At 43.0% G+C, this 72,089-nt stretch overlaps 2 protein-coding genes across 7 annotated transcripts; one reads left to right on the top strand and one right to left on the bottom strand.

Moving 5' to 3' along the window:
• Positions 1 to 16,320: 16,320 nt before the first annotated feature.
• cnn3 (Calponin-3) lies at positions 16,321 to 33,971 on the bottom strand. Of its 2 annotated transcripts, NM_001139865.1 has the most exon segments (8): positions 16,331 to 17,874; positions 18,159 to 18,305; positions 18,583 to 18,699; positions 20,705 to 20,842; positions 20,983 to 21,049; positions 21,524 to 21,645; positions 33,675 to 33,734; positions 33,869 to 33,902. In NM_001139865.1, coding segments are annotated over 7 exon segments (1,038 nt in total). In that variant the 5' UTR covers positions 33,732 to 33,734; positions 33,869 to 33,902; the 3' UTR covers positions 16,331 to 17,484.
• An 18,460-nt stretch (positions 33,972 to 52,431) lies between these two features.
• Positions 52,432 to 65,292, top strand: LOC106568894 (TLC domain-containing protein 4-B). 5 transcript variants are annotated; one of them, XM_014139683.3, is made up of 9 exons: positions 52,481 to 52,848; positions 53,229 to 53,340; positions 55,097 to 55,164; positions 56,637 to 56,803; positions 57,037 to 57,126; positions 57,254 to 57,312; positions 57,416 to 57,510; positions 62,094 to 62,167; positions 63,130 to 65,292. In XM_014139683.3, the coding sequence occupies exons 4-9, from the start codon at positions 56,649 to 56,651 to the stop codon at positions 63,443 to 63,445; spliced, it is 789 nt and encodes a 262-aa protein (XP_013995158.1). In that variant the 5' UTR covers positions 52,481 to 52,848; positions 53,229 to 53,340; positions 55,097 to 55,164; positions 56,637 to 56,648; the 3' UTR covers positions 63,446 to 65,292. The 5 variants fall into 5 exon arrangements, with proteins under 5 accessions (XP_013995159.1, XP_013995158.1, XP_045549923.1 ...); XM_045693967.2 differs by lacking the exon at positions 53,229 to 53,340; XM_014139682.3 differs by lacking the exon at positions 55,097 to 55,164.
• Positions 65,293 to 72,089: the final 6,797 nt, after the last annotated feature.

Here is a 72,089-nt window from a genome sequence, read left to right as displayed (position 1 = left end):
TTTGATATAAATATGAACTTGATTGAACAAAACATGCATGTATTGTATAACATAATGTCCTATGGTTGTCATCTGATGAAGATCATCAAAGGTTAGTGCTGCATTTAGCTGTGGTTTGGGTTTATGTGACATTATATGCTAGCTTGAAAAATGGGTGTCTGATTATTTCTGGCTGGGTACTCTGCTGACATAATCTAATGTTTTGCTTTCGTTGTAAAGCCTTTTTGAAATCGGACAGTGTGGTTAGATTAACGAGAGTCTTGTCTTTAAAATGGTGTAAAATAGTCATATGTTTGAAAAATTGAAGTTTTTGCATTTTTGAGGTATTTGAATATCGCGCCACGGGATTACACTGGCTGTTGAGTAGGTGGGACGGAGGGATTTTGGACCATTCCTCTATGCAGATCCTTTCAAGATCCTTCACATTCTTGGGTTTGCGCTTATCAACTGCCCTCTTCCACTCAGCCCACAGGTTTTTGATTGGATTGAGGTCCGGTCGACTGAGATGGCCATGGCAGAACATTGATTTTGTTGTCACAGAACCATTTCTGTGTGCATCTTGAGGTATGTTTTGGGTCATTATCTTGTTGGAAAGTCCACCTACGACCAAGTCCCAGCCTTCTGGCAGAGGCAACCAGATTGTCAGCCAAAATTGCCTGATACATGGTGGAATTCATTATGCCATCAATCTTAACCAGTGCCCCTGGACCTCTGGAATTAAAACAGCCCCAAAACATCACTGACCCCCCTCCATATTTCACTGTGGGTATGAGATTCCTCTCCTTGTATGCATCTCTGTTTCGACGTCAAACATGCCGATGCTGTATCTGACCAAAACGTTCAATTTTGGTCTCATCTGACCAGAGCACCTTCTTCCAGTCATAATTTAAATGACATTTGGCAAACTCCAAGCGCTTGCGTCTGTGTCTTGGGGTCAGAAAGGGCTTTCTTCTGGCAACCCTTCCAAAGAGCCTGTGGTTGTGGATGTGGCATCTGATGGTGCTTTTTGAAACCTGGTGACCCCAAGACGCCACCAAGGCCTGCAATTCTTTCACTGTGATTCTTTGGGATTTTGTTGCTTCTCTCACTATCCTCCTCCCTATCCTGGGGACAAAATGCAATTGCGTCCTCTATCCGTGAGGTTTTCAACTGTTCCATATCTTTTGAATGTTTTCATAATTGCCCTGACAGTGCTCAGTGGTATATTCAATCGTTTGTGGATCTTCTTGTAGCCATTACCAGATTTATGAAGGTCTACGACCATCTGTCTCTTTTGAACTGCCAGTTCTTTTGTTTTCTTCATGGTGTTGGATGACAAAGGGATATTGCATGTGTGTTACCTCATTTTTATACCCTAGTGAAACAGGAAGTGATGTAATGGCTCAATATAGTTAATTTAATTTGTGATTTAATTTTGTTAGATGTTATTTACAATAATCTTTAAGGGTGCCATTAATTGTGAAACCTTGATTTTGAGGACATTGATTTTTAATTAAATCAATAAATTATTTTGGTTGGTTCCATTGAAACATTAATAAAGTACAATATATCTCACATGTTGGTATTTTGAGTTTATCTCTATAATTATATTGTTCATATTTGTTTAAGCATTGTTTGTGCATTGCCAGTCATTGGTGCCAGTAATTTTGGATCCCACTGTGTGTGTATGTATATATATATGTGTATATATATACTGCTAAAAAAAAAAGGGAACACTTAAACAACACATCCTAGATCTGAATGAATGAAATAATCTTATTAAATACTTTATTCTTTACATAGTTGAATGTGCTGACAACAAAATCACACAAAAATAATCAATGGAAATCCGATTTATCAACCCATGGAGGTCTGGATTTGGAGTCACACTCAAAATTAAAGTGGAAAACCACACTACAGGCTGATCCAACTTTGATGTAATGTCCTTAAAACAAGTCAAAATGAGGCTCAGTAGTGTGTGTGGCCTCCACGTGCCTGTATGATCTCCCTACAACGCCTGGGCATGCTCCTGATGAGGTGGCGGATGGTCTCCTGAGGGATCTCCTCCCAGACCTGGACTAAAGCATCCGCCAACTCCTGGACAGTCTGTGGTGCAACGTGGCGTTGGTGGATGGAGCGAGACATGATGTCCCAGATGTGCTCAATTGGATTCAGGTCTGGGGAACGGGCGGGCCAGTCCATAGCATCAATGCCTTCCTCTTGCAGGAACTGCTGACACACTCCAGCCACATGAGGTCTAGCATTGTCTTGCATTAGGAGGAACCCAGGGCCAACCGCACCAGCATATGGTCTCACAAGGGGTCTGAGGATCTCATCTCGGTACCTAATGGCAGTCAGGCTACCTCTGGCGAGCACATGGAGGGCTGTGCGGCCCCGCAAAGAAATGCCACCCCACACCATGACTGACCCACCGCCAAACCGGTCATGCTGGAGGATGTTGCAGGCAGCAGAACGTTCTCCACGGCGTCTCCAGACTCCTGGACAGTAGGGAGGTCATACAGTCACGTGGAGGCCACACACACACTACTGAGCCTCATTTTGACTTGTTTTAAGGTCATTACATCAAAGTTGGATCAGCCTGTAGTGTAGTTTTCCACTTTAATTTTGAGTGTGACTCCAAATCCAGACCTCCATGGGTTGATAAATTGGATTTCCATTGATTATTTTTGTGTGATTTTGTTGTCAGCACATTCAACTTTGTAAAGAAAAAAGTATTTAATAATATTATTTCATTCATTCAGATCTAGGATGTGTTCTCTTTATTTTTTGGAGCTGTATATATATATCCATATATATATATATATTATATATATATATATAATATATTATATACACACACACACACACACACACACACACACACACACACACACACACACACACACACACACACACACACACACCCCCTCCTTCAGTGCTCAGACTGTCCGCAATAGGCTGAGAGAAGCTGGACTGAGGGCTTGTAGGCCTTTTGTAAGGCCGGTCCTCACCAGACATCACTGGCAACAACGTTACCTATGGGCACAAACCCACCGTCGCTGGACCAGACAGGATTGGCAAAAAGCGCCCTTCACTGACGAGTCGAGGTTTTGTCTCACCATTCAGAATCATTCAAACCCTCTTAAGCTTTAGCCCCACCCATCTCTTTAAGGGTTGATCTTAAAGCACACCGATGCCTTGTTTTGTATCACATTCCAATGATAAAACTTGGGGGGACAAAAATGCAATTTCAGAATGTCCCCTCCGTCCCCAGTGAAAGTTGCACCCCTGGTATTCACACCCTGAGTCAATACACGTTAGAATCACCGTTGGCAGCGATTACAGCTGTGAGTCGTTCTAGGTACGTCTCTAAGAACTTTCCACACCTGGACTGTGCAACATTTGCCCATTATTCTTTCAAAATTCTTCAAGCTCTGTCAAATTGTTTGTTGATCATTTCGAGACAACCATTTTCAGGTCTTGCCATAGATTTACAAACAGATTTAACTTAAAACTGTAACTTGGCCACAATTTCACTGTAATCTTGTTAAGCAACTCCAGTGTAGATTTAGCCTTGTTTTAGGTTATTGTCCTGCTGAAAGGGGAATTCATCTCCCAATGTATTGTTGAAAGCAGACTGAACCAGGTTTTCCTCTAGAATTTTGCCTGTGCTTAGCTCAATTCCATTTATTTTTATCCTTAAAAACTCCCAGTCCTTAACGATTACAAGCATACCCATAACATGATGAAACCACCGCTATGCAAGAAAATATGGAGAAGTACTCAGTAATGTCTTTTATTGGATTTTCTCCAAACATAACACTTTGTATAAAGGATAAAAAGTGAATTGCTTTGCCACATTTTTTGCAGTATTACTTTAGTGCCTTGTTGCAAACAGGATGCTTGTTTATTATTCTGTCAATTAGGTTAGTATTGTGGAGTAACTACAATGTTGTTGATCCATCCTCAGTTTTCTCCTGCTTTAAAGTCAACATTAGCCTCATGGTGAAATCCCTGAGCGGTTTCTTTCCTCTCTGTCAACTGAGTTAGGAAGGATGCCTGTAGCTTTGTAGTGACTGGGTGTATTGATACACCATCCAAAGTGTAATTAATACACTATATATACAAAAGTATGTGGACACTCCTTCAAATTGGTGGATTCGGCTGTTTCAGCCACAATTGAGCACACAGCCATGCAATCCCCATAGACAAGCATTGGCAGTAGAATGGCCGTACTGAAGAGCTCATTGACTTTCAAAGTGGCACCGTCATAGGATGCCACCTTTCCAACAAATCAGTTCGTCAAATTTCTGCCCAGCTAGAGCTGTCCCAGTCAACTGATTCTTTGCTTCCAACTTTGTGGCAACAGTTTGGGGAAGGCCCTTTCCTGTTTCAGCATGACAATGCCACGTGCACAAAGCGAGGTCCATACAAAAATGGTTTATTCGAGATCGGTGTGGAAGAACTTTACTGGCCTGCACAGAGCCCTGACCTCAACCCCATTGAATACCTTTGGGATGAATTGGAACGCAGACTGCGAGCCAGGCCTAATCACCCAACATCAGTGCCCGATCTCACCAATGCTCTTGTGGCTGAATGGAAGCAAGTCTCCGCCGCAATGTTCCAACATCTAGTGGAAAGCCTTCCCAGAAGAGAAGGGGGGACCAACTCCATAATAATAACCATGATTTTGGAATGAGATGTTCGACATACACTACATCACCAAAAGTAACTTCACCATGCTCAAAGGAATATTCAATGTCTGCTTATTATTAAAAAAATACCTATCTAACAATTGGTGCCCTTCTTTGTGAGTCATTGGAAAACCTCTCTGGTCTTTGTGGTTGAATCTGTGTTTGAAATTCACTGCTCAACTGTGGGCCATTACAGATAATTGTATGTGTGGGGTACAGAGATGAGGTAGTCATTAAAAAATCATGTTAAACACTTTTGTTGCACACAGAGTGAGTCCATGCAACTTATTATGTGACTTGTTAAGCAGATCTTTACTCCTGAACTTATTTAGGCTTGCCATAACAGAGGTTGAATACTTGACTCAAGACATTTCAGTTTTTTTATTAATTTGTAAAAATGTCTAAAAACATAATTCCACTTTGACATTATAGGGTATTGTGTGTAGGTCAGTAAAAAAACAATTCAGGCTGTAATCAGGGGTGAAAGTAGAATTAATTTCTTCCCAGGAACGGGACCACCTGCAAGCGTGTGCACCAACATTTGTTATGGGCCTAATAATATAATTACATATAGAATCGCTATCAATTCAATAGGATCTCTGTGGGCCTAGTTGTAAAAGATTTGTCATTTAACTTTTAAAATGTATGACCTTTTATTGTGGCATAACCACAATCAGTTATGATGTTCATCTGATTGTCAAACAATTACCTCAAAGGACTATATTTCCAGCCTCCAAACTTTTTGGTGTTTTGTGTAAAAGAGGTCTCTTTCCATTCACTACTGATGGGTAATAAAGGTTATATAAATTATAAAATAATACAACAAAAGTCAAGGGGTGTGAATACTTTTTGAAGGCACTGTATGTCACCTTCAGGAACTTGGAGTGTATCTGCATGGCCTCCTCCCACACCAGACGCCTCTTCTCAAACACAGGCGTATCATCCATCACCTCTGACACACAACACACAAGCATTGAAATAGTAGAACACTCCTAATAGTGTGTGTGTGTGTGTGTGTGTGTGTGTGTGTGTGTGTGTGTGTGTGTGTGTGTGTGTGTGTGTGTGTGTGTGTGTGTGTGTGTGTGTGTGTGATTTTAGGCGGGAGCAGCAGGAGCGCTCAGCTGCATCTGGTTGGCCAGGTGCCTTAACAGGAAGAGGATATGACATCACACAGGGAGAAATAAATGGTGCATGCAGGGTTTCTGTAAAAGCACTATGTGATACCTGCCGGTGTAAAAAAGTCCATATAAATTTGCTTGATTGATTGATTGTATAAGTAGAAGCAAAGTCCTCTAACCCATCAGGTAGGAAGTAGCCCTTTAAACACTTCCACTAACATCTGCTGTCTGCACCCCAGGTCCCTCTAACCACAGATAGACCACACATTAACCACTCAAGATGGCCAATACACGGTCAAATCAAACAACTGAGAACCCAAACTTCATAGTAAAGTGAACACATTGTTATCGCTCACAAAAATGACACACACCTTTTCTGAGTAGGGCAGACTAAAACAACTGACACACACGGACACACTTACATGAGGAGGTAGAGATGTGTGTGTCCTGGTCAAAGAAGAGGAAGGTCATGTTTTGCGGGACGTTTTCCTCAGAAAGCAGCATCAGAAGCAGCAGGTTAGAGCCTTCACACACTAACCCCTTCAAAGAGGACAGAGGGTACGACCCAGTTGGACTAAGTAGGGCTATACCACCAGTAGTAGGCCTGTGCCAAATATCACAGTCAACTGATAAGTCACGATAATACTTTTTTGATAATACTGCAGACCTATTCACCACAACCACAGTAGCTACATGACAGAACCCTTAGTTTCTCTCCCAAGAGTTACAGTGTTTGGCCACAACTTATTTCCACACATTATTACAAATAATAATTTTGACTACATTTTTTATTCCACCCCCAACCTTCCGTCCCGTCCCATCCCATCCCATCCCATCCCACAACCCCACCCATCCAACATGTCTCCATCCAATGTATCCATCTATCTTTGTCCCAGAAGCATTTAACTATAGGGCAGTGGCGGTTAGAGCCCTTTAAGATGAGGGTGGATACATATTTTTTTTTATGAGCATGGCCTTATTTCTATTACAGCATATTGGATGACTGTCATTCATATTCCACTCACCCAGCTCAATGTAACATTGGTAGGTTAAGTCTACTACATAATACTAAAATGTTTCCTATACCCATCATGAGGTTGCTACAACCTGGCCTATGAATGAAAGTTTACAACATAGGTGCACAGGTTGAGAGAAATATGAGTAATCAAGGTGACAGACATTGACACATTCAGATCTACAGTAGGGTGCAATTATTAGTCCAACAGTTGCAAACAAGAGTTTCTATTGGACAATTTCAGGTATGTTTATCCCCGCTTCGTTCTGTTCGCTTCCGTTTAAGAAACAATTTTCAACAGAGTCGGTGGAATGAATACACCCCTGATCACACACAAACACAGTTCACTTTCATAGCAACCCCATACAAACGGCATTCATTTGATCTTTGGATAATTCCTTGTCGCACCTACGCTCTCTCCTCCTCTCACCTGTTCCCTTCGCTTGTGGAATTAAGTGCATGACACATCAGCTGTCTGTGACCAGGCAAAAAAAACATTTCCAAGCCAAAACTTCATCTCATCACCGCTAACCACTACACACAGCCTACATTGGTGTCACCATATTAGCTAACGGCAAGTCAACATAGCTACTAGAACTAATGTGTTAGTAAACCCGCTTCAATCATGCAGTACAGTGTATAGTTAGCAAGCAGTTTAACATTTACACCGGCAGGCCCCAGTAGCAATAAATTAATAAAACCAAAAGCTTACCTTGACTTGGAAGAGTTCCAGTGTTGGATAACCAGAGCCAGTTCGGTAACATAGCAAGCACCCTTCTCTGTTTGAGCTGGGTGTTTGAGTAGGCTGAACTAGCTAGCTGCATTCACTAGATAAGTAAATGAAAGTGAACCAGAAAATGCCTCATACCGGCTGTATTTATGTATTTTGAAAGTTAAAGATCTTGAAAACTTGATTGCTGACATGCATAACATTTTGGGACTATATCAACAAGGACTAATGAAACAAATACCAAAAGATAGTTTTTGGGTGGACTTTTCCTTTAAGGGACCTAATGGGAATGTTGCCGAATGTCCTCAGGACATGCCCTATTTGCTGGGATGCTAGATTGCATGGAGACAATACTATTTTTCAGTCTCATCAACTGTAGACTACTAACGTCAGCTGCTGCATAGTCTAGCCTACTACGCGCCCTGTCCCTCTGGCCAGATTAAAAGAAGCGGTAACGTTGTGTATTTATAGGCCATTTCTTTGTGAGAAAATGTGAATGGGATCAAATTTGGTTTACATTCAAACTTGGGCTGAATAGGGTACCTAGACTTTTTCAATCCAAAATGATTAACTGGAATGAATCAATAAACACAATAGCTGACATAGACGGAGTTAATTAGGCCTACAGTTGCATAGGCCAGGACTACAAGATGCAAACCTGCATAAAGCAAGCTCAGCCCTGTTATATTGTCCAATCATGTTGCTTTCTGTGTCTGTGCATAAGAACCCCCCCCAGTCCTTCTTTAACATAGGTATACCCATCTAGTACTGGGTTCGACCCCCTTTTGCCTCCGGAACAGCCTGAATTCGTCAGAGCATTGAAACGTTGCTCAATTGGTATCAAGGAACCTATCATGTGCCAGGAAAACATTCCCCACACCATTACGCCACCAGCCTGGATGGGGCCATGGACTCTGTTGCTTACGCCAAATCCTGACTGTGCCATCAGGATGACGCAACAGGAACCGGGATTCGTCAGACAAGGCAATGTTTTTCCATTCCTCAGTTGTCCAGTGTTGGTGATCCACTGGAGCCGCATCTTCTTGTTTTTAACTGATAGGAGTGGAACCCGGTGTGGTCGTCTGCTGCAATAGCCCATCCTTGACAATGATCGACAAGTTGTGCGTTCCGAGATGCTGTTCTGCACACCACTGTTGTACTGCGCCGTTATTTGCCTGTTTGTGGCCCAACTGTTAGCATGATTCTTGCCATTCTCTTTCAACCTCTCATTAACGAGCTGTTTTCACCCACAGGACTGCTGCTGACTGGATTTTTTTGTTTTCTCGCCCCATTCTCGGTAAACCCTAGACCCTGTCATGTGTGAAAAGCCGGGGAGGCCATCCGTTTCTGAGGTACTGGAACCAGCGCGCCTGGCACCGACGATCATACCACGCTCAAAGTCACTTAGGTCACTCGTTTTGCCCATTCTAATGTTCAATCAAACAGTAACTGAATGTCTCGTTGTCAGTCTACCTGCTCTATAAAGCAAGCCACGGCCATGTGACTCACTGTCTGTAGGAGCTAACTATTTTCATGAACAGGGTGGTGTACCAAATCAATTGGCCACTGAGTGTATACTGTAATTCACATGAACAAGTAAAAGGTTGCTGCAGTTTGACAGGTTTTTTTTTACAGCATTTTTTTTTTAAACCATGTGACCTGATTAGAAACACTCTGGTCCCATCATAGCCCATATTAAACCTTTTTACAATAGATTATCTCACATCAGACCGTATAAGATCAGGAGTTTTACCTGGTTAGATATCCAGATCAGGAAAAACTCTGGGCCCCAGAATTTGTTTTCCACCACACGACTTTGGGGACTCACCTCTGAACTATGGTGTGTGAAGACATTTTATTAATAAAACATTTAAATACAAAATAATTTCACTTTAGAACATTGCAGGGAAAAATTATCTAATTTAATATTTTTAATTACATTTTAAGGCAACAAAATGTGAAGACTGTCTCTCGGTGCTCTCTCCACTCTTCATTGGCATTCTAAACACTAGAAGCTGGTTGGTTTAAGTCTTAATAATGCTAAAAATACATAGTTTACAAAAAAATCCTAATTTGAGTTGCACCCCCTTTTGCCCTCAAAACAGCCTCAATTCTTTGGGGCATGGAGTCTACAAGGTGTCAAAAGCGTTCCAAAGGAATGCTGGCCCATGTTGACTCCATGGGGCATTATCCTGCTGAAAAAAATAATTTTGCAGATGGATAACTGCTGGCATGATGGGATGCACCTGATTGGCAATGATGCTCAGATATCCTGTGGCATTCAAACGTTGCTCCACTTTTATCAAGGGGCCCAATGTGTGCCATGAAAACACACCCCACACCATCACCTGCAATGTTGACACACGGCATGATGGATACATGTACTCGTGGTTTTCTCCATACCCTAGTCCTCCCATCAGTGTGAAACAGCAGGAACCGGGATTCATCAGACCAGGCAACGGTTTTCCAATTCTCCAGTGTCCAGTGCTTTTGTTCCTTAGTCCAGTTTCTTGTTTTTTTTGTTGAAGGAAGTGGAACTATGTAAGGTCGTCGGCTGCCATACACCATTCGTGTCAAGGTATGACGAGTTGTGCATTATTTTATAGGTCTTTGGGCACCAATGTCGTACTGGACTGTCAGTTGACTAACTTTAGCCCGTCTGTTGCTCTGCACAATTGGTGTCAACCTCCTTTGTCCTCTTTCATCAATGACCTGTTATCGACCACTGGCCTGCCGTTGGCTGGATGTCCTCTGGATGGTGGACCATTTTTGACACATATGGGAAACTGATGAGTGTGAAAAACCCATTAGTGTTACAGTTCTTGACACACTCAAACTGGTGCACCTGGCACTTACTACCATACCCCGTTCAAAGGTCCTTAAAAATTTTGTCATGCACATTCACCCTCTGAATGGCACACATACACAATCCATGTCTCAATTGTCTCAAGGCTTAAAAATCATTCTTTAACATTTCTCCCCCCCTTCAGCTACACTGATTGAAGTGGATTTTACAAGTGACATCAATAAGGGATCATAGCTTTCACCTGGATTCACCTGGTCAGTCTATGTCATGGAAAAAGCAGGTGTTCCTAATGTTTTGTACACTCAGTGTAGGCTATTGATATCAATAATTCAAAATTTTTATATCGATAAAAAAAAAATCATATACTTTTTTTTTTATGATTGATATCTATATTTAAATTTTCCATTGAATGCTATGAGGAATATTTATATCCATCTAATCATTTATATTGATCATTCAATTATTATTTTTTTATAAAATGTTTTATACAGATAATTCCATTTTTAATATGGATAAATATTATAAAAAATGTATTATTGATATCGAAAATGAAAATTATTGATATAAAAATATACAATTATTGATATAAAAAAATTATATGAATATATGTTAAAATGGCTTTCCATATTTCTCCATTGAATCTATGGGGAATTATTGATATAAAAAGTATATTATCAATATCAAAAATTCTCATTATTGATATTGATAATTCCATTTTTTATATAAAAAATATGATTATTGATATAAAACGTTTTATGAATATATGTTTAAACGGCTTTCCATAGCCATGGCAAAATATTCATTTTGACAATAGATATTCTGCCAGTTAAAACAACTGGGATGTTAGTCCATCTACTGTGATCGGATTGAATTGATTTAAATGTTCCATTAAAGTTTCTGGCAATGGTTTTACCTAAGGAAGTAAATATATCTACTCCCAAATATTTTAAATGGGAAATTATTGGGATTCTATAAGTAGAGATAGAGTCCTCCATCGGGGTCTTGAGAGGCAGTAGAGCTGATTTGGTTAGATACATTTTAGAACTTGAGATGAAGCTGAATTTATCTATGATCTTCAATGCTTTTGGGAGCAATTGACATACATTGTCTAGATATAGTAAAATATCATCTGCGTATAATGAGATGAAGTGATCAATAGATTTAAGGGAAATTTGTGTTACTTACTTTGATTGACAAATTGCCTGGGCAAGGGGTTGCATGGATAATAAAAATTGCAAAGGAGAAATCGGATCGCCTCGTCTACTGCTTCTATTGATTCTGAACGGAGCAGAGCAGATTTTGTTTCTTATAACTATGGCTGAGGGATTGGCATATAGTATTTGAATCATATTAATTAAATCGGAGCCAATTAATCACACATTCTGTACAGCAGCTCCTGACCCAACAACCACAGGGAACAGTGTCATGTGTCATTAACCCAAGAATAATGTCTAGGACCACAAGTCTCAGATTCATTTCCAGTTCAAGAAGTATTATCATTTGATAAAATGAGATGTTGAAATAAGGTTCATGCAGGTGATAGTTGTCTTTTATTAGCACTTTGTTTTCTGGAATCAGAGGATACTCTGATAAGAGAAGGTTGGGTGGATGGGAGGAGAGGGTTCCTGGAAAGACAGTTGTGATGTATTATGTAAATGCCTGGACAGCATTACTGAATGGTTTCAAACAAGCCAATTAACGAGCAGGAAGCAAAATCAAAACAAGCATTGCGTGAATAACTGAACAAAAAAATTTGCTTTGTGTTTGTTTATGCATGTGTGCTACCTTGGTGTGTACAGTATACACCTCATAGGCACCAGATGTCAAAATATTCAGTAAAAAATATCCAGCATTGTATGGTAGTAAGGTTTTTGTACCCCTGTCGTTTCCCCTTGACAAAAGTATTTTTATAACCTCTGGTACAGTGTCCCAAAATATTTTTGGACTGTACTCTTCCATAAGCCTAAACTCATTGACTGTATAAAATAAATAGACAACGTAGCAGCTATAGTGTAGAGTGACAGGAATGTCAAACTGTTAACCGTAATAATGTAATTGAATTGAGAGAGAGTTGATAAAATAAGAGGCATTTAGCCAAATTGACAATGGTTCGCTATCTTGAGTCGCCAAGATGTACTCAGCAAGACATAATCATCTCCTTGTTGACTGGAAAAATGGGGGCAAACTGCCCTTCATTTCCGAAAACAAATTCTTAAAATGTATTTGACACGATAAAAATGTGTTAAGTTTGCTTCCTGTCAAACCTAGGGAAATCAGTGTTCTGTATGTTACAGGGAGGAAACGAGAGCTATTATGAAGCTGCTCTACTCTACATATCTATAACATATCTTCGCCACTTCCTTTATATTTGTATCAGATATCAATGAATGACAGAATTTCACAGTCCCTAACCCTGGGGACAGTTTTGCACCATGTTAAATTTAATCAAATCAAATTTTATTGGTCACATACACATTTTTAGCAGATGTTATTTCGGGTGTAGCGAAATGATCATAAAAAAACATGTGCCTAAGACACTGACTTTATCCTCTCATCCCCTTCCTTACTCCTGAATTCCACATGGTTGACTGGACTGGCCTGGATTAGACTGGCCTAGACTGGAGGGTTTGACTAGTTCATGTACCATTGGCTTTCGTAGGTTTCATGACTTAGAGGTCTGACAAGCTCAATTTTACAGCCTCATGCAATTGACTTCAGTAAAAAACAGTTCATTTCCAAATGTTATGTCATGACTAGATTACAGGGCATACTGTGGACAGCAATCGACCATGAACACATGCTAATATGGTTTATCCTAATAAACACTATGTTGACGACAGTGTCTCCTTACAGTACTTAGTCTGGTCAATTTATCGTACAGTACTGAAAACTGTACGACAAATAAAAAAAAAAGTAAAGTTACTAATCAATTGAATTATTCCACAGAATTATTGAGCCTGCAAACATCTGGTCACAAGACGTGACAATTCTCCTCCTTTCTCTGTCATCCTACCATGACACACAGGTCAGAGTTCAACAGCCAGGGCTAACTGAAGGATTAACGTAAAGGTGTGGACGCTGCCTGACAGCTGAGGAAAAGCAGCAGGTGACATGAAGGAGTCAGAGAGTCGGGGGAGCTACAGTAAGACCAATCAATGACAGAGGTCAGGGATAGGATTCAGTCTTTGGTGTGCTTCGTCTCGGCTTGCCTGTTAAGCATGCGTCTTAAACAACATGCTAATGCATCTCCTCTCCTCTTAGATGGAATGGGCTTCGAAAGAAAGACATGACTGAGAAACAGTACAGTGAGGGTTTTGGGATGTGTTGTAACAAACCTGCCTTCGGTAGGCTGGCTATGACGACTTCTATGATCGCTCAGTCGAGTCGGGGACTACGGAGCATTTTCACCTTGATGGCTAGAGGGTTCTGAGTTTGATTCTTCTTGCAAACAATATCCCCAAATTTGTAGCAATATAGTACCTAGCACATGCAACTCAGCCAATTTCTGTCACCAATTCTTAATTTTAAGACATTACTTTCTTTATAGCTTTGTCCCGAAATCCAACCCCAAGCGCTGGTGTGAGACCTTGTCCTTGTGGAACAATTTGTGAAACATTTCCAGTCCTCGTCCTTCCACAGCTAGTGCATCCGACTGGGTAGAGGAATGTGTTCAGCTAGAGAGAGGCCTGTAGGAAAATACTCCTCAGTATTAAAACTCAGTCCAAGTTCATAAATCTACACTAGCCTGTTTTAAATGTACTGGTTCTAATCACACCATTTCTGAGTCTCAAGTTTGTGTTCATGTATGCATGTTACACAGAAACGGTCCAAATCACGTCACTAGGATCCACATAAAACAGATGCTGGTGAACTTCAATCGATCATGTGAACAGTGTAAGACCAGGGTCTGACTAGTTCTGTAGCCACAAACTGGAGAAAATATTTTAACATGGAGAACAAGTTCAGGTACAACCGCCTCCGTATCAAAACATTTTCTCACGTTAAGTGCATCCTGAACAGGACCCAGACCATTACTGACCCAGACAGGTCAGAAGATCATATGCAAAATGATCTATTTTAGGCAGGAAGTGGGTGTATTGGTGGAATAGGGAGTTGTTCCTGTGTGTGGGAAGACCACCCAGTCCTACCCCAGCTCTGCTCTGGGAGATTTACTGTAAATCAAGCTGCACTATGGGACTCTCACTCTCAAGTAGGAAACCTGGCACATTTGCAAAAAACTAGCCCGGGTTATTTACTGGAAGAATGGCTGCTGACGCTATGAAGCTTTGTGTTTTTCATACCAAACATGTTTACAAATGTGTTTTAACACTTTCATGTAGATGGTTTTATAAGAACAGGGATTCTAACGATAGCATCGTTGTTAGACTTCACCTGTAGGATCTTAGCACGCACAAAACTCATCTATTACCAAAACCCATTCCCATACTATCCAATGTATTACTCTTCTTTAAATCTTGTCTCCCTTACACTTATCTCTTTTTAAACCACTTGTAACCATGTGATTAGGCTACCACTGCCAAGGTGAAGGCACAACGCTCTAAAGCAAGGGTGGGCAACTCCAGTTCGAGGGCCTGATTGGTGTCACACTTTCTCTCCATCCCTAGCAAACACAGCTGATTAATCAAATTGCATTCTAAACTGAAGATCATGATTAGATGATTATTGGAGTCAGGTGTGTTAGCTGGGGCAAATGTGACACCAATCAGGCCCTCGAGGACTGGAGTTGCCCACCCCTGCTCTAAAGAATACGAAACCTACATTATTCAGTTAGTAAATTGGTCAATAAGACAAGCTTATTCTGTAAGTCTTGCAATGGGAACTGAGGGGAATTCAGAGTTTGAGAAGTTCAACGGTGGACCCAAAGACTCCTTATGGGAATAAGAACCACCCCACTGGGCAAAAATGGGTTGAATCAACATTGTTTCCACATCATTTCAAGCCAAAAAATTCAATGTGATGACGTTGAATGAAAGTGGAAAACTAATTGGATTTGAAAGGAGGTCATCAAGCTAAGGGAATTTCGTAATTTTTCTCACCCAACTTTTAACCGAAATCCAATGGCATGGTGATATATCGTTGATTTCACGTAGGATGAAAACTCAACCACATGTAAATCAAAACTAGACGCTGGACCGTGCCAGTGGGATTACACATGACGTCTATTAGGCCGACGTGCCAAAAGTCTGAGTGTTGTGCCACAAGGTTGGACACTCAGCTCGCTCTGAAAGGAGGAGTTGCCAAGGTAACAGTTGTCCCTCTCCCATGTACTCTCCCTAATTGAGTCTTGTATTATGGAGGGTGAATTCCACAAGCATACAAAGAGGGGATTATTCCCCCTGGCCATAGACTCACTTAAGAGGTTGTTGACGGGAAGAGAGAAAAAGGGGGTAGAGGGGGAGGGAGAAAGTGAGGGAGAGAAAAATAAGGGGGTGGGTTGAGGTGAATAAAGAGAAGGGAGGAGAGAGAGAGAGAGAGAAAACTGGGGGCAGGGGGTTTGAGGTTGGATGTTTGACTGTGTGCCACAGTGCTGTTCTATGATGCCTGTTGGTTGCTAGGAAGTCTGTTCTGTTGCTCTCCGGTCAGTTGGAGTCCATGCCAGTCATTCTGCCACAGTGGCTTTTCACAACACACATAAGAGCACAGCCAGGAATTGTCTATTACACTAGTGGTTAAGTCACTGTCTGATGTCCCTGGGTTTAAGGTTGGCAATCTCAGATATACAAAATCATCTCCGAAGGTCAAGTCATTCTGACACTAGCCTGAGTCCCAAAAATCAGTTAGTATGGCATTGCCATCTCCTATGTCATTGTCCTGCCAAAACAGCACAAACAGATAAGGGACCCAGGCTAGTGTCAGTATGACTTGACCTTCGGAGATTATTAGTAATTATGAGGTAAGAGAACACCCAGCAGTGGGTTCTCGGTGGTCTCAGCTTAGATATAACTAGAGACATCCTGTATGGAAGACTTCATGAAACAAAGTTTATTGATACAGAATAACCAAAACAATAGCAGAAATGTCTATATTGGGACAAATGGCAATAAATACAACAGTGGATGGGGTCTACATACAGACGGGGGCATTATGGCACAAGGAATCAATGACATTTGAAGAACATTTAAAAATCCCTAAGAAGTTTGGTCATGTGACAGAAACTAACATTTGAGATGATCTTGTGAGAGAGTCTCAAGATAGGCAGCGAAACTACAAAAACATTGCAGTGCTTTCAAGTCAAACTGGGACATGACGGCCATAAGCATCTTAACTACAACCATCCATCTTTTTCTCCTGCCAACCTTCGCTAAAATATGATTGCTGTATATTCTGAATGGATAGAACATAAGTCTCTTACCAAAACTTGCCACAGAGCAGTAGACTTGTGGTTCAGATTTGAAGGAGGTGAAAGAGAACAGACGATATAGTATATTGAAAACAAAGAGGAAAGGAGGAAGCAGGTAAACATGATGTGTAGTGAATGCCAGTGATGGAATGTTTCTCACAGAACTCCCTAGTTGAGTTCCTGAACCGTGAGAACTACAAAACCCATAAAACATAGAAAGAAATTGCCACATTCTATACATTATTACGATTGGTCGGAAAATATTGACATTCTAACGAGTTTAAAAGGAATGCTAGATTGAAAAGCCAACATTTCCCTTTTTTTGGGGGGGGGGGGGGGTTTAAAAAAACCTAGCAAGGATGGTAAAAGTCTTGCTCTGTTAACAAAATCGCTCCCTCACACTTACTTTACATTACATTACAGTGGCTTTATACCAGAGTAACACATATTTGCATCAGTTTAAACAACTTCATCATAAGTGGTACCACAAAAATTGTATCAAACTATATATAGGCCTACGGTTCTTATGATCCGTCAAGGTACTTGGACATGCAACTCCACTCCGGATTCCGGTAGAAGGCCACTATAAACGTTACATATCCCCAGACACACTGTTACACTTGGAACTACTGCTACACAGGGTGACATTTTGATTACGCAAAAAAGCAATGCAGTCGTCCAAACAAGCGCTACTTTTTTGCGATGCCAAAATGGGGCCCACAGAGGTGAAAATGACAGCCTATTACCCATATAGAGCAATTACACACAAGACACAGTCAGTCTAATAGTTGATGCCCTGGTCCTCGTCATAGTGCCCACTGTACTGCTGTTGGTACCCACCCCTGTACTCTTCCTCGTCGTCATGCTGATACTGGTACTCCACCTGGTAGTCGCTGTCACTAATCTCCGATCCATTGGTGCCTGTTCCCAGGCTCCCGTTGCCGTGGCTACCGGCGTGGTTGCCGAGGGTGACGGGCGAGGTGGGCTCTGTGGGGGAGGCGCAGTACTTGGGGTCGTAGATCTGCCTGCCCAGGCCGTAGCTGCTCATGCCCTTCTGGGACGCCACCTTGTTGGTGCCCATCTGCAGGGAGATGGTGGAGCTGTCTGCGGGCTGTCCCGCCGACTTCTGGTCGTAGATGTCGCGGCGGGTACCTGGGGCCGACATTCCAGCCTGGGGGAGAGGAGGTCAGGTTGGCGGTGGAGCGGTTGGTAGTATGTGTGTGTGTATGTGACCGACAGTGTGTGTGTGTGTGTGTGTGTGAGAGAAGGAGAAAGAAAAAGAGCGTGTGTGAGCGCGTACACCTGACCACAGTAACCTTTAGTTGGTAGAGGTCTCACCCTGTTACAAGATTACTGCTAATTGCTTCCAGGGATTACAGTGGCTAGGAATCCCTTGCAGCAGAAACCATTGAAGCATAAGAAACACAGCATACACATCAAAGACTACATTCTTACCTGGCTGGCGCCCTTGTTGGTTCCCATCTGCAGGCTGATGGTAGTCTGGTCGTAGGGCTTGTCTGTCTGTGACTTTGGGTCATATAAGTGTCTCCTGGTCCCATACGCTGTCATACCAGATTGGCTGGCACATTTATTTGTCCCCATCTACCCAGGACAGAAACACAAACAGCTTTTAGACAAGGCTCCATCCATAGGTCATAATGTCCTCTAATCAAATCTCTTCTATATCTGGCCATTTTTATTGACCACAAATTCATTTCCGAGTATGACTGGGATCCATTATTAGGATAAAAAAAAAATTAAAAAGTGGAAAAATACAAACATCTCTACTGCTATAATATCATTATTTAGTGAAAAAACAGATGAGATCCATTTAAAGCATTATCTCTGTTGTCATTGCTATTGTGTGTGCACGACTCACCTGCAGTCCAATGACACATTGTCCAGCCTTCATTTTGTCCTCGTCGAAATGGCGCGTCCTCTTGTCTGCGAACTTCACACCGATGTCACAGTTGGAGTTTGAGCCTTTGGTTTTCGCCTGTTGCATGGTATGAGACAAAGGAACAAAAGTCAGTGTCGCTTTCAGTTTTACATGACCATGTTTCTACTCACTATTTCCAACTGTACTGTGAGCCTACATAGTGCTGCATGGGTATCTCAACCAAATAACATTATATGTCACATGCGCCGAATACAACAGGTGTAGACCTTACCATGAAATGCTTACTTACAAGCCCAACCAATTCGTAACCAACATATCGCCCTAACAGATCCACAGATAATGCAATCTCTATTGCACTCCACACTGCCCTTTCCCACCTGGACAAAAGGAACACCTATGTGAGAATGCTATTTATTGACTACAGCTCAGCGTTCAACACCATAGTGCCCTCAAAGCTCATCAATAAGCTAAGGACCCTGGGACTAAACATCTCCCTCTGATATGGATCCTGGACTTCCTGACGGGCTGCCCCCAGGTGGTAAGGGTAGGTAACAACACATCCGCCACACTGATCCTCAATACAGGGGCCCCTCAGGGGTGTGTGGTCAGTCCCCTCCTGTACTCCCTGTTCACTCATGACTGCACGGCCAGGCACGACTCCAACACCATCATTAAGTTTGCCGATGACACAACAGTGGTAGGCCTGATCACCGACAACGATGAGACAGCCTATAAGGAGGAGGTCAGAGACCTGGCCATGTGGTGCCAGGACAGACAACAACCTCTCCCTTAACGTGATCAAGACAAAGGAGATGATTGTGGACTACAGGAAAAAGAGGACCGAGCACACCCCCATTATCATCGACGTGGCTGCAGTGGAGCAGGTTGAGAGCTTCAAGTTCCTTGGTGTCCACATCACCAACAAACTCTCATGGTCCAAACATACCAAGACAGTCATGAAGAGGGCACATTCAAAACCTATTCCTCCTCAAGAGACTGAAAAGATTTGGCATGGGTCCTCAGATCCTCAAAAGGTTCTGCACGGCAAGCGGTACCGGAGCACCAAATCTAGGTCCAAGAGGCTTCTAAACAGCTTCTACCCCCAAGCCATAAGACTCCAGAACATCTAATCAAATGGCTTCCCAGACTATTTGCACCCCCCCCCCCCTTTTACACCGCTGCTACTCTCTGTTGTTATCATCCATGCATTGTCACTTTAATAACTCTACCTACATGTACATATTACCTCAACTAACCGGTGCCCCCACACATTGACTCTGTACCAGTACCCCGCCGGTGTATAGTCTCGTTATTGTTATTTTACTGCTGCACTTTAATACCTTGTTACCTTTATTTCTTATTCTTGCTCGTATTTTTTTTAAACTGCATTGTTGGTTAGGGGTTCGTAAGTAAGCATTTCACTAAGGTGAAATGCTTACACAATGTCCACAGCCTTTAAATGTTATTCTATTTTTCTGTCTTATTGGATCATGTTGTCAGGCATGGTTTGTCTGACAGATGTTATTTCTATGTAAAATATTCTGTAACAAGTGTTGTTTTGTGCTCAATGGTGGATCTATTCATAATTAGTTAAGAGATCTCTTACCTGTTGTATTCGGCACGTGACTAATAATTATTATTATAATTTTTTTTTAAGTAAGAAAATATATGCAAAAAAAATGTAAAATAATAAAGTTAAAAAAGTAACACTAAATAAAAACAATGAGGCTACAGTATATACAAGGGGTACCGAGTCAATGTGCAGAGGTACAGGTTAGTCAAGCAATATGTACATGTAGGTCGGGGTAAAGTGACCTTGCATAGATAATAAACAGTGAGTAGCAGCAGCGTAAAAAAGGGGTCATGGCAAATAGTCCGGGTAGCCATTTGAGCATTTCAATAAAAAAATGTAAAAACCCTAGTGTTTGTCCGATCCAGAGTTTCAGCACCAATAAAAACAATGTTTTCCTCTTTTTCCGTCTCTTGATCAATCGTAATCCACTCCTATGACACACTCTTTCTGTGTGTTTGGTACTGGGTAATAACGACGTCAGGAACAACTCAGGCTTCTACACTCACCCCGGTCTAACTGAGAACCTACCATACCAGCCAGGGACAGCAGTGTGCTCTGGACCTGGGTCATGTTCCCATTCTCAAACAGGTCATTGGCTTCAAAGATGTCATTGGGACAAAGGCCAAACTTCAGAATGGCTCGGATGAAATTCCCCAGATTTTCCAGCTAGAATAGAACAAAGGAAAATCAGACTCCGGTTCATTCTAGTTATTTAGTCTCGTATAATTAAAAGCATATTTCTCTGACATACTGTAGCAGCTTTACATTATACATCAACATCTGAAATTGTATTTTGTCTCACGTACCTTGTGCCAGTTGAGTTTGGAGTGGTTGATTTTCTTAACAGAACCAGGCTGCAGTTTGTTAATCAGCCTGAAGCAGAAGAAAACAACTTGATATGACCATAAACAAAATTGTCAACTAGAGCAACGGAAAATAACAATACACAATTCCTGGTGGTAGTGAAAAGAATGATGGAGCGATTAAGACCACAGCTAATCCTCTTTAGGCCTTTTCAAAACCTGATCACTGTTATGGCAACAGTATAACATCCTGTATTAAGTCTACTTGAGTGATCATCTATCGAGGAACGTGACTAAGTATTCCCCTACATCCTCATAGCTGACTGAGCTAAAGACCGGTGAAGTCTAAATGGTTCAGTAACCTGAACAGGGAAAAACATCCTTCACATGTTGGGGGGGATAATACAAACGAAGACTACTGATTGGAAGAATGGTACCATATGCACAAATACCAATGTGTAAAATACCTAAAACGGCAGCATACAAACCCTGTTGGTGAGTGGGTAAATCTAAACACTTTTTTTTGTATAGACAGAAAACGTACTCGCAGAGGATGACTCCGTCCTTGAGGCCCTTCTGGAAGTTCTCTCCAATGGGCATGCCCGTCACCTCCTCGATCCAGAACCGAAGCTCCTCCTCCTTCTGCAGGTCGTACTTACCTGCGATCTGAGAAGACAAAATACTGTTCACTCCACCCACTCTTCATTCAACAGTTGTTCAAAATCAAACCCTGACCCCCTAGACACTTGTCGGGATCTGACTTGTTTAAATAGGTAGGCTATTAAACATCGATACCACTTAGCTTAGAAAAGGGCAAGGTTGAGCAATTACCATAAACATCCGATCCTGCAAGCAAACACAATCCTAACACTAACCAACCGAGCCACACACTTAAGGTATCTTGTAATGTGAAACAATTATAACCACAATGCAAGCCTAAACCCAGACTACTTCGCATCGCAAACTCAGTAACCTCTTTGTATATTTATGTATGTGTTGGCCACAAGGAGTGAGAGACAGAGGGAAAGTTATAATAGCCAGGCAGAGGCAGTTTGCTGTTATGAGATTCAAACCGTGTTTATGTTCAGTGCAATGCCGCGACAGATTGCTTAGTAAGCAGAGAGCAGCACGCCCACTCAATAGTTAGAACTCATGGTCATTGGGCCCAGCCGCTCCACTCCCTGGGAAAGATAGTCTGTTAAAGGGTAGGCTTGCACAATAATTCAGAGGGCTTTTAGCACAATCTACTGTAAATACAGAACATCTGAGGAAGCGATACACAATAAAACATTGAGAAAAATCTGGTATCCATTCACGTATTTCGTGAAGCCACTGGAGGTGGCACTTCCAGTCCTCACAGCAGAAGGCCAAAAAGCTTTTCAAGTGAAGCCGTCACACAATTGTCCTAAAAAAAGGTGGTGCCGCAAGGTCAGCTTTTCGGGAAAAACACTCTCTCCTCACCCACGTCTCGGCTGTGTGTTTTCCCGAGGCCCGCTGCTAGGAGAGGTAAGACACAGGAAATTACATGGATCGCTGCCCCGCGCCTGAACCCTGGCTTCAGGGGGATTGCTCCACAGGTCCCTAAGACCAGACTGACACTGTTTCTTTACCCAATAGCTTGATTGAAGGAGAGATAGAAGGGGAAGGAGAGAGACAAACAAAGAGACACACACACACACACACACACAGAAAGTGAAAATATCACAGCGACAACTTTATCTGGCGTAGCAGATGGAGAGATATTGCGGTCATTCATCTTAAATAGCTTTCATTGGCTGCTTGTTTGAAGCCCAGGGCTTCCAACTGTGATATACATTTCTTGCTGCTTTCGCTAATAACTCAGCAGAAAGCACTCAGGGGCTGCATGTACATGTATCAACCATCTCAGAGTTGAAGTGCTGATCTAGGATCAGGACCCCATGTATTCATTATTATCTAAAAGGCTAAACTGAACCTAGATCAGAACTCCTACTCTGAGACGTTTAATGCATATGGTCCCCCCTGGCCATAATATTATTCATCATGATCTAAATGACAAAACTGATCCTGGATCAGCACTCCTCCTTGGAGACGGCTCCAGGGCTAATTACATGACTAAGGGGAAACTACGTGACAGCATGGCCAAAACATTTTATTTATTTATCTCAGATTGTTCTGGCAATTCTCACATAAAAACTTCACTGGGAGGAAGGATGTTTAACATGCTTTATACATTTGTATCACAAACCATTTGAGGAAATCATGACGAAAGCGGCCATTTTAGGCCCTTTTAAACCTATACGACATGTGCACCTATAGTGTGCTCTTAAATATGAAGTACATCTATATTCTGAAATACAAAGTCTTCACATTTACATCTCAAAAAGTACCTTTTTGATTTTGCCATTTTGTTTGGAACAATATACTCTTCAAACATAACATTTCCAGAGTGGGCTCTCCGCTACTTCTGAAGAAATTATCAGTTTTATATACACTACCGTTCAAAAAGTTTGGGGTCACTTAGAAATGTTCTTGTTTTCCATGAAAACATACATGAACTGAGTTGCAAAATGAATAGGAAATATAGTCAAGACGTTGACAAGGTTATAAACTCTGCGTTTATTTTCAGCAAACTTAACATGTGTAAATATTTGTATGAACATAAGATTCAACAACTGAGAAATAAACTGAACAAGTTCCACAGACATGTGACTAACAGAAATTGAATAATGTGTCCCTGAACAAAGGGGGGGGGGGGGGCAAAATCAAAAGTAACAGTATCTGCAGTGCTTCTCCTCCTCATGTACTGCACCAGATTTGCCAGTTCTTTCTGTGAGACGTTACCCCACTCTTCCACCAAGGCACCTGCAAGTTCCCGGACATTTCTGGGGGGGAAATGGCCCTAGTCCTCACCCCCCGATCCAACAGGTCCTTGACGTGCCCAATAGGATTGAGATCTGGGCTCTTCGCAGGCCATGGCAGAACACTGACATTCTTGTCCTGCAGGAAATCACGCACAGAACGAGCAGTATGGCTGGCGGGATTGTCATGCTGGAGGGTCATGTCAGGATGAGCCTGCAGGAAGTGTGGAGGATGTCTTCCTTTAACACACAGCGTTGAGATTGCCTGCAATGACAACAAGCTCAGTCCGATGATGCTGTGACACACCGCCCCAGACCATGACAGCCCTCCACCTCCAAATCGATCCTGCTCCAGAGTAAAAACCTTGGTGTAATGCTCAATCGTTCGACGATAAACGCGAATCTGACAATCACCCCTGGTGAGACAAAACAGCGACTCGTCAGTGAAGAGCACTTTTTGCCAGTCCTGTCCAGCAACGGTGGGTTTGTGCCCATAGGCGACGTTGTTGCCGGTGATGTCTGGTGAGGACCTGCCTTACAAAAAGGCCTACATGCCCTCAGTCCAGCCTCCCTCAGCCTATTGTGGACAGTCTGAGCACTGATGGAGGGATAGTGCGTTCCTGGTGTAACTCGAGCAGTTCTTGTTGTCATCCTGTACCTGTCCCGCAGGTGTGATGTTCGGATGTACCGATCCTGTGCAGGTGTTGTTACATGTGGTCTGCCACTGCGAGGACAATCAGCTGTCCGTCCTGTCTCCTTGTAGCGCTGTCTTAGGCGTCTCACAGTACGGACATTGCAATTTATTGCCCTGGCCACATCTGCAGTCCTCATGCCTCCTTGCAGCATGCCTAAGGCATGTTCACGCAGATGAGCAGGGACCCTGGGCATCTTTCTTTTGGTGTTTCTCAGTCAGTTGAAAGGCCTCTTTAGTGTCCTAAGTGTTCATTGAACAAGCATGGGAAACAGTGTTTAAACCCTTTACAATGAAGATCATTGAAGTTATTTGGATTTTTCCAAATTATCTTTGAAAAAGACAGCATCCTGAAAAAGGGACGTTTCTTTTTTTGCTGAGTTTAAATAATGATTAATTGAAATAATTTGCTTTCGTTAAAGAATCCTCCATTTGCAGCAATTACAGCCTTGCAGACCTTTGGCATTCTAGTTGTCAATTTGTTGAGGTTATCTGAAGAGATTTCACCCCATGCTTCCTGAAGCACTTCCCACAAATTGGATTGGCTTGATAGGCACTTCTTACATACAATACGTTCAAGCTGCACCCACAACAGCTCAATAGGGTTGAGATCCGGTGACTATAAATGGAGTGGCCAGCACAGACAGAATACCAGCTGACTGCTTCTTCCCTAAATAGTTCTTGCATAGTTTGGAGCTGTGCTTTGGGTCATTGTCCTGTTGTAGGAGGAAATCGGCTCTAATTAAGCGCCGTCCACAGGGTATGGCATGACGTTGCAAAATGGAGTGATAGACTTCCTTCTTCAAGATCCCTTTTACCCTGTACAAATGTCCTTCTTTACCGCCACCAAAGCACCCCCAGACCATCATATTGCCTCCACCATGCTTGACAGATGACGTCAAGCACTCCTCCAGCATCTTTAATTTTTCTGCTTCTCAAGAATGTTCTTCTTTGTGATCCCAACACCCCAAACTTAAATTAGTCTGTCCATAACACTTTTTTTCCAATCTTCTTCTGTCCAGTGTCTGTTCTTTTGCCCATCTTAATATTTTCTTTTTATTGGCTTTTTCTTTGCAACTCTGCCTAGAAGGCCAGCATCCCGGGGTCACCTCTTCACTGTTGACGTGGAGACTGGTGTTTTGCGGGTACTATTTAATGAAGCTGCCAGTTGAGGACTTGTAAGACGTCTGTTTCTCAAACTAGACACTAATGTACTTGTCCTCTTGCTCAGTTGTGCACCAGGGCCTCCCACTCCTCTTTCTATTCTGGTTAGAGCCAGTTTGCGCTGTTCTGTGACGGGAGTAGTACACAGCGTTGTACAAGATCTCCAGTTTCTTGGCAATTTCTCGCATGGAATAGCCTTCATTTCTCAGAACAAGAATAGACTGACGAGTTTCAGAAGAAAGGTATTTGTTTCTGGCCATTTTGAGCCTGTAATCGAACCCACAAAATGCTGATGCTCCAGATACTCAACTAGCCTAAAGATGGACCATTTTATTGCTATATATATTGACCTTAGTAGGGAATCAACTAAATGTATAGAAAATGTATTATATTTGCCCAAGTTTATCATAAGACATGAACAGAATGCATCAGTGATTTATATTTCCTGCAACTTTTGTGATGGTAATGAAAACTGGCTTCTGGTAGATGGAAAGGCTTGCCCAAAAACCATCTCAATTAAAATGTTAACTACAAAGTAGCCTACACTTACCTGGCAGAATGATATCATGATTATTTTCATCAAGTGGGTATTTGTTTCAAACTCCACCATCACGTGTGCTACAAAAACACCGCTAAACAGCCTCTTGCTAGGTGTGCAATTGAATTAAAGGGTAACTACACACAAACTTTTACATTTCTTAGATTTTCCCAGACCTCAAAAGTAGTCCACTGATGTGGTTTAAGCATTGTTGTGGACTTAGAAAAACAACACAATTGGATGTTCTATGAAAAACTAAGGGGGGGGGAAATGGGAAAAGTAATACATAATTTAAATAACAAACATCGCTGTGGCAATTCATATTTTGCAGTAAATAAGACTAATTTAAAGAGAAGACAGGTTAATGTTTAAAAAAAGGTATAATGTTATCTTACTTAGAAAACAGTCCTGATCATATATTATTTATTTATATATATTAACCTTTATTTAACTAGGAAAGCCAGTTAAGAACAAATTATTATTTACAATGACAACCAACACCGGCCAAACCCTAACCCGGATGACGCTGGGCCAATTGTGCGCTGCCCTATGGTACTCCCAATCACGGCCGGTTGTGAGACAGCCTGGAATCGAACCAGGGTCTGTAGTGACACCTGTAGCACTGAGATGCAGTGCCTGACACCGCTGCGCTGCACCTAGACAATATCCAAAACAACAATAAACTGAATTCATATTTTCTTAGTAATTAAAAATTGTAAAGTCATGCCTTTTTACACAAAACCACAACCATTTTTCCAATCTGTGAGGTAAACTCTAAAGTATTCAATCATTTCAGATGGAATCAAGGTATTAGGATGTACCAGAGGCCGCCAAAATAGAGCTCTTTCGGACAAAAATGTTGAACCCTGGGGGTGCCTGGCTGGCTACTTTTTCAATTTGGCTGGCTAGTCTATGTACTTGTGGAAAACACTGCTCTAAAAGATCAGTCTGGCAAGCAAGGACAGATCTGACTGCCTCATATGGGGAAACCAGAGTTTCAGACTGTACGGTATAGTCATTGTATCTGGATATCAAGGAGAAAATCTGACCCACAAGATTCTTATTCACTGAAGATTTCATAAACAGAGATTGTGAGCTATGGGCTATTGCTATGCAATATCTTCAACAGTGAAGAGGCGACTCTGGGATGCTGCCCTTCTAGGCAGATTCCAAAGAAAAAGCCATATCTCAGACTGGCCAATAAAAAGAAAAGTTTAAGATGGGCAAAAAAAACACAGACATTGGACAGAGGAACTCTGCCTAGGCCAGCATCCCGGAGTCGTCTCTTCACCGTTTACGCTGAGACTGGTGTTTTGCGGGTACTATTTAATGAAGCTGCCAGTTGAGGACTTGTGAGGCGTCTGTTTCTTAAACTAGACACTAATGTACTTGTCCTCTTGCTCAGTTGTGCACTGTGGCCTCCCACTCGTCTTTCTATTCTGGTTAGAGCCAGTTTGCGCTGTTCTGTGAAGGGAGTAGTACACAGCGTTCCAGATCTTCAGTTCCTTGGCAATTTCTCGCATGGAATAGCCTTCATTTCTCAGAACAAGAATAGACTGGCGAGTTTCAGAAGAAAGTTTTTTTTTTTTTTTTGCCTGAACCCACAAATGCTGATGCTCCAGATACTCAACTAGTCTAAAGAAGGCCAGTTTTATTGCTTCTTTAATTAGCACAACATTTTTCAGCTGTACTAACATAATTGCAAAAGGGCTTTCTAATGATAAATTAGCCTTTTAAAATGATAAACTTGGATGAGCTAACACAACGTGCCATTGGAACACAAAAGTGATGGTTGCTGATAATGGGCCTTGTGTACGCTGATGTGGATACTCCATAAAAAAAAAAAAAAAAGCTACAATAGTCATTTACAACATTAACAATGTCTACACTGTATTTCTGATCAATCCGATGTTATTTTAATGGACACTTTTTAGCTTTTCTTTCAAAAACAAGGACATTTCCAAGTGACCCCAAACTTTTGAACGGTAGTGTACATATTACCTCAATTACCTTGACTAACCCGTACCCCGGCACATTGACTCGATACCCTTGTATATAGCCTTGTTTTTTTTCTCCTTTCGTTTATTTGCACATTTTTCAGACAAAAAAATATATATTAAAAAAATATTTTAAAAAATAAAATAAAATAAAAATAAAAACTCTGCACTGTTGGTTAAGTAAGCATTTCACAGTAAGGTTTACACCGGTTGTATTCGGTGCCTGTGACAAATTAAATTTGATTTGAATCAGTCTGTTTTATTCTAGCACTGCTGCTTGTCAGACTGAAGATGCCACAATGTCAGAACAGAGCCTCTTCAAGTTTTGTCTGTCTGTGTTTATCAGGGAAGTGCAGAGGTAGAGATTCAAGAGAGATCCCACATCTGTAATTTATTAAACCCCCAGTCTGCGCTTGGGTTACACACCCACAAGGTTATCAATCCCCACACAATGCCTGCAGCTCTCTCTGCCTATGGTGAAAACAAGCAAACAAGAGGTTTTCCAAAGCTTCAGAGCCATCTGTGATAGGCCTAATCCTCCACACACAGACTAACCTCTGCTGAAAGCAGTCATCAGTAGTCCTCCCTCAGCAAGAGAGGACTCAAACCCCACCAACCTCTCCCTTCACACAAAACACCACTTTTATCGTGTCTAACAGTTCATCACCTGCCCACATGTCAAATGAGAAATCTGTCAAGATTAAAAAGAACAACTCTCATTATCGCTCAAAAGGCTCTGTGTAGGAAAGATGGCAGCCCTTCCTACAATGACCAGCAGTCTTCAAAAAGGGCAAAGAGTCTTTAATGGGATTAAATAGAGGGGGAAAGTTGATGTGATGTCCCAGAAATGCATTCATTTGACTCCTGTCCCACACTGGGAGGGTCAGAGGTCAATGTGAGAGGTAGATCATGGAAAAAAAGTTTGCTCGCAACCTTGTGTCACACCAAACAAGCTACATTAGGCTAGCCGTTGCCATGAGACCCAGAAGACACAAGTCCCACACAGCGAGTCCCTTTAAAAACGTCCCATGGAGAGCTGAGAGGGGAGCGTGAACAGTCCCCGTTCGAGTCTAGAAATCGCTCCTCATGGCCAAACAATAGCTTCAGTGTTCTTGATAGAGCAGAACTAGCTTGGCATTCATAGAAGAAAGAGGGGGAGAAACACAGGACTAGCCAAAAAGACCTTGATTCATCTTTCTCTTTCTTAGACATGCAGAGAAAGAAACCCCCTCTTCTTATACTACCACTGCTGCCCACGCAACTGGAAGTATTTTCTGATGAGTGTGGGGAATGGAGAGAACATCTGGACTGAAAAAAGAATGAGAGCGTTGTATTGTAAATGGGCCGCTCCTTCAGGATACGACATTACGGTGCTGCGAAAGTTAGCCTACGTTTGTGCGAAAATAACAGGCTTTACCCTCCAAAACCTTGAAATGTATGCTCCTACAAAACCCCAAACCTGTTTAAATATTGGTTATCCATTTATTGTAGAGGAAATGGCATTGAATAGAGCCTTGACAAGAGACAGCTGGTGGTATGTTAATAAATTATTAACCTTACGTGCCTCTGGGAAATGTTCAATGGAGTGGAATGATGCAGCGATTTTTTTCTGTGATGAGTGTGAGGTGAGGTAGAAACAATTACACCATCTGTTTATGGTGCCCTAGGCCCATTGTCATAGTGCTGTTTGCTGACATACATTAAGAACGTGTTAACAGAGACACAAGTAAAGCTGGAAGGCGGCCATTTTCCACATTGTGTGGACATTTTTCCCCATTTCCAATTCAAATCTGGCTCTATCCATCCTCACCTGTGAGCCATGACTCAAAATGTCACTGTTATCCTTAGGACACCTCCTCCTGACCTGATAATATAAAAATAACCAAAAAGGAAACCAAAAAGGAAACAACTCCCGATATGTCAAAAACAGAAAGTGCTGCTGCTCCATCCTGTGTTCTTCCTGGGTTTGAAGGGTAATTATAGTGAGTGTTTACTTAACAGCACTCAGGAAGACTCCTTCCTGTTCTCCTTGAGATGTCAGCGTGGGGTTTAAAAGGCCACTCTGGGACGTCCTCAACGGATGGAGGATGGCCAAGTTAGCACTTTAGAGGAGTGTCAACAAAATCATCACATTCCCTCCCAACAGCCATGTGTTGTGGTGGTAGAACTAATTCAATTACACACACATGCACACACTGGCCCCAGTTTGCTGAAATATATGAACATATTTTGCATTTACATTCTATTATGCAAAACAGAACAAGTGGTGAGTATTCCTGAGAGTTAAATGCAAATATTTCTGGACTGATACACTTGAGCGTAATCTATTCAGTCCTCTTTCAAACAACTAACTGCCAAGCCAACACCACAAACATGTCTTTGTTCTGTGTGGCTGGACATGGGTTAACCCTAAATAATGTAGTCAGGGGAGCTATTTTAAGTCCTATGGATGAGGTGCACATGATGTTCACCACAGCCTTATCTCTTGTGCACAGGAGCGAAAAGTAGCTGTGGACACGTAAGCTGCAGATACGATACAAGGGCGGTGTGTAAACGTTGTCTGATTACTGAAGAGGTCTGCCAGAGTCATGGGAAAAGTTATGGGAAAGGTGGCTTGAATTCATCCTTATTGCAAATGATGCAAGTGGTGTCCTCTTAGTGGGATTAACCAGTATGCGTTGAAAGTTGATGAGAAAGAATGTGCATGGTTTCACGTTGGGGTATTCATGACATGAACAAGTTTGTACTGGTATAGCCCACTTCTGTGTCTCCACTGTAGGGGTGAAGGTTACGAGGTATATGTAACATTAGATGAGTAGGTGTCATGTCCATGTCCCAACACTTTCAGCCTGGTTTTCATAGTTAAAAATGGGTATTTTCTCTTGCTAGCGCTTCCTAGCGGACAGGAGGTTTAAGTGTCCTGTCCTCGAGCCAGCACAGATGGTTAGACCATCACAGCACCACTTCATTAGTCCTTACTGTTAAGGGTTATGGCAAAAATAGGCAAGCCTTACAGCTGTCTTACAGATGTTACAGCTTACAAAGTCCTCCAAGTATCTGTACTACTAAAGAAAAAGCTATAACCACAACAGTTTCAGCCCTGTATCAGATTCATAACGTTTTGGACGGTATCAGATAACACAACGCAGGAAGCCAGAACTTGAGGTATGACTGAAGACCAGGGAGAGGGTATTTTACAAAGTAGGCCAATTCACTTTAATTACTTTTGCATTTACTGGACAAAGCAACTTCCTTTGCACTGTAGCACTCCATTGTACTCCCGAGTGCATTGTAAGTATTAATAAATAGCACATACAAGCATTTCCCCATCTCTGTAAGTAAAATAAACATAGGACGGGGTCAATACCATTTCAAGAAAGTCAATAATTACATTTCCTGAATCCACTGAGTTGAAAAGGAATCGGCCACAATCACCTAAGCCTGCTACACCAGCACAATGTCCTACAATGTTGCCGTCTGGCATACAGCCATACTTGTGAAGATGTTGCGTGGCGGTTTTTTAACAATCAAAGGCCGTGTAAGGTGATGTTGACAAACTGGTGACAGCCAGTTACACACACCAAAGCTCCCACTGTGGTCTTGACATGGTGGGAGCCTCCCATTGTGATCAGCTGTTTACTTCCTGGAACACATCTGGGTGCCAGCCTGCCAGGAGTTACCATAAGAACCATGACCAGGAACCCATGTGGAGGGCTCTACTACAGCTTTAACGCTACTATTACGGACAGCTTCCAGGACTCAGATGTAGCATATTCCAGGACTAAAAAGCACTTTCAATGGAGAATATCCATTGAGCATGCTTAAGTCCAGGAGTAAGCATAATCTGGGTCTGGGAAACTAGTCCAAAGAGGCCCAAAGGATTTGCCTAAAAGTGCCGTATGCAGATCTTCACTAGAAAGGAATATTAAAATGGTATAAGTTGGCTACGAGGTTTTTGTACTCCGCTTGACAGTTCAGAGACATTCATGGCACATCCTATGGAACACAATCTCGCTTTTCTTTTCCACAAGCCGTCGCAGCAGACCACTGAAGGGCTGGCATATCTCTGTCAGACTTCTAATAAAGCGTATCTTCTGGCAGACCACATGGAAAATGTCTCCGCTCACACTGGAAGGAGGCGGGGATCGGGATGGAACCATTGCTTCGCATGGATGGAATGACCCACTTTGGACTCCATTTAGAAAGGGAGTGAAAGGACAAAAACCCACTGGAGAGGAGCTGTGGATATCGGCATAAAAAGACTTGTAAATATGATGATAGCAGTTTTTTCAGACTATGTGGCTTGACCGGGAAAACTCTGGGCCCTAGATATACCGTAGCTATAACCAGGTCAAGTTAGGTGATCAGGAAAAACTCCTGGCCCTAGTGAAGGGGGGGGGGGGGGGATCCACCTCTTTAGTTATTGTGTGGGACATACTGTACGTGTGGATCATAGACCTCTGGGCCATCTGGGATTCTCCCCAGGAGCAATGTGCTCAATTGAGCAGAAGCCAACAAAAAAAAAAAACCCACAGAGGATTTGGCAAGGGGCCCAGCCCATCATTCATCTATTCAACAGCTAAAAAGATCCATATTTAATTTTCATGCAATATTGCTGAACGGTAGATAGAAAGACATATAGGGGACCCTTTAAAACATTAGTAGAAAATTGATTTCACATGAGTCTGACAATGAAGGCGACACTGCAGTTTTACACTGTGTATAAAATTCAATAAAACTACAGTGAGGTCAGACAAGGAGAAAGCATTGTTGAGGGGGATGTTGTCTAGTACTGCAGACTTCACTCAGCAGTATAGGGACCCTTACACAACCCATATAGGGCTCCACCCACTATGTTGGAGCAACAATGAGTTGTTAGCCTTGCCAATCATTCATGACGCTTTCATCCTTTCCTGTAGCAAAAAAGATCATAAGGGAATATTGTACACCATGTATAAAATGTTTTCATCCAGCATCACTGTGGCCCAAAAAAGTTGCACTTGTGAAAGGTCTGGGAAAAGTGGACCAAGAATGGCAATACTTGACATACAGCCTATTTTTTTTCTTCTCCAACGCAGTGTTCTTGCTGAGAAAATTACATAAGTATGTTAAAGACATTAAATCACAGGCAATTCGCTTTTTATGTGTGGGGGTGGGGGAGTGTTCTGCACCCTGTAACCTGATAGACTATCCCTTTTGGGCCAAATTGGGCAACAAGACAAAGGGCACAATGATTAAGAAATTGAGCATAATTCATACTGAATAACGTGGCCATTTGCCAGCACACACTTTCCACAATTAGAACAAAAGTTTCGTATCGAGAGGAAATAAATGCACCGACTTGATGCGAAGCAATTTCACGGGGATCTATTTCATGTAAATAATATTTTTTTTCTCCCAAACACCTCTCATTTAATCACTTTGATAGGTAAAATGGTATAATCATAATATTCACGCACGCTTACCTTGCTTCTCAATTCTGCAGTCAAACCGTACACTGGACCCTTGTTGAATTGAGTCATTTTCTTTGTTTTGCAAATGTAAAACAGTGTCAATGATTTGCACAAAAAAAGTTGCGCCTTCTTCCACGTTTCCTCTGTTACAAAGTAGCAAGTTCCGTATAAGAGTTACAACTATGAAAATAAATCCGTAAACCTACTTAATAGCCTGATTCATCCGCGAGCAGATGGAAAGTGAACGGATTTGACCTTGCACAGAAGGTTCTGGTTCGCAGTAGATAGCTTGTCTTTCGACCAAAAAAAAAGTGTGCAGTGCGAGAGACCTGCGGTAAGCCAATCAGAAGCCTTGATTTGCTCTGCACTCGCTCATGGATCGCAAGGAAGATTAAGAAATAAGGATGTTAAAACACACGTTATTCACAATAACAGATTCACAATTTGGGTTGTCAAGTATCCCCTGATTAGGCTATATGACATTCCTACCATTCGAACCTTTTTCCATAAAATATCAATAGAATATAAAGTGAATTACAAATAATTTATGAAGATATCTAATTGCATTATAGTAGGCTATCATGCAGCATATGCCTCTCTTCCAAGAGTCCTCCACAACAGGATGGTTTAGGGTAGTAATGCAAGAGTGACATAAATACTGCCTCCTTCCACAATGCATTGAGAAATGACAAGTTTACACTAGACTGAGATCAGCTCTACAAAACAGCCTTAAACTTAAGCTGGCCGAATGCAAACAAATCATTCCCTCCCTGCATCCCCCCCCCTCCCTCCATGTGTTTCCTGTCCCCTGAGCAGTGCCATCAAGGGACTCCAAGTGTCCATAAACAGGAAGACTGTCCACAATGGAAACTTGCTGCCAGAACAGCTCATCCTGAAAATAACACAAACAGGGCTACCCTCTGAAGAACTCCCCATGCTATTCCCACCGTGAGGGCCTAGCTGGGTCTCAGTCTCTGCCGTTTCCTCTGAAACACTCAGGGTGGTCTAGGCCTAGTCTACTAGTCTGTCTCCACTCCTGAAATAGTTCTGGGTTAAATGTCTGTGGAAAAGTCATTTCAAAAGTTGAGCAAAAATACAACACATTTTTTTTCTCAGGATGACAGTCATACTATTACTGTGTATGCCTCATAGAAAGAGTCAAGTGCATGCTATTAATACTGTTTGATTGAGTGTAGGCTGTCTATGTCAAACATTTTCATTCTGTACATGAAACATTCATGCGTATGATTCTGGTGTTTTGGATGTTACTTAGGTGATGAGAAAAAAAGTAAGGTAGGGAATTGGTATTCACCTAGGTAGGTAACAGTTGCCACAAAAAAGAAAAACAAACTGTGAATGGAAATTCAATGACCTTTTCCAATTTGCACAAGCAGTGGCTATACAGACTCCGCTGATCTGATTCAGCTCTTGTTCCAGTTTAACCTGATGCGTCATTATTACTATGCATCATTTCTTATTCACCAACAACTAATGAATGCCAACTGCGCAATTACTGTAGGTAGTGTACTACTTACTGCATGCTTGATCCACAGTTCACTGAAGCAATGACTGTTAGACATTCAGATTTTGCTTACGAAGGGAGATAGCTAAGACTTTCAGTTTACTGAAAAATACTGTAGAAGGTAAGACAATTGCGTAGTGCAGAAGACATTTCTCATGGAAACTGGCAGTGGGCTTATTTCAGCACACTGCAATGCCAAGACATTTACTGTTAAGTCCATCAGTCATTTTTTTCTCTCTCTACATCAGGTCCTGCCGGGAAATAGGATACATGGCATGGAACTGTATTCCTGAGTGTTAAAAATGAGCAGAAACAGATATGTCTGTTTTCATGTTTTGTGTGTGTGCGCGTGTGCGCGTGTTTGTGAGCCTATAGTGCTCAAACAAAAAAATTAGTAGAGCAGAGTACTGGCAACCAGCCATTGTCCATCAAATACTACCCAGTAAAATAAAACACCATTTCCCATTTTTCCCAGCATGAGAATAGCTCCCACTGTAGGCAAAGATAGTTGCCTGGCTACTCAAACTCCTTGCTCAGGCCAAATGCTATGCCATGCCCATAGAAGTTAGTTTCTTCTCCGGAATGAGGGGATTTGATTATCTGGACCATATAACACCCATGGGAGGAGTTTGCACCGGGGAAAAGTCATTGGTTTTATTTTGGATTGTAATTATTTTGGGGGGAACCGGGCTGCCTTCTGGGTGTAAGCCAGGTGCCCCATTCAAAGTCCACAGCGAAGTCGACTCTAGCCTAGGCTAGATTAACCACGTGGAGTAGTGTGTAGGAATCTGTATTTTCACATGCAAAAGTGATTGCTTTTGATAAAAATGCTTTTTCTGCCTTCCAATGAAAACTAGTTTCATGGAAAATATATGTTGTATGTTTCTGGACGATGCACCATGCTGCCTTGTTGACAACATGGCCGAGCAGCGCAGATTACTGTTCCATTTGAGAAAGGTGCTCCTCCCTCACTGCTTTTGCCCGTTCACGTCACAGGCCATAGACCAGTGCACCGCGGCTCAGATTAATAGAACTCCCTCTGTGAGTCTGGATCTGAATACTTCCCGATGATTTCTAGAATGCAAACACATTCTAATTGTTCTGATATGTCTCAGAAACCGATGGGTTGGGCCAGAGACAGAACACAAGTGGGTAAAGTGGCATTAGAAAATTTGCCATTGGCTTTGATATTCTGATTGGTTAGAGATGATCCAATCGCTGATGACTTTGCTTTGTACAACATCCCTTATTGTGACGTCACTACAAACAACTTCAGCGATGGCAATCTTAGACTGAAGTATGTAGCAAACATAGAATAGCCAAATAATTCAGTTTGAGTCGTCAGACAACAAAAATAGTACTCACCATGTCTGGGCCTCTTGGGATTAATGTACCGGTACTTGAAGTACTTATCTCATGATCTCATTCAGCCCTTGTATCTCAGCCCTTGTATGGTCATTACATATCTGGGAATGCCAAGTTTCCCTCTCCTATGCGGTGAACCCGCCATCCCACTCATCCCAACTCGGAATTCTCCCCAGCTATGGCCAGTGGCTCCTACTGTCATGCATGATTTACTAGAAACCGAACAAGAAATCCACCCAGATTCAGGACTAGATGTATTCAATGTGTTCAAAAAACATTTTTTAACACCTATGTGGCCATTTGCCCCACACTTTTCAAAAAGTTTCAGGTCGACTAGAGGAAAGAATAGATGTTAATTTTCCCTCCCCACCAACTTTCCCTCTCCATCGTGGTGACCCAACCATCCCACTCTTCCCAACTCTATTGTACACGCTCCCCATCTGTGACTCTTGGCCCCCTCTGTCATGTATGGTTTCCTTCCAAACAAACATGGAGTCGGAGCCCTATTAGATATGGAGAATCTGACTGAAAAACACTTTATAGAATGGTGATTGAGGTCCTGTATCAGCAGATTACACTGAGATGTGGTGCTACACACTGCTAATGAGAACCCCTTTGTTGGCCCTGACCCATGTAGAGTAGACATGCAGTAAAGCTCAGACAAATACTTCCCCCTCAGCCTAGACATCTGAGAGAGAGAAATAAAGAAAGAAAGAGAGAGAGAGAGCAAGAGACAGAGACAGAGAGAGCAAAAGACAGAGAGAGAGAGAAAGAGAGGAATGCTTCCTAATGAATCACAAGGATTAAAAGGCCCAGTCAAGTCTAATTCAATGTTAACATCTCACTGTTTACAGTATATCTATACATGGAGACAATAACTTTTAAATAGGCAAGACAAGTCATAAAAGTTATATCATTTCAATGGGGTAATTTCCTTGACTTTCACAATACACTTTTCATTCAGCCCTCTGTATCACGACCATTAAACATTTAAAAGGTTTGACAACCATTAAAATGTATTGTGATTGATCTACACTTTCTCAACCTCTTTTGCAAATCATAGCTGTGCATGCAGTAGCAAAAGACCATTAAGCCCCTAAGGGATTTTTTTATTTATTCAAGTATAATGGATTCTCTTTGACTTAATTAGCTGATAGCTACCTTTCTTACGACCCACAAACAGACAGACAGAAGAGACAGAATTCAATAACATTCAGAGGCATTCGTTAAGTAATTTGAGTAATTAGCTCTCATAATTAAGGTAACACTTCATCCGATGTACTTCATCAGATGTGTGGCCCCATTTACAGTAATAACAGGTTCAAATCAAATTGTATTTGTCACATACATATGGTTAGCAAGATGTTATTGCGAGCGTAGCGAAGTGCTTGTGCATCTAGTTCCGACAGTGCAGCAATATCTAACATGTAATCTAACAATTCCACAACTACCTAATACACACAAATCTAAGTAAAGGAATGGAATAAGAATATATACATATAAATATAAGGATGAGCAATGACAGAGTGGTGTAGGCAAGATGCAATAGATGGTATAAAATACAATATATACATATGAGATGAGTAATGCAAGATACGTAAACATATTAAAGTCGCATTATTAAAGTGACTAGTGATCCATTTACTAAAATGGCCAATGATTTAAAGTCTGTATGTAGGCTGCAGCCTCTGGGTGTTAGTGATGACTGTTTAACAGTCTGTTGGTCTTGAGATAGAAGCTGTTTTTCAGTCTCTCGGTCCCAGCTTTGACGCACCTGTAAAGACATCGCCTTCTGGATGGTCGCGGGGTGAACAGACAATGGCTCGGGTGGTTGTTGTCCTTGATGATCTTTTTGTCCTTCCTGTGACATCAGGTGCTGTAGGTGTCCTGGAGGGCAGGTAGTTTGCCCCTGGTGATGCGTTGTGCAGACCGCACCACCCTCTAGAGAGCCTTGCGGTTGTGGGCGATGCAGTTGCCGTGCCAGGAGGTGATGCAGCCAGACGGGTACTATGGTGGGTACTATGGTGTTGAATGCTGAGCTGTAGTCAATGAACAGCATTCTTACATAGGTATTCCTCTTGTCCAGATGACATAGGGGAGTGTGCAGTGTTATGGCGATTGCATCGCCTGTGGACCTATTGGGGCGGTAAGCAAATTGAAGTGGGTCTAGGGTGACAGGTAAAGTGGAGGTGATATGATCCTTGACTAGCATCTCAAAGCACTTCATGATGCCAGAAGTGAGTGTAACGGGGCGATAGTCATCTAGTTCAGTTACCTTTGCTTTCTTGGGTACAGGAACAATGGTGGCCATCTTGAAGCATGTGGGGACAGCAGACTGGGATAGGAAGAGATTGAATATGTCCGTAAACACACCAGCCAGCTGGTCTGCGCATGCTCTGAGGACGCGGCTAGGGATGCCGTCTGGGCCGGCAGCCTTGTGAAGTTTAACACGTATAAATGTCTTATTCCCATCTGCCAGGGAGAAGGAGAGCCCACAGTCCTTTGTAACGGGCCGCATCGGTGGCACTGTATTATCCTCAAAGAGGTTGAGCTGTAGAGCATGGAGAGTTTTTGTAATATTGTTATTATGGAACATGCAGAGAGAGATTTTTGGAATTAGTTTGGTTAAATATTATCCAGAACAAATCCAGGTTTCTGAATTAATGCTGTAAGCCAGTTGATGCTATTAGTAATTAGCGTCTTGGAATGCTGATTTATTTTGTAATGGAACATATTTATTTTGTGAGTATAAACCATAGGCTAGAGTAATCAGTAGTCATATACTTCAGCTCATGGCATAATATTGGATATTAAACCATGTTCAAATCATATTCACTTATGTAAAGGAACCTCAGGTAGCCTAATTGATGAAGGAAATCATACATACATTAGCCTATTAATCATACATGAAGCGACACATTATGTGTGTTGTTGTACTTTAATATAATATCACATAAGCTAGGTATGTCATGTAAAAATTCCTTAGCTTGCTTGAGACTACTCAAGAAAGGGTAAATACTGTATTCATCAGTGGAAAACATTTGTGTTGGTGAAAAAAAAGCAAGTGAAAAACAGAAAGGGAATCCCACCATCTAGTGGTGATTGTAAACAGCTATATTTTGTATTAACTTTTATTTAACCAGGGAAAACACATTGAGACCTCAGTCTCATTTGCAAATGTGACCTGGGAACAATACAGAAAATACAATTATTGTCAGCGTGTGTAAAAGAGGCGAAGTCAGGTGCAGGAGAGTAGCGTGATGTAAACAGGCACACTTTATTAAAGTTCCAAAACGAGAGTACAACATAAATCAAATGCGCTCAAAAACACAGAACGCACGGCTGGCTGGAGATGGACACGGGTGGCCTCCCATGTCTCCTCCGTGCGCCTAAACCAGTCATCCATCGCAGTAGTCTCGGTCTGACCCTGATGCCACGGTGCCAGAACCGGCTGGTACCCCAATACGCACTGAAAGGGGTAGAGGTTAGTGGAGGAGTGGCGGAGCGAGTTCTGCGCCATCTCTGCCCAGGGCACAAACACTGCCCACTCCCCCGGCCGGTCCTGGCAATAGGACCGCAGAAACCTGCCCACATCCTGGTTGACTGTCTCTACCTGCCCGTTACTCTCGGGGTGAAAACCTGAGGTAAGGCTAATCGAGACCCCCAGACGTTCCATGAACGCCTTCCAAACTCTCGACGTGAACTGGGGACCCCGATCCGACACTATATCCTCAGGCACCCCGTAGTGCCGGAAGACGTGTGTAAACAGAGCCTCCGCAGTCTGTAGGGCCGTAGGGAGACCAGGCAGAGGGAGGAGACGACAGGACTTAGAAAAACGATCCACAACGACCAGGATTGTGGTATTTCCCTGTGAGGGAGGAAGATCCGTTAGGAAATCCACTGACAGATGTGACCAAGGTCATTGTGGAACGGGTAAGGGATGTAACTTACCTCTGGGCAGGTGTCTCGGAGCCTTACACTGGGCACACACCGAGCAGGAGGAGACATAAACACTCACGTCCTTAGCCAAAGTGGGCCACCAGTACTTCCCAGTCAGACAGCGCACCGTCCGACCAATCCCCAGATGACCAGAAGAGGGAGACGTGTGGGCCCAAGAGATCAACTGGTCACGGACAGCAGACGGAACGTACACACGCCCAACGGGACACTGGAGGGGAGCGGGCACTGTACGCAATGTCTGCTCAATGTCCGCATCCAGATCCCACACGACCGGCGCTACCAGGCAGGAGGCCGGGAGTATGGGAGTCTGATCCATGGGCCGCTCCTCTGTGTCATACAGAGGTGCGTCTGCCTTCTTATTCTGGGAACCAGGTCTGTAGGATAGGGTAAACACAAAACGGGTAAAGAACATGGCCCACCTTGCCTGACGAGGATTCAGTCTCCTCGCTTCCCGGATGTACTCCAGGTTGCGGTGGCCAGTCCAGATGAGAAAAAGGTGTTTAGCCCCCTCAAGCCAATGTCTCCACACTTTCAATGCTTTAACCACAGCCTACAACTCCCGGTCCCCCACATCATAGTTACGCTCCGCTGGGCTGAGCTTCTTCGAGAAGAAAGCACAGGGGCAGAGTTTCGGTGGCGTGCCCGAGCGTTGTGAGAGCACAGCTCCTATCCCAGTCCACCTCCACTACGAATGCCAAAGAGGGATCCGGATGGGCCAGCAGTGGAGCCAAAGTAAACAGAGCTCTTAGTTGCCCAAAAGCCCTGTCCGCCTCAGCCGACCACCGCAACTGTACAGGACCACCCTTCAGCAGTGAGGTAATGGGCGCAGAAACCTGGCCAAAACCCCGGTAGTAATTGGCAAACCCTAAAAATCGCTGCACCTCCTTTACCGTGGTGGGAGTCAGCCAATTACACATGGCTGCAATGCGGTCACTCTCCATCTCCACCCATGATTGTGGAAATGCGATACCCTAGGAAGGAGACGGCCTGCTGAAAGAACAGGCATTTCTCAGCCTTGACGTACAGGTCATGCTCCAACAGTCGTCCAAGTACCTTGTGCACCAAGGACACATGCTCGGCGCGTGTAGCGGAGTAAATCAGAATGCCATCGATATACACCACTACACCCTGCCCGTGCAGGTCCCTGAAAATCTTGTCTACAAAGGATTGGAAAACTGATGGAGTATTCATCAACCCGTACGGCATGACGAGATACTCATAATGCCCTGTGGTGATACTGAACGCTGTCTTCCACTCGTCTCCCTCCTGGATACGCACCAGGTTATACGCACTCCTGAGATCCAGTTTAGTGAAGAAGAGCGCCCCATGCATTGACTTAATCGCCATGGCGATAAGAGGTAGCGGGTAACTGTACTTCACCGTGATTTGATTGAGACCTCTATAGTCAATGCACGGGCGTAAACCTCCATCCTTCTTCTCAAAAAAGAAACTTGAGGAGGCGAGTGAAGTAGAGGGCCGAATGTACCCCTGACATAGGGATTCAGAGACATATGTATCCATAGCCACCATCTCCGCTTGCGACAGGGGATACACGTGACTCCTGGGAAGTGCAGCGTCTGCCAGGAGATTTATCGCACAATCCCCCCGTCGATGAGGTGGTCATTTAGTCGCCTTCTTTTTACAGAAGGCGAGAGCCAAATCGGCATATTCTGGGGGGGGGATGTGCACGGTGGAGACCTGGTCTGGACTTTCCACCGTGGTAGCACCAGCGGAAACCCCTACACACCTCCCTGAGCACTCTCGCGACCACCCCGTGAGAGCCCTCTGTTGCCAGGAAATAGTGGGGTTATGCAGAGCCAACCAAGGAAGGCCTAGTATCACAGGAAACGCAGGAGAGTCAATGAGAAAGAGACTGATTCTCTCCTCATGATTCCCCTGCATAACCATGGCCAAGGAGATGGTGGCCTCCTTGATTAGCCCGGACCCTAATGGTCGACTATCTAGAGCGTGTACCAGGAAGGGTCTAACTATAGGGAAAATAGGGATCCCTAACCTAATGGCTAATGCTCTGTCGATAAAATTCTGGCGCCGTTTCTTCTTCTCTCCACACGGCATTTGCACACTCCAGCGCTCTTCCTGTGAGACAGGAGACGAGGGCGGCCACTCTCTCCCCTCCTGAGGGAACTGGGTGCACAGTGGCCAGGTAGAGGTCCAGTTGTAACAAGAATCCCTGGCACTGTGCTGCCGTTCCATCCTACTCCCTGGGAAGGGAGAGACGCATCCCACTGTAACTCTCTCTGGATGGAACGGATGGAGACAACCCCGGTTGTGTTGGTCGAGGCACTGGAGAGACTTCCTGTCTCTCCCAGCGGTCCATGGTCTGGACAACGCGATCCATCATGGCACCAAGATGTTGTAACATGGCCGAATGTTCCTGGACGCGCTCCTCGACTCCTCTAACCGAGGTACCTGCTCCTGCTGACTCCATTGAAGGTGTGTAATTCTGTCAGCGTGTGTAAAAGAGGCGAAGTCAGGTGCAGGAGAGTAGCGTGATGTAAACAGGCGCACTTTATTAAAGTTCCAAAACGAGAGCACAACATAAATCAAATGCGCTCATAAACACGGAACATAAAAGTAAAGCGCGTAAAAAGACACCACAGCAACATGGAACAATTACACACAAAACATGATGGGAAACAGAGGGTTAAATACAAGTAGCTTAATTGGGGAAATGAAAACCAGGTGTGTATGGAAACAAGACAAGACAAATGGATATATGAAAAATGGAGCGGCGATGGCTTGAAAGCCGGTGACGTTGATTGCCGAACGCCGCCCGAACAAGAAGAGGAGCCGACTTTGGCGGAAGTCGTGACAATTATACACAATTTAAAACACAAAATGTATTAAATTTATTAGCAAATATTATATAAACAATCAAACAAACAAACACATGTATCAATATAAAAATTCCTAGTCTTTCTTCTAAACGGACCCAGAGACAACAACACATCCAAATGAAATGTTGCTTGGAGATTATTCCACATGATTGGGGCCTGGTAGGAAAAGGCAGATTTACCCAACTCTGTGGATACACGTGGAGTCTCCATCATTAACCAATCCTGGGTTCTAGTGTAGTATTCTGAGTTTCTATATTTCAACAATGATGTTAACCTGTTATGGATAGGGGGCAGTATTTTCACGGCCGGATAAAAAACGTACCCGATTTAATCTGATTATTACTCCTGCCCAGAAACTAGAATATGCATATAATTATTAGCTTTGGATAGAAAACACTCCAAAGTTTCTAAAACTGTTTGAATGGTGTCTGTGAGTATAACAGAACTCATTTGGCAGGCCAAAACCTGAGAAGATTCCTTACAGGAAGTGCCCTCTCTGACCATTTCTTGGCCTTCTACACTCTCTTTATTGAAAACTGAGGATCTCTGCTGTAACGTGACACTTCCTACGGCTCCCATAGGCTCTCAGAAGGCGGCAAAACAGTGAATGATGCCTTTGGAGCCCCTGGCTGAAAAACAGTAGCGCATTTGGATAGTGGTCGATCAGAGAACAATGAGACTGGAGGCGCGTGCACGAGGCAACACCATGTTTTTATTCTTTCGTCTTTGAACGAAAACAACGACTCCCGGTCGGAATATTATCGCTTTTTTACGAGAAAAATCGCATAAAATTGATTTTAAACAGCGTTTGACATGCTTCGAAGTACGGTAATGGAATATTTTGAATTTTTTTGTCACGAAACGCGTCGGGCGCGTAACCCTTCGTCACCCTTCGGAGAGTGTCTTAAATGCACAACAAAACGCCACTATTTGGATATAACTATGGATTATTTGGAACCAAACCAACATTTGTTATTGAAGTAGAAGTCCCGGGAGTGCATTCTGACGAAGAACAGCAAAGGTAATCCAATTTTTATTATAGTAAATCGGAGTTTGGTGAGGGCTAAACTTGGTGGGTGTCAAAATAGCTAGCCATGATGGCCAGGCTATCTACTCAGAATATTGCAAAATGTGCTTTCACCGAAAAGCTATTTTAAAATCGGACATAGCGATTGCATAAAGGAGTTCTGTATCTATAATTCTTAAAATAATTGTTATGTTTTTTGTGAACGTTTATCGTGAGTAATTTAGTAAATTCACCGGAAGTGTTCGGTGGGAATGCTAGTTCTGAACGTCACATGCTAATGTAAAAAGCTGGTTTTTGATATAAATATGAACTTGATTGAACAAAACATGCATGTATTGTATAACATAATGTCCTAGGAGTGTCATCTGATGAAGATTATCAAAGGTTAGTGCTGCATTTAGCTGTGGTTTTGGTTTTTGTGACATTATATGCTAGCTTGAAAAATGGGTGTCTGATTATTTCTGCTGACATAATCTAATGTTTTGCTTTCGCTGTAAAGCCTTTTTGAAATCGGACAGTGTGGTTAGATAAAGGAGAGTCTTGTCTTTAAAATGGTGTAAAATAGTCATATGTTTGAGAAATTGAAGTTTTGGGATTTTTGAGGAATTTGTAATTCGCGCCACGCCTATCATTGGATATTGGAGCAGGTGTTCCGCTAGCGGAACGTCTAGATGTAAGAGGTTTTAAGTAAATTGGTAGTTTATTGAGTTAGGCTTTATATACAAAAACAGAATAATGAAGTGACCTATGCGTTTTTAGTGAGGTCCAACCAACTTTATGATAAACGATGCAGTTGTGAGTGTCAAAACTGTCAGATGTAATAAAACAAAGTGCACTGTGATAAATTGTGCCCAAGGACTTCAAAACACCGCTCCTCTAGCTGGATTCATGTATATAATATCGCCATAATCTATAACAGGAATAAATGTAGAATTATCTGTTTTCTACTATTTAATGAAAGGCAAGCCCTATTCCTATAGAAGAAGCCCAAATGAATTCTTAATTTCTTGACTAACTCGTCAACATGCTTTTTAAAAGATAGCTTTTCGTCAATCCAGATGCCCAGATATTTATAGGCGGGGACACGATCAATGAGGGCACCATCTAATGTAGTTATGCACAAATCATCAGTTACATTATTACATGATTTGGTAAAAACATTTACTTGGTTTTACCAGCATTTAGTACCAACTACAGGTCAACCAAGGCTTTCTGCAAGGTAGTAAAAGCAGATTGAAGAGTCAACAGAGCCTGAGCTGCCGTAGGTGTAGTAGCATATACAAGTGTCTTCTGCATACAGATTAAAGTTACAGTTTTGTACAAATAGACCAATGCTGTTAATATAAATAGTGAAAAGAACTGGACCAAGAATCGAACCCTGTGGGACACCTTTTGTTATGTCTAGAAATCCTGATTTAACGCCATCAGTAAGTACACACTGTGATCTGTTTTTTAAATAATTCTCAAACCAGCTACAAGCAGCCCGATCTAAGCCAATCGTAGAGAGGTTCTGAATAAGTAAGGTGTGATCCACAGTGTGAATGCCTTGGACAGGTCAATGAAGAGGAAAGCACAGTGTTTCTTCGTATTTAAACAATTTATGACATAATTTAAAACCATAGAAGTAGCAGAGATGGCACTATGACCTGGTCTGAACCTTGACTGTTTTACATTCAGAAAAGATGTAGCAGTTTAAAGGGATCTAAGCTGAGTATTAATCAATGATTCCAGGATTTTTGCCAGGCAAGTGTAACGCCCTGGCCATAGAGAGGGGTTTTTTGTTCTTTATTTTGGTTAGGCCAGGGTGTTACATTGGGTGGGCGTTCTATGTTCTTTTTCTATGTTTTTTGTATTTCTTTGTTTTGGGCCGTGTGTGGCTCCCAATCAGGCACAGCTGAAGTTCATTGTGGTTGATTGGGAGTCACACATAAGTGCATGTTTTTCCGTTGGGGTTTGTGGGTAATTGTTTCTGTCATTGTGTTTCACCTGACAGGACTGTTTGGCTGTCGGTTTTTCTTGTTTTGTTTGCATAGTGTTCTTTAATAATTAAATATGATGAACACTAACTCCGCTGCGTTTTGGTCCACTCTCTCTCACGGCAGTCGTTACAGAATTACCCACCACAAAAGGACCAAGCAGCGGAGGAAGGAGCAGCACCAGGAGAGCAGCATGATGGACTCATGGACGTGGGAACAAATACTGGATGGAGAGGGACCATGGACTCAGGCTGGGGAGTATCGCCTCCCGCAGTGGGAGATCGAAGCGGCGAGAGCAGAGAGGCGATGGTATGAGGAGAGAGAGCGCAACAGGCACGAGAGGCAGCCCCAAGACGTTTTTTTGGGGGGGCACACGGGACAGTTGGCGGTGCCGAGGTTGGAACCAGAGCCAGTCGGGTTGATGTTGGAGGTGAGCGAAGGGTGGAAAGCAGAGACAGTGAAGGAGTTGATGGGGAGATTGGAGCAGAGAGAGATGAGAGACCTGCTGGTTTGGTGCATAAGGCACGGCATTCGCCCTACGGAGCGTGTCAGTGAATTGATGTCACCTGAGTCAGTTCTCCATACTCGTCCTGAGGTGCGTGCTGGCCGTCTGTTGAAGACTGTGCCTGCGCCCAGAAACAGGCCTCCTGCATGTCTTCCCAGCCCTGCACATCCTGTGCCTACGCCCAGAAACAGGCCTCCTGCATGTCTTCCCAGCCCTGCACGTCCTGTGCCTACGCCCAGAACCAGGCCTCCTGCGTCTCCCCCGGTCGCCCGTGCCTCCTCCTCGGACCAGGCCTCCAGTGGGCCCCATCCTGGCGCCGGCCCTCCTCGGACCAGGCCTCCAGTGGATCTCCCCATCCTGGTCAGTCCTGTGCCTCCTCCTAGGACCAGGCCACCAGTGGGTCTCCCCATCCTGGTCCGTCCGGTGCCACCTCCCAGGACTAAGCTGCCAGAGTGGCCCGCCTGTTCGGAGCTGCCAGAGTGGCCCGCCTGTTCGGAGCTGCCAGAGTGGCCCGCCTGTTCGGAGCTGCCAGAGTGGCCCGCCGTGCCGGATCTGCCAGAGTGGCCCGCCGTGCCGGATCTGCCAGAGTGGCCCGCCGTGCCGGATCTGCCAGAGTGGCCCGCCTGTCCGGATCTGCCATCGCCGGGCGTAGCCATCGCCGCCCGCCAGCCGGGCGCAGCCATCGCCGGGCGCAGCCAGGGTCATCCGCCAGCCGGGCGCAGCAAGGGTCACCCGCCAGCCGGGCGCAGCCATCGCCGCCCGCCAGCCGGGCGCAGCAAGGGACACCCGCCAGCCGGGCGCAACAAGGGTCGCCCGCCAGCCGGGCGAAGTCAGGGTCGCCCACCAGACCTTCGGCGCGGCCAGGTGCGCCACCTAAGAGGGCGACGCCAAGGGTGGGGCAGAGGCCACGTCCCGCACCTGAGCCGCCGCCGTAAGAAGGCCCACCCAGACCCTCCCCTTCAGTGTCAGGTTTTGCGGCCGGAGTCCGCACCTTGGAGGGGGGGGGGGGGGGGGGGTACTATAACGCCCTGGCCATAGAGAGGGTTTTTTTTTTCTTTATTTTGGTTAGGCCAGGGTGTTACATTGGGTGGGCGTTCTATGTTCTTTTTCTATGTTTTTGTATTTCTTTGTTTTGGGCCGTGTGTGGCTCCCAATCAGGCACAGCTGAAGTTCGTTGTGGTTGATTGGGAGTCACACATAAGTGCATGTTTTTCCGTTGGGGTTTTGTGGGTAATTGTTTCTGTCATTGTGTTTCACCTGACAGGACTGTTTGGCTGTTGGTTTTTCTTGTTTTGTTTGCATAGTGTTCTTTAATATTTAAATATGATGAACACTAACTCCACTGTGTTTTGGTCCACTCTCTCTCACGGCAGTCGTTACAGCAAGAGAGTTTGGAAATGGGACGATAATTATTTCGATCACTCGGGTCGCCACCTTTAAGCAGAGGAAGTACATGGGCCGCCTTCCAAACTCTAGGGATAGTACTTGATATAATTGTCAAGTTAAAATATGTGTTAATGCTTCCGCAATCAATGGAGCAGAAAGCTGTAATTAGAAGGGATCGAGCATATCAGCCCCAGTTGATTATTTTTACATCAATCATAAGTAGCTGTTCCAACACATCAAAAGTAAACAGTTGCTCCAGAGAGCACAAAGATTCACTGGGGGTTGTCTGGTCCTTTATCAAGTCGACTAGCAGCTGGATAGAGGACAAGAGAGCAACTGAATATGTTGGTCATATTGTGGCATTAGCGTTCCCACAACACTGTTTACTTATATGACTGGTTCAATGACATGCTATGGGTGAATGGCATACAGTAAAGTAGTACGATACTCCACACGGTTCTTATTTCTACTTTCAAGACAACTAAAAACTTGGAAACTCCGAAACCGACCAGTGAAGGATCCTCAGAGGATGAAAGGGAGGACCATCCTCCTCAGTGAATTTCATAAAAAAATAAACATTGAAAAAATTATAATTTTTAGATTAACCTATACTAAATATAGTCACCAAATAATGAATTAAAACACACTGTTTTAAATTGGTCTACAGTAGCGTCAACAGCATTCTGTTTGGTAACACCATGGTGTAGTCGGAGGACAGCTAGCTTCCATCCTCCTCTTGCTACACTGACTTCAATACAAAACCTAGGAGGCCCTTCCATAGACTTACACAGTAATTATGACATGATGTCAGGATGTCCTCCAACCTATCAGAGTTCTTGCAGCATGAACTGACATGTTATCCACCCTATCAAAGGGTCAGAGAATGAATTTAGTACTGAAAGTATAAGCTACAGCTAGCTAGCATTGCAGTGTATAAAATGTGGTGAGTAGTTGACATAAAGAGAAAGACAATAGTTGAACTGTTTAACAAATTAATTTCTTCAAAAATGAAGCAAGAGAGAAAGAGAGATTTATATTTTTTCACTTTCACTTACTTAGCAAATGCAGCTGGCTAGTTTAGTTACTCAAACACCTGGCTCAAACAGAGGTATGCTATGTTAGCTAGCTGGCTATGACTATCCAACACAACACCGGAACTCTTCCAAGTCAAGTTAAGCTTTTGGTTTTGTTAATTTATTGCCACCGGGGCCCGCCTTGTGACTATACACTAACGTTACTTAATGGTTGTAGTGGGTTTACTCGCACATTAGTTCTGTCAGCTATGTTGACTAGGACGTTACTTTAGCTAATATGGTGACAACGATGTAGGCTGTGTGTAGCGGTTTGGCTTGGAAAGGTTTTTTTTCGCCTGGTCACATATAGCTGATGTGTTTTTCATTGAAGTCCACAAACGAAGGGAAAAGGTGAGAGGAGGAGAGTGTATTGAGGAGAGAAGGAATACAATGTGGGTGCTATGAAAGTGAACTGTGTTTATGCGTAATCAGAGTATTCATTCCGCCGATTCTGTTGAAAAACGTTTATTAAACGTAAAAATATCTGAATTTTGGACAAACTGTTGGACTAATGATTACACCCTGGATAAACTAGATGCAGGCAAGAGTGTGCAAGGCGGTATTGAATGTGCCACTGTCTGTCCATGTGTCACTGTGTGTCATCTACATTTTTCTTTCGACCTGTGTGCACCTACTGTCACGACTGTCTTGAAGAGGGAACCAAGGTGCAGCAGAGGATGTGTTCATCATTAGAGTTTTAATTCAAATAAACAAGAGAACACTACAAAATGAACAAAACGACAGCAAACAGTCCTGTGAGGAAAATACTCAAACAGAAACCATTTCCCACAAAACCCAAAGGAAAAACATGCTCCTTATGTGTGACTCCCAATCAGCAGCAACGAGCTTCAGCTGTGCCTGATTGGGAGCCACACACATGGCCCAAAACAAAGAAATACCAAAACATAGAAAAAGGAACATAGAACGCCCACTCAATGTAACACCCTGGCCTAACCAAAATAAAGAACAAAAAACCCCTCTCTATGGCCAGGGCGTTACAGTACCCCCCCCCCCAAAGGTGCGGACTCCGGCCGCAAAACCTGACTCTGAAGGGGAGGGTCCGGGTGGGCCTTCTTACGGCGGCGGCTCAGGTGCGGGACGTGGCCTCTGCTCCACCCTTGACGTCGCCCTCTTTGGTGGCGCACCTGGCCGCGCCGAAGGTCTGGTGGGCGACGCTGACTGCGCCCGGCTGGCGGGTGGCGATGGCTGCGCCCGGCTGGCGGGCAACCCTGGTTGCGCCCGGCTGGCGGGCGACCCTGGTTGCGCCCGGCTGGCGACCGGCGATGGTTGCGCCCGGCTGGCGGGCGGCAATGGCTGCGCCCGGCTGGCGGGCGACCCTGGCTGCGCCCGGCTGGCGGGCGTCCCTGGCTGCTCCGACGGCACTGACCCAGGATTCACCAGGCTGGGGAGACATGATGGATGCCTGGCCCTGGGCACAAGCACAGGACTTACCAGGCTGGGGAGACATGACAGAGGCCTGGCCCTAGGCGTAGGCACAGGACTCACCGGGCTGGCGGGCGTCCCTGGCCACTTTGGCAGTTCAGGGCAGTTCAGGGCAGTCTGGCCACTCCGGCAGTTCAGGGCAGTCTGGCCACTCCGGCAGTTCAGGGCAGTCTGGCCTCTCTGGCGACTGTTGACTGGCGGGCAGCTCTGACGACTGTTGACTGGCGGGCAGCTCTGACGACTGTTGACTGGCGGGCAGCTCTGACGACTGTTGACTGGCGGGCAGCTCTGACTGCTCTGGACAGGTGAGACCCACTGGAGGCCTAGTCCTGGGAGGTGGCACAGGACGGACCAGGATGGGGAGACCCACTGGAGGCCTAGTCCTGGGAGGTGGCACAGGACGGACCAGGATGGGGAGACCCACTGGAGGCCTAGTCCGTCCTGGGAGGTGGCACAGGATGGACCAGGATGGGGAGACCCACTGGAGGCCTGGTCCGAGGAGGAGGCACAGGATAAACCGGGCTGTGGGGGAGCACTGGAGTTCTGGTACGGACACTCTTTACCCACACTCCAGGCTGAATGCCCACTTTGGCCCGGCACGGGCGGAGAGCAGGCATTGGGCGAACTGGACCCTCCCAGCGCTCTGGAGACACAGTGCGCAACGCCGGCGCAGGATAACCTGGACCGAGGAGGCGCACTGGAGACCAGACGCGCTGAGCTGGCACCATCCGCCCTGGCTCGATGCCTGCACTCGCATGGCACTTGCGGGGGGCTGGTATGTAGCGCACCGGGCTTTGAACGCACACTGGGGACAACGTGCGCTCCATAGCATAACACGGTGTCTTACCAGTACCACGCTGCTTCCGGTAAGCACGGGGAGTTGGCTTAGGTCTACCACCTGACTCCGCCAATCTCCCCGTGTGCCCCCCCCAAAAAAAATTGTGGGGCTGCCTCCCGTGTCCGTTGCGCTCCCTCTCCTCATACCAGCGCCTCTCAGCTCTCGCCGCCTCGATCTCCCACTGTGGGCGGCGATAATTCCCAGCTTGAGTCCATGGTCCTTTCCCGTCCAGGATTTCCTCCCAAGTCCATGACTCCAGATAGGCTAGTTTGTAGCAAAGTCATGATGGGTATAGGGAAAATTAGAGTATCATGTTGTAGCCTAAACCTATCGATGTGTTACATTGAACTGGGTGAATGGAATATGAATGACAGTCATCCATCATGCTGTAATAGAAATAAGGCCATGCTTATGAAAAAAATTATTGTCCTGCCTCATCATAAACGGCACTGGCCGCCACTGGAATCGACCAATAGGAATCTCAACAAAAAATAATGTATGTACATTTTAACTCCAAGTTTCCGAGTTTTCTTGAAAGCACCATATATCCACTTACAACAATCTGTTTCGTCACACAATACATACACGCACATTACTGATGTTTGAGGAAGAGCTACCGACACATGTAAAGTTGGGTATATAAAATACACTGTGAGAGCGTTTGTGTACAAGCCAATGCAATACCAGAATTGTAAAAAGTTTGGACACGTGTCAAGTGTGAGCAGGCTGAAAATGTTTGTTGCTGAATGCATTTTTTTGTTAAAGAGTTAACGGAGCCTTCCCTGTTTCTAGTCCACACTCCAGTCCAGTTGGTGGCGGTAATGCACATTAAAGTTGGTTACCAACCGCCATAAAAAATCCACCGAAGAAGAAGGAAGAAGAAGCAGAAGCGACATACAGGGAGAGGTGCGAAATGGAGGGAGGAAGATAGATATCTGACTTTAGAAGACAATAGAGACTAAAAACTATTGTTTAAAAAAAATAAGAAGTAGATTACCTCCCACATCCGGGTGCAACTATCAAACATCAGATGAATTCATCGCCTAACAGTAGTTTTCAAAACAGGCTTAGGCTAAATCTTTTCGGGGAAAAAAAGCCACAAAGAAATAGGCCTAGTCATTCCAAATATAGCTAGCTTGGATTAACTTGAGCATCATTTTTCTTTAAAATATGTAAAGGCAGCGTTGTGATTAGGCTATTTAAAAGCCATTTCATGACTATGTGAAAAACAAGGTAAGTTGACAGCGTCACTAGCTAAAGCAAACGAGTCAAAACAGGATTGTTTATATTTTCTCCTGCATGAACATATGCTGAAGTCATTCTAGTCATTTCAGCCTAAATATTTCGGGCTACCAGTTTTACGCGTTTACCTTTTAGTCAATATAAAAATCTCAGCCTAGGTGTAAAACAGTCGTCCGTATAGCGACCAACTCCTATTGTACATCTACACAGCCTGCGTTTCGATGTGGAGTCATTTTTCCTTAATATGTCGGGCAACCAGTTTTACGGGTACTCTTGTACACAGCCTGGGTTTCGACATCATGGGGGGTATTTATATATCGGGAAATGGTATTCCCCTTGAAATTCACTTGTCCTTACTCGCACTTCTGTAGCGCACGATGACGGGACGGTTATAGGGTGTCATTTCCAGTACAAGTGTTACTCCATGTAGCACCTCTACTCGGGGGAATAGCGTTGCTTAGAAACTACTACAGTGACTTGAGGGTAAGTACAGTATGCTTCTGTCAATGGTGTGCGATGTGCTTGCCTTGTGTCAATTGTCTGCCTGTCTATTGACCTATCAGTATCACACTTAAGTGACGCTACTGTCTTATGGACTGCTGTCAATACAGTATCTACCCTCATAACCTAGTACTAGAGTATACTGTACTCAGTGTCTACTGTAGAGATAATGTTGTATTGTACAGTAGTTATTCGTGCTTTAGTTTGAAAAAGTGCTGTCTACTTTATCTTAAAACAGGTAAGCTGTTCAGATTTCTGTCTGACCACAATTGAGGCTATTCCACAGTATCTTATATTTCCTCAGTCATTGGCTATTTCAGACAGGTTCACTTGTGATCAACAACTGCCTGACCCAGACACTTGAGGAGAGCTTGGCGAGGTTCCCCATGTTTCCTTTCATTTGTGGAGGAGGGTTGTGGTTTAGGGCTGTGGTGACATAAGGGGGATCTACTTGTGTCCCTGTATTTAGTTACAGACCATCAGCGATTTTAACACAGAGCCAGATGCGGTCAAAGAGTTCTTTACAAGTATGATTGGTCGGCCCACTCCTGTTAGCTAAAGGTGAGGTTTGGTTCATCCAACTGATTTTCTTAAGGGCACTAGGAATGTTTCTCACCATTTTGAGGAAACAACACTTCTAAATGGACATGTTAGTCTTAGTAGGGAGCTGAGCAGAATTTGAGTTCAACGATTGAGAACCTCGAAAAACAAGAAATACAGAAACACTTCAAGTAACTTTGAGGAATGCAGTTTGCCATACAGTTTCACTTGTCATACAGTTTCACTTCCTCCTAAAATGCCTCTCACCAAATAAATCCTTGCATAAAATATGTCCGCTCCAGCTTTAGTAATGACAGGTGAACAGAAGGTCAGGGTCATCTACTACACCCCTTCACCAAAGGATCTGATGACCACATGAGTGAGAGTGTGACTGGCCTATTTGTAAAGCAGTGGGGGAGAACATGAGATGTGGCTTTGGCTGACCCATGGACTGATTATGACCTTAACGTGATAACGCAACTAAATCAACAAATACTATGTAGGAATAGGCAAATACTCCACTGTTTCAAGGCAGCCGGTGGTAAATACATGGGTCCTGGCCCGAGGTTAGATACTGCAGAAGCAAGTGATGACATACAGTCCAACATAATTGGTACCCTTGATAAAGATGAGCAAAAAGTACTGTATAAAATAACTAATTCAAATACTGAGCTATATTGTATGCTCAAATAGTTTAAAAAAACAAACAAATAATTTTATATTAATACAGTTGTTAAGTGAAATAGATTTTGTTTAACAAGTAATACAGATAATTCTCAACAAAATTGCTGTCAATTATTGGCACCCCTGTTTTCAATATCCCCTTGCGAGGATAACGGCCCTGAGCCCTTTTTCTAAAAATGTTTTATGAGATTGGAGAACACATCGCAAGGGATCTTAGACCATTCCTCTATACAGAATCTTTCCAGATCCTTTTGTCTGTGCTTATGGACTGCCTTCTTAAATTCAAACCACAGGTTTTCAATGGGGTTCAAGTCCGGAGACTGAGATGGCCATCGCAAAATGTTGTGGTCAATTAACAATTTCTTTGTGGTTTTTGATTAGTGATTGGGGTTATTGTCTTGCTGGAAAATCCACTTGTGGCCAGTTTTCAGCTTCCTGGCAAAGGCAACCAGGTTTTTTGCTAAAATGTCCTGGTACTTGGAAGAGTTCATGATGCTGTTGACCTTTTATCAAGGGCCCGAAGACCAGTGGAAGCAAAACAGCCCCATAACGTCAAAGATCCACCATCATATTTTACAATAGGTGAGATTATTTTCTGCATATGCATCCTTCTTTTGACGCCAAACTCACCACTGGTGTGCATGGCAAAGACCTCTATTTTCGTGTCATCTGACCAGAGCACCGGTACCAATGCTGTTTAGCAAACTCCAGGTGTTTACATTTGTTGGTTGCTCTCATCAAAGGCTTTTTTTCTGGCAACCCTTAAAGAGCTTATTGGCATGGAAGATTTGGGTGACACGAAGACATAACCAAGTTCGGTAATTCTCCAACTTTGGCCACTGGATTTTTCTTTGCCTCTCAACATCTTCCTCACTGCGTGGTGCAACTGACATTTTGCGGCAAGGGAGGATGAAGAAAGCTTGCCTTGAATCACTGGGCATCTTGTTATGACATGCATTATCTGAATAATACCTACAGAGGAGTGGCTTTTATGGAGGAACTTGTGTGCGCAGAGCAGCACTATAATTAAAACACGTCTTTTTGTAATTAATGAATCCAATGTGAAAATATTTTTTTTTGTAATGCTTGTAATGTCCTCAGTAGGCTGCAGTAACCTATGCTTCAGCGGGGAGGTGCAGGTAGCCTACGCAAGCTACTGGCAAAGATTTCCAGCTAGCAAACTCACCACAGATGCTGGAATATGTTTCTGAGTGACAGAGCGAGGGCTTTGCTATGTGGTTTTAAAATGTTTTTTTTGGGGGGACTGGAAAAAAATGCTTGGAACGTAAAAAACATTATTAACCGGTTCCAATGCTTTTAAAGTAACGGTTCTGCTCCTGAACAGTATAGATCGCTTTCATTTCGGGTTCAGCTCCTCAAAAACTTTGGTTGTTTTTAGTTCTGTTCCCTGAACCGGTTCCAAACTTTTGATTTCCTCACTGAGGTTGTGAAACTGATAATGAGCTTTTAGTGTAAGAGCTGTTTGAAAAGACTGCCTCAAATGTCAGCCTCTTTTGGCAGGATTTTGTTTTGGGCTGCTTGGTTACAGGCTGTAAATTAGGTAATAGACCTGTAAGAGAGTTTCAAACAGCTATTTTAAAATGTTCCCCTCCCCACTTAGACCACTCCCAGACAGTCCTAGCAAAAGTATTGCATGAGAAATTGCTCTTTGCTAAGAAGCCCCAATATTTAAATTTTTGCTTGATATTTTTTTATATTTAAAACAATCACAGTAAGGTACTTAATTGTTACCCAGAAATGTTTTGATGTAGAGATTAAAAATGGCTGCATTTGACCTTTTTTAAGCTGGAATGAATTTTAAAAAGTTGAAAATGAATGCATATTTTATTTATAAGAATCTTTAGGGGTGCCAATAATTGACACCTATCGTTTTGAGAAACTATTACATCTCTTTCTCTGAGTGAGTGTATTAGTATAAAATATCAGTTGATGTAGTCTGACTTACTGTGCTGTATGTTTTCATATCTCACGCTCCTATTTGACACTCTACTATGAACTCACACTCCCCTGTCTGTTTTTTCTATCTCTCTCAGTAACGAGTGATCATGGAGAGCTTCTCTCCGCTGGTCCTGTCCATCGCCGCCACCAGCTTTGTGACGTTCCAGTGTCTGTTCCACTTTGTCAGCCCCTGGATCTCTGCTCAGTTCTTTCCTGGGTACCACCGTCTCAGTCCCAGACACACCATAGAGTGGAACTCCAGGTACAGCATCTGATCATCTGAGAAATTATATTATTGACTATTCAATCAAAGCTCCTATCAGAAGACCTATTGTATTATCATTTTCCCAGTTGAAGCATATTTCTGAGCGTAGACGCTTTCAAATATCGTTGTCAAGAATTGTCCATATGCGTGGAATCCCACCGCTGCCGTCAAATGTTACGTTTAAGGAAGTATGCTTTTATGAGTATTTGTCTGTTTTTTGTGTTTTCTAGAACTGTGTCTACATTGCACGCCTTGATAGTGGGGCTTTTTTGTCTCTACATATTACTTCATGATGATGCAGTCAATGAAGACCCTGTCTGGTAAGAATCTCCCTGACTACTGAGTGCTAAGTGTGCAATCCTTGGTAGAATAGTCATATTTTGTATATTTGACACCATGCTTTCTTATCATATTTTCAACATGTGCTTTGTGCTATCTTGCCAATAGGGGAGATCCGTCACTGGTGAAAATAAATGTGGCCATAACCTGTGGCTACCTCCTATCAGGTGGGTCTCCACTTCAGACATGTCTAACCGTTGTATTACTTTGCATATTCCCATGGATTATGTTGACCCATGCAGTGAGCTATCTCCCTTGTCTGTCTTGCAGATATGCTGCTCATATGTTACTATTGGCGGGCGATAGGGGACAAGTTTTTTGTAATCCACCACCTGGCAGCACTGTATGCTTACTACTATGTACTGGTGAGTTCCTTACTGACCCAGAGCAGAATGTGCAGGCAAGATGGGGAAGGGCCAAGGGTGAACACCCATGTAGTTTGATGGGTTAGAGTGGATAACAAAGGTCTGGTCAGTGATGAAATAGTAGAGTTCCACTTTAGTCAGCATTATATTTGGAACACTTTGATTTACAGTGTTGTTACTGTGTAATTGACCTATAAGTACATTGCTACAAGTGTTATTACTCAGTTTTAATAATTGCAAAAGGTGTTTTACTGCAGTATTACCCAGTAATGGAACACTGTAAATTGTTTCCCTCCCCTCTTTGGAAGGTACAGTGTAAGTAAGCAGCTACAGTTGTCAAGCACTTTTGATATGTTGCTTGTTCAATTGTATGTATGATATAAAAATCGCTAAGGATGGAGTTTAAACTAGGCATTTTGCTGACAATTTTGAGTTTTATTGAGGAAGGACACTTTGCACTGTCTTTTGTGCATGTATGAGTCAGAAGAAATATCTGGAAGCTAGTTGGAATGAAAATCATTGTTCTTTATTTGATGTACCACCGGAAGCTAGACAACAGTGTGTTTAGGTAGATAGATAGATGACGGTTCACTCTTGGTCCTGTCCTGTGTAGGTGTTCTGGGCCATCAGGTTCAGTGGCTGCTAAGACTAACGATGATGACAATTGGGACCATTTTTTGCATGGAATGTGATGGCTTGTAGTGCGGGTTTCCAGGACACATTCAGCCTAGTCCTGGACTAGAAAACATGCTCAATGGAGAGTCGCCATTGAAAGTGCTTTTTAGTCCCAGACTGGGCCTAATCTGTGTCCCAGTAAACCATCCTGTAGATTTTCTGTCTATACTGCATGAAGCCTTCCCTTCACTCAGTCTGTAATGGTGATTGGTGCATGCTGGCTTTTTTGCTTGTTTTGACCTTTCAACCTTACAACCTATACAACTATACAAAGAAAGGGACCTCTCATATATTTCCAAATCGCCACCACCACTGGCTAATTACAGGTACCTTTTTGAGGTAATGTTAGAATGGATTGTAGAGTAAAGGTTATGAAATTGATCATGAGATTAACTTATCTGTCTTCCACATAGGTAGTCCATACATCTTTTATTTTCTCTAGAGTGTTTGTTCTCTTTTTCTATGTTGAGATGGGGGCTTTTAATTGTGCCAGTTCTCACTAGTTGCACTTCTGTTTTGTTTAGGTATGTATTTTTTTCTGTCTCTCCTCCACTAACATGTGTGATAGTGATGCACCGATATAACATTTTTGACCGATATCCGATATTTTCCTTGCCCCAAAAAACGTTACGATAACCGCTATAAAAATATTTTGCGGCCTTTTAAGCATTCTAGTCCAGTTAAATAGTTAACACACACACATGGACGCAGCGGTCTAAGGTACTGCATCTCAGTGCAAGAGGCATCACTACAGTCCCGGGTTCGAATTCAGGCTATCACATCCAGCCGTGATTGGGAGTCCCATAGGGCGGCGCACAATTGGCCCAGCGTCGTCCGGGGTAGGCCGTTATTGTAAATAAGAATTAGTTCTTAACTGACTTCCCTAGTTAAATAAAGGTTACACACACCACACTGACCAAAAAGTTATTTTGTTGGCATTTACGTATGTCCTCATTACCAGTAAAACATACGGTAATCAAACCTATTTCTTTCACTTACTTGCTGTGCTGTTTGGTTGTTCATTTGTTCAGTCGTTTCATTCTCAACCAGGATTTCTATGGAACGCTGTTTGGGTCTTTGCATGTCAAAAAAGATACACGTCAAATAACACTATTTGACGTGTCAAATAATATTGTTGACCAATCAGGACCTGAATATGATTGTATGTCACCTAATAATTTAACGCGTTCATGAATTTTGTATATAGTTATTACACTATCACTCGTATTTCATATTTCACAATGATTCATCCATACGTATGCTATGATGCTGGTACTGTTGTCTCGCGCACCTACAGTGCTGGTCATAAAAAAAGCTAGCTAGCTCATGGATGCAAACAATATTCTTCCCCCAAAACATAGCAAAACGACAATCTGTTTCAGTAGCTATAGTTAGCTAGCTACTAGAAGGATATCTTCAACCACCAACTTACCATCCTGAGACAAGGCCGAGTATAGCCCACAAAGATCTCCCCCACGGCACAAACCCAAGGGGGGGCGCCAACCCGGACAGGAAGTTCACGTCAGTGACTCAATCGACTCAAGTGACGCACCCCTCCTAGGGACGGCATGGAAGAGCACCAGTAAGCCAGTGACTCAGGCCCTGTAATAGGGTTAGAGGCAGAGAATTCCAGTGGAGAGAGGGGAACCGGCCAGGAAGAGACGGCAAGGGCGGTTTGTCTCTCCAGTGCCTTTCCGTTCACCTTCACACTCCTGGGCCAGACTACACTCAATCATAGGACCTACTGAATAGATGAGTCTTCAATAAAGACTTAAAGGTCGAGACCGAGTCTGCGTCTCTCACATGGATAGGCAGACCATTCTATAAAAATAGAGCTCTATAGGAGAAAGCCCCTGCCTCCAGCAGAACATTAGCATCGTGGCTCTTATTGCGGGACTCTGAAACAACTGTGAATTGAGCCACATTTATTGTCAACCTATGTGTATTGAACAATATTCCAGAGGAAAAACAATACTGTGTGAATGTTTTGGAGTCTGATAACTCTGAGGACGACGTTGGCAAAAAATATCTTGGGTATTGAGTAGACTGTTACCCCATTTCATTGATCCCCAATCCTTAGATAATGCTGTACAGTGCAAAATGAATGTCAATACACACAATAGGCTGACTGGGGAGGTGATTTCCCACAGTCCCGCGATAAGAGCTACAACGCTAATATTTGCGTAAACTCTTCACAGTTGTGTTCTGTGAGTGTCACCGAGTAGACTCATACCGCATTTCATTGCTTTGCATTACAACCTTCTTTAACATTATCTAGTCTAAATATGGCATGATTCCACCAATTGTAACCTGCATCACTTTCAAAGGGGTACTTTTATTTTGAAGCAAACCGCAAATTCCACTATTGTGCCTAATCCTTATTGTGGCTAGCTTCACAACACATAATCCAGTCAGGTTGAGCCTCACTAGCCAGAGGAAGCTATCTGGCTGCTTATAACGTTATCTTTGGGCAACAGGGTTAAGTAGCTGGCTAGCTATTTATTTTCATGAACTGAAGTTCAATTTCAATAGGCGAACAACAACTGGTTACCTAGCTAATACTTACTCACAAGGATTCCTAAATCATTGCTAAGAATAGTGAAAATGACTGCAGTTTCTATTGGTCATTGTTTTCAGGCTGTATTGGTGCTAGCTAGGTACCAAGCTAAAGCTAGCTAGCTACCCCAGAAGTTGCTGTCGAACAAATAATGCTTTATTACCAACGCGGTATTGTAAACATATCGTTCGTGGCCGGTGTTTGCTTGTTTGCAGACTTTTTTGTACAGCTTTGACAGTGCTACTGATAGTATTGGTGGCGCATGGCTTGCACGTGCATATTCAAAACACACAACATTCTATAATAGAACTGTGTTATTTGACGTGTCGAATTTAAAGCTTATTTAACGCATCAAATAGTGTTATTGTCAAATAGTGTTATTTGACGTGTATATTTTTTGGACACGCAAAGACCCAAACGGCGTTCCATAGTATGTCGTGAACCTAATAGCAGTGATGCTATTACTGTGTAACTCCGGTAGGGCAACATCTGAACAATAGCGTACTTGGTAACGTTAGTGTGTACCGGTGCTCGACCAGTCGCGAAAGCCAACATCACCCAAGACAGAACGGTTGATTGTCGAGGGCAATGAATTCCATTATCTTGGCGTTAATGGATTTCACCTTTGAGTTGTCTCGCTTAAATGTTCTTACTCTTTCAAATGACTGCTCGACTTGTTGACTGCTCGATCCACACAGCAGACATTGTGGGCTAGGTTAGGAATGCTGTGTTGCAGGTGTAGCACAAATGTTTACGTGGCGTCATTACTTCATGTACCTACGTTATATAGCACAACAGCTTTGACATTGGTTTTTCACATCGGCGTTAGACTAGAAATTGGGCCGATACTGATGTTGGCATTTGTTTTAGCTAATATCGGCCGATTCCGATATGTTCACCGACGTATCGTGCATCACTAATGTGTGATCAATTAACCTAGTCTTGTGTCTCTAACATGCTGACTATACAGTACATGCAAAAAATGGCCTAAACAAAGAGCAGGCCTGTGTCAGTTGGCTAGGTACAGAAGGGGCCCCTTCCTATCTTGTCTGTAGTGGATTATGTTGTGGTACATTGAGCACATGTTGCCTAATAACAGTATGGACTTACCAGTACTTAGAGGTATGAGCATGCACTGCTGGAATGTTCACCACCACTTTTTGTACACATCTTGAAAATGTCTGTGACCCAAGTTTATTAACAGTGTCATAACCCCAGTAAGTGCACCTCGATTTTTCCTTTTTAGAGATCGTACAGTAAGTTTACGATCATGATTTATCCTGAACTCAAATATTATTGAGAGTACTTCTCTTGTCATTATTTTCTTTGCACTTTGTTCTTTCTCTTTTAGAGCATAGGAATGTTGCCTTATTTTGCTAACTTCCGTCTGGTCGCAGAGCTTTCCACTCCTTGTGTGAATCAGCGGTAGGTAACTTCACTGCCAAATGGACTCATGCACGTGTGCAAACTCGCACGCACAACATTACCTGGGAAGTAGAGGGAGCCTTGGTGCCCTGAATGTATTTGCAGAAGGGCTTTTGTCATTGGTAGTAGTGCATTTAACCATTTTAGAAAAAGTATTGACCATTGTTTAACTACTTATAGTAAGTCAGACCAGACACACCCAGCCAAAAGCTTGTATCTGACAGCATTATTAGAGACCCATGTTTCATACTTAAACACATTTCAGTCACATTTCTAATTGTATGCTATTATCCTGATTTGAATCCAACAAAGACAAAATACAGATGCACTGTTAAAGAATTGTACTTCAAATCTTTCAAGTGCTGGGTATATGTGCCTTCAGAAAGTGTTCACACCCCTTGACTTTTTCCACATTTTGTTGTGTTCATTTTTATTTTTATCAATTTTTAATTAAAACAACAAAAAAATCACCCATTTACACACAATACCCCATAATAACAAAGTCAAAACATATATTTTTAGAAATGTTTGCAAATTTATTGAAAATGAAAGAGTAATCTCATTTACATAAGTATTGCATAAAATGTCTAAATATGTTTTCACTTTGTATTGGGTATTGTGTGTAGTTGGGTGACAGGGGGAAAAAAATTCTATTTGAATCCATTTTTAATTCCGGCTGTAACCCACAAAATGTGGAATAAGTCAAGACGTAGTACAATGACTTTTACCATGTCCTCCCATCATGGTGGAGGATTGTAGCGTAGTGATACACATTTTACATAGGGCTGGTCATGGAATACTGGGGACTCTTTCTGAAGGCACTGTATATATGTGTGATGTAGGTGACCTTTCTGGAACAATGCCAGTTGATATCGATGACTCCATTACAAAGTGAGTTCATCTTCAACTCTTATCTCACTCAGTCACCATCCATAACTGTACTAACTGTATCTATCTTTCAGCTGGTTCTTTGAAGTGCTTGGTTACCCAAAAAGATCATTACCAAATATGGTCAACGGCATTGCCATGACAGCATCCTTCTTCCTGGTGAGGATAGCGGTCATGCCACTGTACTACAGCCGGATGTATGCCGTGTACGGGACGGAACCCTTCTACCGGGTGACCTTTGGTGGCCGCTGTGCCTGGATGGGCCCCAGTTTCTGTCTCGACATTATGAACGTGATGTGGATGCATAAAATGGCCCGTGGCTGCATTGGTGTTTTGCGTTCTCCTGGAAAGGTGAATGTGGAAAAGCTGCAGAATGGGAAAGTGCACTGAGGCATAGAAAAAGGCAATGATGGTGTTATTTTATTGTATGTCTGCTTCAAATGGTTCATGGACATTTTTGGATCAAATGGTTCATGGACTGGAAATGTCATGAGAGTCCTTATTATCCCGTGACCAGCCCTAGGTAAATTGCGTACCACTACACTTATCTGCCCAGAATACTTACAATTAAACAAGAGCTAAATTCCTCCACCATGATGGGAGGGGACATCGTAAAAGCCATTGGACTATGTCTCCTCTTGGTCATTACAGATAGAGAGTAAGTGAATGGACGGTGTGACATCATGGATGGAAACAGACAGACAAATACTCTTGTCTGCCGGACCCTTTGTTTCTAAATTGTTTCTGTCCACCCAAAGGTGTCTTGTGCATATTGCCAAAATGATATGAACTGACATGGACGAGAATGGAAAAAGAGCTCACATATTTTTGTCATGTTTATGAAGCTGTAAAGATGGCTCTTGCACATATATATATATATATATGAACAAAAAGAACATAATTACTTACATAATTACTAATTAAATCTGTGTTTTCACCAGCATTAGAATGTAAAAAATGTATATTGTCAGACTCCTACTGAAGTCTCTGCTCAGGAGCCTGCTCATGTTTGGAACATACAGTAGGCCTAGGAATTATCAGTCATGTGCATAAATTATCAGGGTAGATTAAGACAAACCATAGCAAACATGCCAGATTGTGTCATTTTATCTCCAGAAGTGACCTTACTGAGTGATTTATGATAACAGCCATGAAAGTGCACTTATGTCTAACGGACACACACACACAGAGTACAACTTCACACTAGCAACTTCGCAGAGTTAACAAACGATTGATCGTACTTCATTATTAACTGTTGAAACAGAGCTTCATAATGTAATGTGAAATCCCTGTTGGATTTCTGGATGAGAGTATAATGTTATTTATTGTGACATTTACAGCCATGGTAGTTTTAATATTTCATTTTTTAAAACGCATTTTAGTAATGTACTCTTCTTTGAGTAAGTGAGTGATTTATGAACTAAAATGTCCATAGCTGCTTTAAATAGTCTTCAGAAAGTTGTCAGCAGGCAACACGTGTTTGCTTGTGTCTGCTGTAGAGATGTCCTGCTCTCATGTGGAGACAATGCGGGACTGCAAACATTGTATTTTCCATTCTGTCAAGACTGAACGTACTCAAAGGGAGGGTATAGTGGGCAAGGCACATTGAGCAATATTCTTCAACAAATTAATGACGTTAACCTTGGTTTGGTGTAATTTGGTCATCACATTGTTTTGTCTATACTTATGGCAACTTTGCCCACCATTATTACCTCTGTCTGTTGTAAAAAAAAAAAAAACATGCTATTATGCATGCGTGTATTTTTTTATTGAATTTGAATTACATTAAATACTTTGATTCACTCACAATCATTTAAAAAAGTTATCCAGAAAACCTACACGTTTATTTACTGCAGGGGATGTTGGCACGTTTTTCTCATTGTGTGAATCTCAATTGCATACTCGCCGCGTATTCTTTCGTTCTTTAAATCCATTTGAGTAGAAGGTCAGAGGGGTGGGACCTCTGGCTTGCTCATTCAATGGGTTTTGAGAAAGTGGACGTGTGGGGAGAATGCAATTGAGATATATTTTGGGGCGGCAGGTAGCTTAGTTGTTAGAGCATTGGGCCAGTAACCGAAAGGTTGGTGGAACGAATTCCTGAGCTGACAAGGTAAAACTCTGTTGTTCTGCCCCTGAACAAGGCAGTTAACCCACTGTTCCTAGGCCGTCATTGTAAATAAGAATTTGTTCTTAACTGACTTGCCTAGTTAAATAAATAAATTCACTATATGATCCCATTTCTTTTGAAACCGGATGTGGATTTTCAGTCGGGGTTGGTAATGACATAATTTGAAAGACCTCTACCAAACCAAAGTAGACAAACATGTAACCACAGAGTTTACGGTCTTTGATGTAAGGACAAGGGAAACTATTTCACGCCACTTCGATACCAAATCATAGAGAATGATATAGGCCTCTAGTGCCCAAAAGGCCATATATGCATGGGCATAAATGTGACTTGCTTCAGGAAACTAGGCATATGTTGCACGTCACTACTTCACAGAAGAGGCATTTTGAAAGTTCATTTTTTTTATCAAAATGCTTTCTTTGGCAGAAATGCCTTCTGGAACATGTGAACTTTCATGTGCCTTAATAACAAATGTGTTTGCCATCTGTAAGTATGAATACAATTGTTAAATTACAAGCCTAGTTGCTTTAGCCACGGAAAAAGACAGGAATCTTCCCACAAGCCATTATTGGCTGAGATAATTAATGGGCTGGACATGCCGAAAGATGAGTTCGCCATGTAGCACCTTCTGTTTATAGCATGAGCTGCTTGGTAGATAATCCTTTCTACTGCAGCTATTTTGAAACATATCATGGAGAACTGTAAAAGTGTTTCTCTGGATTACATCTTCAAACTAAAGGCAACCCTGGCATCTGTGACAGAGCGGAAGAAAGATCTGATGATTCTTATGGCATTGCACACAGTCCGTGTTAACCAGAGTGACTTGACACAACAGGCCAATCAAGCTGTACAAACAAAAAAGAAATGACACAGAACGTCTTATTTAATGAAAGGGGTTGCAGTCTGCCGTGAAGCGTTCATCCATGTATACGGGTAAGAGTCTTAACTACATTTTCAGATATATGTTTCTAATTTTGTCAGAAAGCTATGACAACCGGTTTGTATTGCCCATACTCTTTGGATTGGGATGACTGCAACTGTAGCTACATGTCTAAACAAAATACTCCAAGTTAAAGTGTACTGTTAGCTAGCTAGCAAACGTTAGCTGGCTGGCTCACTAGCTAACGTTACGTTTATGATCTGTGTAGTAATATTAGTACTATCTCAGCCATTTGCATTGCTAGTTATGGCCTAATGTTAGCTAGCTAACTAACATTTAACCTAGTTGGGTAGCTTTAACTAGCTATGCCAATCGGTTTGTATTGCTAGTACTCTATGGGTTGGGTTTATAGTTCATTGTTTAGCTAGCTAGTTACATGTCTAAACAAAAGACTCACTTCGCCAGATGATTACATGACCCATCAAGTTAGCCAGTTGTGTCTGGCGGTGATTAAGGCCATCTATTGTATAATAATGCTAAAATATTTATCAGGAATTTGCCTTTCAGTGGAACACATCTGCCTCTCCTCCACCAGTCATACAAGGAGAATGATCTAAGGACTCCCATCAAAAAGAGAGCTGGCCCAAGCAAGCACAGGTTACACCTGAAGCATGAGGATTTGCAGCAAGTTATGAACTTCATCAACAACTATGCAAAGGATAATGCAATATTATTTCCAGGACACCACCCAGGACACAAACACTTTGGTGGAAAGCTGCTGCCATCCCATGTGACAAAAGCAGCGGTGTGGCGTCTCTACAAGGAATCGGTGACAACACTTGGTATGTAAAGCATAAACAACACTCTTGATTATTTAATTTACCTCCAACATGATTGGCACTACTTTTATTGATCTCACATTATTTGTGTATTTTTCAGAGGTACGTGTATTGAGGCTGTCTTCCTTCAGGAATCTGTGGAGAGATTGCTGGTGTGGTTAAGGACAGAACTGTGACGGCCAACATCCCACAGCTGGTTGGACTGAATCGAGGTGGTCAGTCACAAATGTAGTCAATTGAATGGGACTTCCAACTTCATTTGTCGATCCCTCCTGGTGACCCTGTTGGAGTCAAGAAGAAGACAATTGACTACTTCAAAATGGAGATTGCCTCAATGGTGCTGCACATGCTGTCACACATGCTATAATGGTACAGATACAAAGATTAGTACTCTCTCTATGGTCCCAGCTCGCTGTGTAGTCACGTGGGCCGTGCGTCAAACAGGCTTTTGGCAGACTGCTGTGAGCAAGGTAGCCAACTGTTTATATTTCTTACAGTAAACCATAATAAAATAGTTTGTTTTAGATGATTGACTTAAAGGAATAGACAACTATTTCACATAGCCAGCTGTTTCTAAACGAACGTCAAACCGGCTTGTGTGCTGATGGGATGGGAGTCCTAACTCTCACGAGGTCCATATAGCACGTTGAGGGCGATGAAACAGGAAGCCCACACATTTTTATGAAGGAGTGGGCGGAGGACCGTTGGGCGACGCTAGCATTGGGGAGGGAGCGTGAACAGGGCGACCAAAGCTGGGGAAATGTTTACTTTTGTCACATACTCTGCAACATCGCGTTGCTATTGAATAATTGAAGCTCACTAGTTTCCAGACCCTACTGGATTGGCTGTTGATACCTAGCACTACCTAACCTGCTTGCTATTACCAACATGAAGGCAAATCAAGCTTTGCTATTCGGGTCTCCCTGTGGGGGTCTGTTGGCATGCCCCAGGGATTTATTTTACTACTGTGAGGTCACTTCTGCTGATTTATTTAAAGGACATTCTACTCCAAAATGCATGAACATTAAATTATATTCTCTTCCTTTGAATCGAGGACAGTTTAATTTTACCTCCTGATCTCAATTTCATCACCAGCCAATTCTATGTTAACCCCCAAAATGATTTAGCTTGTGTAACATTACTGTATCTTAGCTAACAATTATTACCGTAATTTCCGGACTATTAAGCGCACCTGAATATAAGCTGCACCCACTGAATTAAAATCCTTTTTTTTTTTAACATAAATAAGCCGCACATGTCTATAAGCCGCAGGTGCCTACCGGTATATTGAAACAAATTAACTTTACACAGGCTTTAATGAAACACGGCTTGTAACAAAAATAAATAGGCTTTAACGAAACACGGCTTGTAACAAAAATAAATAGGCTTTAACGAAGCACGGCTTGTAACAAAAATAAATAGGCTTTAACGAAACACGGCTTGTAACAAAAATAAATAGGCTTTAACGAAACACGGCTTGGAACAAAAATAAATAGGCTTTAACGAAACACGGCTTGGAACAAAAATAAATAGGCTTTAACGAAACACGGCTTGGAACAAAAATAAATAGGCTTTAACGAAACACGGCTTGTAACAAAAAATAAAAAATTAGCAGTAAACAGTAGCCTACCAAGAAAGTCATTGGTCACTATCTTCCTCCTGTGCACTGAAACCACTGAAGTCATCTCCTTCGATGTCGGAGTTGAATAGCCTCAGAATTGCTTCATCCGATATTGGATCGTTTTCATTGTCGCTCTCCTCACTTTAATCCGGAGTCAAATCCCCGCTGAGCCCTCTTCAACACGCAGCAGTCCAGCCTTTCGAAACCCGTTGATAGTGGATTTTTTTGACAATGCTCCACGCTGTCAGGACCCACACATTTGAAAGCGGGAAAAATCCATATATTAGCCGCGTCATTGTTTAAGCCGCGAAGTTCAAAGCGTGGGAAAAAAGTTGCGGCTTATCGCCCGGAATTTACGGTACATACATCTATTAATAGGGTTGTCTTTCAGGATTACAAGATAGCTAGCTAGTTACCTTGGCGGTTTCTCAGATGATTTGATAAGAATCCACTTGTCACTCTGATCTTAAAATCTTGTTTTAGCAGACATTAAAGAGTACAAAATATATAGGGGAAACACTGAGCAGAATCAGGTTGATACTGTTTGTAGCCAATAAATCCTACAACTAGTCTGACGTTAAGTGTTACAGCTTGCGGAAAGCCGTTGATACGACGCTGCAAATCAGAACATTTTTGACCAACCTTTACTTACCGATTTTACATTTTGATCCATTTGGAAAACACCGTTGTTTTATAAACGTGTGTCTAGTTGCAGGTGGTACTCCCAAAAAAGATTTAGAATATTCTACTTTTTCCACCGTACGAGGTAATCTTAGCTACCGGAGATCTCGCATTTCCAAACATCTTCGCAGGAACGAGTCATTTCTAAGCACCAGGGCCGCGGCCACGTGAAGAGGACACAGTGCGACCCAAACAACACAAACAAATATTTTCCACACACACAAGATGACATTTGTCCCTCAGTACAAAACATGGATTTCATGTTTTTTTTAAACAAAAGTTTAAGTCAACAGTGCCTTCCAAATCGAGAACAAAGAAAGTATCGCCAAGTAAAGTTCAGTCGACAATCTGCTGATTACGGCTAAACAGCAGTTTATGCACAACCTCGGATACAAGCTTTAGCTCTGCCACGGAGGGTCAGTTTACAAGGCTATTGTTGTTGATGGTGTTTGCATTTGTCTATCCGCTCTCTGTTTATAGCCTGTCTTTGTCCCGCAACATAAACAAAGCTACTTATAGGCCTACCCCTAGCACCATCAGCTGTTAAACCGTGCATAAGCTCAGCATCTGATTCAACAGTTTCCACTTTCAGGGGTGAATGCTTTCGATTGTACAAAATAGGTTCCACCATCGTCACACTGTATGACATCAGTACTTTAATTTGTTTGTTGTAATGTATTGTGGTAGCACCACCACCAGAATTCCCTAAGCACAAGGGGTCCCCCCGTCCCAAGTCGAGACCACAACCCCCCCCCCCCCCAGCAGCTCCACCAGCAGGATCAGCACATCAGAACCAGGCCAATGAGTTTGTGGAGTGCCCCATGAAGGCAGAAGACAGAGAAATGTGTGTCTGACATTGATATGGAAAACATGATACACAAAGCAGATAAATGTTTTTTAGATGCACTGTGTATTGTTCTTATTACTGTATAATTACACTACTTGTTACTCCTACAAGTATAATAACTCGGTAATAAGAACACTCACGTGTTCTAGACATTCGTTTTAATAAACTGTGAGGTACTGAATGTTGGCATTTGGTGTACTTCCTCTTTTATCCAGGAAGTTGTTGGCTAATGGCTAAAATGTATTTAAAACCAGTCAGTTACAAGATAGGAGCTACTACAATAATAAATACAGAATTGTTACGTGATATGCAATGTTACAGTGGTGATAATGAAAAGTCAGACAGCTAATTTTCAACAAACCTTTACATGGCGATACTTCCTTAGTTCTCAACTTGGAAGGCACCGGTCTCTCCCTTCGCATGTTGCAGGTGGAACGTTGGAATTTATAAAATGTTCCGTTATTAAATACATTTTTGCTTCATGGTGTAATCCAATAATGCACAGGCCGCCATTTTGTCTATTTCGAATTCTCTCATTGATCAAGACAGGTGGGGTGTCCACCCCAAAGTGCTGCATGTCCTGACCGTGACACAGATATTAAGCATTGCTTAGAATGACATACACCTGATGTAACTGGAAATTCTGTAGGCTACATCGCATCTAGATAAAGAGAAATAACAGAAAACGATGCGACGTAGCCAACAGAGTTTCCAGTTACATCAGGTGCATGTCATTCAAAGCAATGCTTAATTTCTGTGTCACACTCACGACATGCAGCACTTTGGGGTGGAAAATCAGCAGCACGCCCTAGGTCAGCCCTTTGATCTGTCAGTGTCCCAGATCCCCTGGGGGGTACAGGTCAGAACTGGGTCTACCCCTCGGAACAGATGTTCTGGAATGCCATGGTGAGGAAAGGGTGAGTGGACCAATCACAACACTTAGATGAGAAAAAGGGTTTTAGTGCACCATGTAAATGGATATAGCCAGGCTCGTGTTTATTTGCCACTTTATTTGCCACTGAAAATGGACTGAAACACTAAACTCTTTTTGTTTTGTTTTCCTTTGCAAAACGTTTTCCGTTGCATGCCCTAATGAACACAATCAATGTACTTTTAACTGAAACTTAAAATAACCTCTGAATGACCAGTACTTGTCATCAAATCAAATGTATTTATATAGCCCTTCTTACATCAGCTGATATCTCAAAGTGCTGTACAGAAAGCCAGCCTAAAACCCCAAACAGCAAGCAATGCAGGTGTAGAAGCACGGTGGCTAGGAAAAACTCCCTAGAAAGGACAAAACCTAGGAAGAAACCTAGAGAGGAACCAGGCTATGAGGGGTGGCCAGTCCTCTTCTGGCTGTGCCGGGTGGAGATTATAACAGAACATGGCCAAGATGTTCAAATGTTCATAAATGACCAGCATGGTCAAATAATAATAATCACAGTTGTCGAGGGTGTAACAAGTCAGCACCTCAAGAGTAAATGTCAGTTGGCTTTTCATAGCCAATCATTGAGAGTATCTCTACCACTCCTGCTGTCTAGAGAGTTGAAACAGCAGGTCTGGGACAGGTAGTACGTCCGGTGAACAGGTCAGGGTTCCATAGCCGCAGGCAAAACAGTTGAAACTGGAGCAGCAGCACGGCCAGGTGGACTGGGGACAGCAAGGAGTCATCATGTCAGGTAGTCCTGAGGCATGGTCCTAGGGCTCAGGTCCTCCGAGAGAGAGAATTAGAGAGAGCATACTTAAATTCACACAGGACACCGGATAAGACAGGAGAAATACTCCAGATATAACAGACTGACCCTAGCCCCCCGACAAACACTACTGCAGCACAAATACTGGAGGCTGAGATAGAAGGGGGTCAGGAGACACTGTGGCCCCATCTGACGATACCCCCGGACAGGGACAAACAGCCAGGATATAACCCCACCCACTTTGCCAAAGCACAGCCCCCACACCACTAGAGGGATGTCTTCAACCACCAACTTACCATCCTGAGACAAGGCCGAGTATAGCCCACAAAGATCTCCGCCAC

The sequence above is a fragment of the Salmo salar genome, chromosome 14, assembly GCF_965601325.2.
Source record: "Salmo salar chromosome 14, fSalSal1, whole genome shotgun sequence".
In the NCBI taxonomy this organism is placed as follows: Eukaryota; Metazoa; Chordata; class Actinopteri; order Salmoniformes; family Salmonidae; genus Salmo; species Salmo salar.
Note: the sequence above shows the minus strand (reverse complement) of the source record. Positions and strands in the feature narration are given on the sequence as shown.

Excerpts from the sequence above, each read along its gene's own strand:
- LOC106568894 (XM_014139684.3), top strand. The coding sequence starts at position 56,649 with ATGGAGAGCTTCTCTCCGCTGGTCCTGTCCATCGCCGCCACCAGCTTT. Across the intron at positions 57,511-62,093 it reads ATGCTTACTACTATGTACTG|AGCATAGGAATGTTGCCTTA; the intron begins GTGAGTTCCTTA and ends TTTCTCTTTTAG. Across the intron at positions 62,168-63,129 it reads ACTCCTTGTGTGAATCAGCG|CTGGTTCTTTGAAGTGCTTG; the intron begins GTAGGTAACTTC and ends TCTATCTTTCAG.
- cnn3 (XM_082960641.1), bottom strand. The coding sequence starts at position 33,731 with ATGACTCAATTCAACAAGGGTCCAGTGTACGGTTTGACTGCAGAATTG. Across the intron at positions 21,050-21,523 it reads GACGGAGTCATCCTCTGCGA|GCTGATTAACAAACTGCAGC; the intron begins GTACGTTTTCTG and ends CTTCTGCTTCAG. Across the intron at positions 20,843-20,982 it reads CCAAACTCAACTGGCACAAG|CTGGAAAATCTGGGGAATTT; the intron begins GTACGTGAGACA and ends GTTCTATTCTAG.